A 72089-nucleotide genomic window follows, 5' to 3' on the forward strand; every position below is an offset into this window, starting at 1 on the left:
AGGTTTATTTCCACATGCTCATTGGATTGGTTTACCAGTCCTATGCTGTTATTTTAGGCTGGTAATTTATTCACCCCGAGTATATACCAAATGTTAATTGTCAAAGGTGAACATAGAAATAGGAGATGTTGTCAATGTAAACAGTGTAGACCCACTTCAGGGGAAGTCACACAGTCCACCATTCTCTGGATGTGATCATAGAAACACACCATGAAATAATAGTGAATAATGTCCCTACTCAGGAGGGCCCATCCCCCGCCCTTCTTCAATGTTACAATTGTTTCCCTCTAATAAATTGGTTGAGACTATTATAAATCCCCCCTCCAAATCCCCAGTAATTGCTTTCAAATGTTGGCACCTCTGGAAAACTCTGAGCCTGAGCGGATTAAATGACTCTCTCCAGAAATAAATGCCCTGATTGCAGCACCTTTTCCTTCAGCTCCCGACAGGGAGCAGCAGCAACTTAACTATCCCACCCCCCAGCAGCTTTCCCCAGGCAGCGGCTCCAGCTCCAGCTCCACACCCGCCCTGCTGCAGCGGAGCTCGCCCCGCGCTCACGTCCCAAGGTCACCGCGGGGCCCGCGCTGCCCCGCGCTCAGGGCTGACTGAGCCGAGGGAAGCAGGCAGGGCCGCGTGCGCACCCGCGCTGCAGGTGAGGGGCCGGCCGGGTGCTCTCGGGGAGGGCGGGCGCGGTGGGAGTCGCTCCGGTTCGCATCCCCAGGGCGGGTGAGGACAGCGCTCGCTCGCGCATCCCGGCCGCCCTGCCGGGGTCCCGGCCAGCAGGGGGATGGGCTCTGCCAGTCCCGGGCTGCGCTGCGGCGGCGGCGGGAGGGAGGATGGCGACAGCAGGTTATAAAGGGCTCGCCTGCCTCTCCCCGCCCCCTGCGCGGGCTGAGCCGGAGCAGGAGTCGCCCTCCTCCCCCCGCCGGCCTCAGACGGGGGCATGGAGTTGGCAGGAGCCTATAAAAGCCCCTGACGGCGAGCCGGGGCCACCGTCCTGCAGGAGCCGGCCGGGCCAGGAGAGCGAGACCATGTCCCATCACTGGGGTTACGCCAGCCACAACGGTGAGCGAGCCAGGCTGCAGCGCGCCGGGCTCCATCCCGCGGGGGTCCCCGCTGGGCTTCCCCGGCCGGCTCCTCGCGGCACCTGCCGCAGCCACCCGCGGGCGGGGCGGCTCAGGCTGCCCGGCTGCTCTTTGCCCCTTGGCAGCGCCGGCTCCGCTCAGCGCGGGGCTGTCCGGGGCATGCCGTGCCGTGGAGCCGGGCGGTGCTGCGGCTGGCACAGGGATCGCATTGCCTCTGGCGCCAGCGGGGAGCCGGCTAGGGGCGCTGCAGAGGTGGAGGGACCGGCCCCAGCGCGATCTACCTCCCTGAAGCCCATGCAAGCGCCTCCGGATTTACCCCGGGTTGCGAGTGGGGAGGGCGAGATCGGAAGCCGGCCCCTAGGAGCCCCGATTGCTCTAGCTGGGGGAGGGGGGGGAGTCTGATGACGTGCAATCACTGTCCCCCTGGAAATGCAGTTCCTGGCAGAGGCATTGCCACGCAGGTGCGCGGTCCCGGGGCGATCTTCCTTTTTCCAGCCCCACGAGCTATTTCCCCGAACCGCTGGACAGTTCAGCCGAGGGTGGCTCTGTCATTTGTGATTAAGTTTCTCTAACAGATCTGGGCTAGTGGAGGAGGCTGGAGCATCTTCTGGTTTTTACGCTGTTACAAAACTCGTGACAGCAATATACTGTAGCTCTTCAAACCAGATGTTGGCGTGGGGAGAGGTCCGACCTCTGTCCCCTGCACGTCCCAACCCCTGCTAAATGCAGTGAGAGGCTGGACGGGCAGTCAGTGCAGGATCGGGCCCGCCTGCGTCCACACCGCATCCGCGTCTCGTGAGTTCTCTCATTTAATGCGCTTGAGACCAGAGCCTCCCCAACGCGAATGGCCAGTTCTCAGGATCTATGGGTTTATGTGGCAAGGACCGGAGCTGGCGAAGACAGGTGCATCGTTAAATATTGACGCAAGAGTTAAAGCCTCAAATGCACTTATAGCATCAACTCCTCTATTGCGTTTGTTATAAATTATTTCCACCCTCTGTGCCTTGCCTGCATCTTTTTCACACTGTATCTGTGTGTGTTTTGTCTTGTAGGACCTGCTCATTGGCATGAGAATTTCCCCATTGCCAACGGAGAGCATCAGTCCCCTATTGATATTAACACCGAGTCCGCTGAGTACGACTCTTCTCTGAAGCCTTTGCATTTCAGTTATGACCCCTCCACAGCTAGAAACATCGTCAACAATGGGCACTCTTTCAATGTGGAGTTTGACGACTCTGCTGACAAATCAGGTGAGTCCTCACTTCCCCGGGGCTCCTGTAAGGGACTGAAATTGGACAGATTGGGAAGGGGAGAGAGGATTTTAACACTTTTCCCCTTCTACTAAAACTATCTGGTGAAATCCTGGTCCCACTGAAGTCAATGGCAGTTTTTATCTCATGGGGTCAGGATTGAACCCGTGAAGATTCATTCAGTTCATTTAGGCATCCTTTGCTCTAATTAAAAGAAAGTTGATGTTTTCTGGCTTGTCTTGACCTAACCTGATCCAAAGGCCACTGAAGTCAAAGGGAATTTCAGTGAATTCAGTAGGATTTGGATCATGCCTCAAATGCACACTAGACAGAAGTAAGGTAATTGATCAAGGATGACAAAGTGTATTTATCCACCTGAAGAATACTAGCTTTGAGTGATACCTGCCAAATCATTACAGTAAACAGCAGGATGCACTGCAGAAAGAAAAGGACAACAGAATAGCAAAACAACTAAAATTAGCAACTTGAAATGATTTGGAAATAGCTTCTTCAGTTTTATATTTTTGCTGCCAACAATTGTAAAGCAGAAATATGGGGCATCTCTCCAGGTCAGTACTGGAACTGTCAGGAAATGAGTTTGATATTCTCTAATTTAAATCAGCATCAGCCCTGGCATTCCCTGACTCTGGGCTTTCTAGATAAAGATAGCAATACATGTAGCATGTTCCCACACAGTTCACTGAGAACTAGCTATTCTGTGGTATTTCAGGAGCCTTTTCATTGTACTGTACTGACAGGGGCCTGATCCTGCAAACCTCTATCCACATGATCAGTCCTTACTCACAGAAGTAGTCCCATTGAAGTGGATGAGAGTATTTGCATGAGTCTGGGCTACTTATCTGATCAAGGGTTTTGCAGGCTTGCTCCCTAACTATAATTTCTCAGCTGGCAGGATTTGCAGAAATCACCACCCTTCTACAATGAATGTGCCTCTATTTTTAATTTAGAAAGGGGAAAACAATCCCTCTGTAGAGACAGTAGCTGCCTTCTCTAGACACTGCCTGATTTAACTGGCTTGAGCAAGTGCCCTATTTTTCCTAAGCAGTTCCTTGGCAATGTCATTTAGGGGATGGTGCTGAAAACAAATTATTAGTGCCTACAACATCTTTTTTGTGTGTGTGAGAGAGAAGCTAGGCAGTGTAGTAGCTGTTCAAAACTGTAATGAAAACTCAGCAACATATTTTCTTACCTGCCTTTAGAGTAAATGGGACTAAATGGATAGCTAAATGTTTCACAAATGTATAGGCAAGAATATACAATTCAGTCAGAACATCCCCTGTAGCATGAATATCTGTTTTTCTTCAAAAGGTGATTCTGATTCACAGTTTTCTAGTGCCCAATTCTGTGCTGAGAACTCTTAAGTCCTATTAAAGTTGATTGGAATTGACAGTGCTCAGCACCAGGCAGGTTCAAATCTTCAGTGAATTTTAACTATGTCATGAGAAGTGGGAAACATGATGATAAATTACAAAAAGCAGATTTGCTTTCAGATGGTTTACTAGGGCCCCATCCTTCTCCCTTTGCGTACACGTGTGTGTGTGTGTGTGTGTGAAGATGTTGTGAAACTTCATTTAAATTCAGTAACTCAGAAACAGAAAACTGCCAGGATATATAAAAGTTTTCATAAATATCCTTTGGAAGAACAGCTCCTAATGAAAAAAAAAATAGCACAGAAATTGAACATCTCTATTCTGTGAGAATGATTCACGCACAGCTACAGCTTGCAGAGTGGGAGGAGGAGGGGATGAGAGTGAAAATACAGTAGCTCTACAACTCATCAAGCCCTGGACTGGGAAAATAAAAGAAAACATTATACAGATCACTATATAAATTCACCTGAGTGTAGATTCTGCAATCTCTGATAGTCTTGAAAATCACCGTATATAAAATCTAGCTGGGTGCACACTTAGTTGATTCATTTGTATGCATTTAACTAGTTAGCCTAGTTTTACTAGCCTAGTTTTACAACACAACAAAAGCTGCTTATGACTTGGTTACATTTCATGCACTTCCTATATACAACATTCTGATGCTGAGCAGGATTATTTCTTTACCAAGTTCCTGGTTAAACATAATGTAGCAAGCACAAGGAGAAATTTTAAGAATTTATTTTATCTGCTGTCCCTTTTTACATTAAAAATTAAGGACCTGATCCTGCAAATACTTACTAAAGGGCGTAGTGCTCACTCCCACGAGAAGTCCCATTTATGCTTGTGGGACTATTTAATGTAGTAAGCACACCATGAAGTAATAAATAAGGCCGTGATTTGTGATTCATTTTACACACAAGTAATTTTATGCAAATAAGTAGTCTCATTGGTCTAGATCCTACAAACACTTAAGCATGTGCATAGCTTTACTCGTGTGACTAATCCCATTGAAGTCAACAGCACTACTCTTGTGACTAAAGTTATGCATGTTCTTAAGTGTTTACAGAATCAGGCCGTGTCCCAGAAATTATAGGCACAGGTTCTAATGTCTTAGTAAAAATAGGTGCAAGAGCAAAAGCATGGTTTTGGATAAAATCTTTTGGAATTGAATCATTGTGACCATTATACATTTCTCTGATTCAGACAATATTTAAAAATGTGGTCATTATTAATAAAATCATTAAAATAAATAGAAATTAGAGATCGGAATATCCAGATACTTGATACAAAACATAGCCCCTAGAAAAGAAAAGGTTCCATATATATTTGTTATATAATGCATTGCATGTGTCTTCTGCATGACTTGTCGAGTGCCTAAATACTAATACAAAAAAAAAATTACTTAAAAATCATCTCTCTCTCTTGCTGAGGCACCCAGGTATTGGTCAGTGTAATAAAAGTGCAAAATAAATGTTTAAATCTCTCTAAAATAAAAACAATTCCATGTGTCTTTTACGAATACTCTATTGTCATAGGGGGAAAAAGTCTTTAATCTGCTCTTTTAGAAAATTTGCTCTTTGCTAATAACAGGAGCTTATATGTGCATAATTCTTGATTCCATTTCTATTTTCATTATTCCGATATCCCAAGCATGTTAAATATTCTAAAAAACTCCTTTGTATAGTAATGTTTTAAGATGTCTAAACTAATCATGATAGAAAAAGGTTTGTGATAGCTTTAGAAATTTAAATTTTTAGAAACCACTAAGTATTGAGAGTAACCTTTTTTGAAAAATGTTTTATAAAAGCTTTCAGCCCAATCCTGCAGCTCTTACTCACAAGTGTAGTTCTTCTGAAGTTCTTGGGACTACTGGTATGAATTAGATGGGCAGGATTAGACCCTGGGCTTTTAAAAGTGTGTCCTTAATATTTTACGGTTACTAGTTCAGCCTTAGAAATGTTGTAAGTAATGAAATGCCCACAAATCAATAATGACATTTATTTTACTCAAGCATTTTTCTATTTTGAAAGGCCATGATTTTCCCTTAGTATGGACATTTTATGTATTTTGTTTTGTTTGCAATTGTACGGAAAGTTTTCTGAGACTGTACCAAGCAGGATACAAACTCCTCCTTCAATTATTTTTATCTTCTCTTCATCCACTTTAATTCTTGTGGTTGAACTTTTCATTTGGCTTCTCTATGTCTGCACATCATTTTGGAGGAAGCAGGAGTGAGCTTCCCAGCCTGGGTCAACAGACTTCTGTCAGCAGGGCTCACACTAGCACGCTAAAAATAGCTGTGTAGACACTGTTTGAAGTTGCGGCTTGAGCTAGGAACTCAGGCTCTGAAGCTCAACCCACTCTTCCCTAGGCTTCAAACCTCGGGCTGCAACTTCAAAGTGCTGTCCATACAGCTATATAGAGAGTGCTAACGTGAGCCCTGTTAACCCGAGTACATTGACCCGGGCTGGGAGGCTTGCTTTCACTCGCTCCATAGTCCTGTATAGACATACTCTGTGGTCTTTTAGTAATAATGAAAGTGTATTTCCTAGTAATGGCATTTAAAATGTCTGACACTTTAAATAAGGGCAAATAGTCTCTTTGCTACAAATACCGTAGGGACTAAATCAAAGACTACAGTGTATCCATTCTGATATGCAACTACATCAATGGAACTGCTCATGGTAGTAAGCAATACAATCAATATTTAGTGTTTGCAGGATCAAGCCCAACAATATCATAATAAATGCACCTTATTCTTGGGATTTGTCCCTACTGCATTTGTAGCAAAGATATTTTCACCTATTTAAAGTTACAGGCACTTTAAATCCTGTTGTGAGGAAATAGTTACACTTTCACTATTGCTAAATGACAGCAAGAAACAGCGACGAACCAAAGTTGACAACTGACTTGCCTCAGGACAGCTAAAAGTGTCAAGAAAACCTGTAACCTGCTTATAACCTGATTTATATAAATGTTTCTCAGAAATGTTTTCACAATACGCATCGGGCCTTAATTTCAATGGCACTGGTCACAGTAGTGAGCACTATGCCCTGTAGGAGCTCTCATGCTTACAGAAGCAAAGAATCCTGTGAATAATGAATTTGTTTTCTAATCATAATATAAACTGATCTATTTTTTAGATATAAAGATAATACAATGTAATTGGAAAGTTTGATTTAAAGCTCTACAGCTAATGGTAAATAACCTGATAATTTCTCCTTATGGCCAACTCTTTGTTAGTTGTTTCTTTTCTTCTTTTTTATTCTAAATCAAGCTACAAACTCATATAAATTAGACATTTTTATGGAAATACAATCACAATAAAACCTTAACGTTACTCTGCCATCCCTGGGAGGTCAAAATATAGGGCCAACTTTGACACTAGTACTGCGTGGGAGACTCTCCTCAATAATTTTAAGCAAGTATATTTTTTTCAGGTGATTCTTTCTATAATGGAAAAGAATGGAGGTGTCTAGGGGATCATTCACACACATTTCTTTAATTATGACTCAGTGTAAACAGACCAGGGAATATTTGTTATCCTAGGAGAGATTGTGTGGGCACTGCTTGGTTTGCAGTGAGTTACACTGAAAGTTGTGTCGTTGTTGGATTTTTCCATTTCCCGCTGAAGCAATGATCAGTTTAGGGAGGAAACATCTAGGTCTGCAGTCTTCAAGATAAGACGTTCTGAACACAGCCTTTGACACAGGAGGTCTATTTTTAGGCCTGACAGTATAACATTACTGTATGTCTAAACCAATATTTTGAATCTTGAGGGGAACTGACTGTATAGATCTCCTGTGGCTAAAGAAATGGAGAGGCTAACCTCTGTGCTTCAGGACATACCTGTCTGAGTCAGAACTTTCTCACTGTTGTCATAGTCCAAGGCAGCCATTGTATTATGCCTTTCAGTTATGTTTTAAACTATAAATCTTCTGGCCAGAAATCAATTTTGGAATGGGCACACAGAGTGTGAGAAAACTCTCCTCACTTCATTCAACTCCCTCCTTAAGAGTTGCTTCTACTGTGACAACAGAAGAAATTAGTCAACTAATCACAGCTAAGTTGGACAGCACTTATTTTTAAAATATACAGCTAATGAGATGTGCCAATCATCCCTATATTCTGTTGGTGAAAGAGACAAGCTTTTGAGCATATGCAGAGCTCTTCTTCTTTGTGTAAGCCTGAAAGCTTGTCTCTCTGACCAGCAGAAGTTGGTCATGTAAAAGATATTACCTCACCGACCTTGTCTATCTAATATCCTGGGACCAACGCAGCTACAACAACACTGCATACAGTCATCTCTGTCTTTTCCGTTTGTCTGATGTATCACTTTCCTCGGCCTCTTTCATTTGTTCATTTACTGGCAGGTGTAAAAGACTTGTAAACTCTTTGGGGCAAGGGTCCCTGCCTTCCTATGTCTCAGTTCATCATCATTCATCAGATGTCAAGGAAAATGAGCACCTGTTGGCACTATTGTAATATTTTGCAATACACAATACACTTTTTTAGTAACAGTTGCTAGGATTTTTCCATAGATACAGCTGCCAGGAGACAAGGCGACATATTGTTACCACAATATAATTTAAAATCATCTTCATTCTTATAATATGGCAATTATCAATCCAAGGACAGCTCATACAGGATGAAATTCACCCCAGTGCAGAGGGTGCACACAGGGTCTGACCATTTAAAACCCATATAAATCCCTTGCTAAGGGATAATGTAGGACTTAAATCTGCAGTGGGCCTTGTGCCCTGGTGAATTTCACTCCATAGAGGTTTGGTGTTCCTGATCTGTTTGTTCCCCTCCTATGTTAACAGCAATGTACTTTACTCACATTTTTATTCATGATTCATCGGGATTTCTGACATACATTATGTTTAATATGCATAAGTTGTATCTGCAAATGGTTTCACTATAGGGAAATTTGTTTAACTGTACCCATTGAAAACAACCTTTTCTGACTCTGTTAGAAGTAGGGTTGCCAATTTTGGTTGGACATATTCCTGGAGGTTTCATCACATGATATAATCTTTAATGAAATTTTACTTTTCTCATAGACTCATAGACTTTAAGGTCAGAAGGGACCATTATGATCATCTGGTCTGACCCCCTGCATGCTGCAGGCCACATGACCCTTCCCTGGACTCTGCCATTGAAGTCCCCAATCCTGTGTTTTAGTGACCTCAATCGGCAGAGACCCTCCTGCTAGTGATCCCTGCCCCATGCTGCGGAGGAAGGCGAAAAACCTCCAGAGGCTCAGCCAATCTACCCTGGAGGAAAATTCCTTCCCGACCCCAAATATGGCGATCAGTAATACCCCGAGCATGTAGGCAAGAGTCTCTAGCCTGGCCTCGTTGGCCATTATGCTATTTACGTACCATTGCTTGGTTTTCCTTGGCTACTATGTTTTACCATTAAACCATTCCCTCCATAAACTTATCTAACTTAATCTTAAAACCAGACAGGTCCGTCGCCCCCACTGTTTCCCTCGGAAGGCCGTTCCAATATTTCACCCCTCTGACGGTCAGAAACCTTCGTCTAATTTCAAGCCTGAACTTCCCCACGGCCAGTTTATATCCATTCGTTCTCGTGTCCACATTAGTACTAAGCTGGAATAATTCCTCTCCCTCCCTTGTATTTATCCCTCTGATATATTTAAAGATAGCAATCATATCCCCCCTCAGCCTTCGTTTTGTCAGACTAAACAACCCAAGCTCCTCTAATCTCTTTTCATACGACAGGTTTTCCATTCCTCTGATCATCCTAGTCGCCCTTCTTTGCACCCGTTCCAATTTGAGTTCATCTTTTTTAAACATGGGAGACCAGAACTGCACACAGTACTCCAAATGAGGTCTCACCAGCGCCTTATACAACAGAAGCAGGACCTCCTTATCCCTACTCGATATACCTCGCCTAATACATCCCAAGACCGCATTGGCTTTTTTCACCGCCACGTCACATTGTCGACTCATAGTCATCCTGCGGTCTACAAGGACCCCTAGGTCCTTCTCCTCTTCCGTTACTTCTAACTTGGAGACTCCAGGGCAATCCTGGAGGGCTGGCAACCCTAGTTAGAAGCCGTTTGGGGAGCCTGATAGAGTAGAAAGTGTGTTTTGGGGAGATAAGATAAAAGAAATGAAACACCTCTCGTTATGTGCCATATTTGCACATACTATATATATATATTGGCAGCTTGACAGTGACTGTGACTCACCCGGACTGAACTTTTCGGTATGGCCTGTGTGTCAACTAGGGACAGCCCACCCCTACTTAAGGACTCAAGACTATTGGGTGAAAATGTTCTTCAGATTTTTCCTTATGCCATGAGTCCATTGTGCATCTGTAAGGAGGTGTGTGTGTACCTGTATAAGCATGGGTGTGCGTATGTACTTATGTATGCCTGTCTACACACACATATACATTATATATATATATAATGCCATTAAGTAGTTAATGCAATTATATTTTTATATTATATATAGAGAGTGCTCAGGGAGTAGCCTTATATCCTTAAACAGGGCGAGCTATCCTTAGCTGACACTCAGGCCATATCTAAAAGTTCAGTCAGGGTGAGTCACGGTCACTGTCACGCTGCCAATATACAGTTTGTGCAAATATGGCACATATTGGGAGTGTTTATTCTTTTATGTTATCTCCTCAAAACACCTTCTACCCTCTCGGGCTTCCCAAATGGCTTCTATTAGAGTCAGATGTGGCTGTTTATCAGCAGTAACCGTCACATAATTTTCTTTTGATGAAACTTTCTGCGGAGGTTTCCCACAACTTACTGCATGACAAGGTGAACCCGTCCATTCAGAACCATTGGTCCTGCCTTACTCTCTTACTCTCTGCTTATTTTGATATATTCTCCTTGGAGGGATGCTTGGGAGAGATAAAATAAAAGGGGAACATCTCCCCAGAAGTGACATTCTGTCCTGTGTATTGGCAGCCTTACAGAAAGTATGACTCACCCTGGCTGAACTCTTCAGTATATCAGCTGGGGAAGCCCACCCCCTACATAAGTACTCAGAATCCCTGAGCATGCTCTTTAGTGTACTCCCCATCCATTAACAGTATAGTGTGTTCAAGCATGGCATGTTTTGAGAAATATTTCATTTATTTTATCTCCTCAGCCTTTTTTCTATCATATATACATTTGTCTATATGGCAGTGTTTATCATATATATATATATATATATATATAGTGCATATATTTACATATTATACACACACACAATGTATATCTCTTCTATATCCACATTCTATAAAATCATTGCTTTCAAAAGGGAAAGGCAGGTCGTGTAGGGAAAGGTTATCTTGAAAGGCTAAAACTTGGTGTTCTGTGAATGCTGGGGTTTTTATTTGAGAGGACTCTGAATTAGCACTAAATTCCATAGATTTTGAGCAGTGGACTTCCATCTTGCTTGGATGACTCTACTTTTTGAGCTATAGGAAAATGTTCCATTTTTATTCATTTCCATTTGAGTATTTCCTTATTCTGCATTTATTCAGATTAACAAGCCTTAGAATAGTTTATTTCCTACCAATTTGATTTGTGTAAGTGGAGGATTTCATTCAATGTCTGAATTATTTCATGAAGGAATCTTGCAGTTTAGCCATTTGGATTCTTTCCAAGAAAAGCTTTTCCCTGAATAAGATAAATTAGGGCTTGCTCTTTATAGTGAGTACATCCCATCAGTGTTTGGAATCCTAGCAGTAATGCCACAGTATTCCCGCAAAGCTTAACATAAAGGACCCGACTCGTCTCTAAATAACATCCATGCTACCCACACAGTTTAGGTCAAAATTGCAAATGCTCTGAAGTAAATGGGAGAGGTAACTGCTCAGTAAAACTTCTTTTACAGTGGAATGGCATGGCCCATGTAACCAGATAGATACCTTTGACTGTGTAGATATCTCTTAATCAAAAAAATGTCCTTTTAGTTCTACACACTCTACGATCTCACCAGGAAATGTTAGGGCCAAATCCAGTTTAATCTATTCATGCAAGGGATCCCAGTGACATCAATGGGATTTTTCGCATGGGTAAGGCGAGTAGGATATGATCATTAAACTTTCCTACGAGTCAAAGCACTTTTACCTCCTTTGTAAAGTGCTTTGAGATCTTCTGATGCTAACTTCTATGTAACTGCTCGGGGTATTCATCATCATCATCATCATTATTATTACTGTCTCTCAAATCTGCTCAACATTGTCTCAATACAGAAAAAATACAGTGCCCACTTCTAAATTGAAATGAAGTGCTCCAAAACGTATTGTACCTTAACATATCTCATGCTGTCATTGAATAGAAAAAAAAATCACATTTGTAGCCCATCATCTGTCACATGAGCCTTAGCCACAGAATAAGAGTTACTGCTGTATAGAACATGCTGCTTTGAGAAAGGAACATGTGACTGAGATTGGCTGTTTCCTTTTTCATCCCACACTCAGCTAGCAATTGTCTCCTGCTCACATTTACTTGTGCTTGTGTTGTGCACCCATGGAAGGGCTGCAGGTTGGTATGCAGTGGGGAGGTACTGTTCCTGCACAGTCACTCTTTCCTTCTGTGTGCCACAGCTACTTCTTGTAATTTTGCCACAGGGCAGAAGGAAACATATATGCCTGGATCTTTTGCAGATAGATTTAAAATAAAATCAGTTTCAAGAAGAAATGGGTTAAAGCCAGGAAATTCAGAACTGGATTTAAACTTCCCTAGCATTCAGGAAAGGAGTCAAGAAGGTTGGACTTCACCGTGTTTTTAGTTGCAAGTGAAATAGATGAAGCAAGTAAGGAGGAAAGTTCACAGTATAAATGCTCTTGAGGTTCTTCAGGCAGCTATTAAATTGTGGGAATGTTGACAGCTGATAACATTTATTAAGGGTTAAAAAAGGTCTTGCTGGATAAAAATGAATTCCTAACATGTATGTTTTGCATGTCAGATTTATTTTAAACTTCAGTTCTTTGGCATCATTGATAAGTGGTAACAAACATTAATAACTGCTTAATATAAACTAGCACAAGAGGGCTGTTTTTTAATTAAGCCTGCTGAATTGATGTTTGTTCACACTAATCTAATTATTATTTTTGTTGAATGATCTGCTCCTGTCTTTTAAATCCTGTAACTCAAAATAAGCTAGCACTGGATTTGAGACCCGCAGAACAAGAAAAAGTAAATAAAAACTTTCAGGAGATTTTTGTCCACCTTGTTAATTTTATAAAATCCTAACAAGATTCCTAAAGAAACCATGCTGCAGGTGGATTTAAGAATAATGTATGGTTCTGCTTCTCAGCACACCTTCCATTGATTAATAGCAGCAGGTCAACCTGCCACAACTGTGTAAAATGTTATATGGGATTCAAGAATGGAGGAAATATTAGTCCTTTTATATCTGTAATGAACTGCTACTCTGTTAGCCAAAGAAAAAGCAAGTACGGTATTGAGACGTGTTTCTATAACTTAGAGCAGCTCCCTCTTTCTTAAAATGAATCTTGGCATAATATAGACTAATTGGTTTTAGCAATATTTTTTAAAAAGCAAATAGTTATTTCATTTAGAAAAGAAACACATTCACAATGACTATTTTTACTTAAAATGTCCTAACTTATAGTGCTCTGCTTAAAACAACCATCCTTCATAATGTAATGGCTTTTAAAAATGTCTGTTTAGTATAAAATCTATACATGTCTAGCTACCATAGGCAGAGATCCACTTTTCTTCACACATTATATACACTCACCTTGTAGTTTGGCAATAGGTAGAAAGATGCATGATCTGTTCAGCATTGACTAATATGTTTGAAAATACAATGACAAATACAAAATAGACTATTGAGTCACAAAGAGAAATGTGTGACGGGAGTTCTGTGGTTTGAATTTAGTTGCCAAAGAAGGAATATCAGGCTAGATTCCTAAAGCAATTTAGTTGTGGTGATGCTCAGTGTTTCCTTGTCTAATTTCAGGTGCCTAGAAAATCACTGGGAATCACAAAGCCTGAGTTAGGGCTCCCTATACAATGAATGAAGGGAGACAGATGCCTAAAAATGGAATTAATAAAAGCCAGCTCCCTGCCTAAGCTAGCCAATGGGAAATGGCCAAGCAAGGATAGTATCATAAGCCCAGTTTCTCTCAGGGAATTTGGCACATAAGACCAGGCTACAGGCTGTATTATTATCATGGCTGGTAAATTGCTGATGAATCTCATACATTAAAGGCATTTAAGTTTTTAGATGTCTGGTATAGACTAGGGCTAGTAATAGCATTGTATTGTAAAAAGTAATCCAGAGTAACATGGTAGCATGCAGAGCAACAAAATGCAGTCTCACTTAGGCTAGGTCTACAGTACACACTTACTTCATAATAACTATGTTGCTCAGGGGTTTGAAAAATCAACATAGCTACTCTCCCATCGGCTTAGAGCATCTTCATCAGAAGCGCTACAGCGGCGCAGCTGCATTGTTGCAGGCTCCCAATACAAGTTTGTAGTGTAGACCTGCCCTTAGAAGCCCCAAGTTTAGTGTTCTGTTTTAGAGTAAGGCTCCATAACAAAGGAGGTGAGGCAAATACTAATGGAGGCTGTTTGGTTTGCAGTGCTGAGAGGCGGAGCACTTGAGGGAACCTACAGACTGATTCAGTTTCACATTCACTGGGGCTCCTGTGAAGGCCAAGGTTCTGAGCACACTGTGGATGGAGTGCAATATGATGCCGAGGTAGGACTGGCTTTTTTTCTTATAGGGGACTGTACACATCAGGCATTTTTTCTAAAAATTTCCCATCAGTGCAACTCCCCCAGTGGCAGCAATCCTGGGAATTCTAGCTGGGTAAGAAAACATGGTGGCTCAAATGTTGGCTGCTAGTCTACGTTAGTGCTCCCAACACTGGAGCAGCTCCATATTATAGAATGGTGGGAAATGTTAAGCAAAATCTTGTGTAGATACAGTCTAAAAGTGCTGGATGGTGTCAAGCGAGATGTGGTATTCACTGTAAAAGATTTTCATTGCAGCCACTTCATTTCACAGACCTGACAGAGCAAAAAAACCAAACAAATTAGGTATACATGGCTGTTCCCTGCACTCCCAATGGCTCATGGGAAGCGTTGGAAAAAATTCTATTCCCTGTGTATCTGTATATCATAGGTTCCCTGTTTTCTTGTCTCTAGTGTTAAAAACAAAAGTGTTTGCTCTGACATGACAAGACTTTTGGTTCTTTAAAGGCTTTATTGTGGTTTTCAAGTCATGGTCTGTGGAAGTGAGGGAGCAAGAGGAGCTGTGATGGGGACCTGCAGCAGTGGGACCTCAAGCAGACATGTTGGTTGACCCAGCCAGGATGCCTCCAGGGACCCTATAGGACTGTATGCTAGAACAGTAGCTGTACCACCCTTTGCTACACTCCCCTGGACCCAGGCTCACCTCTACTCCACTCACTGGAGCGGAAGGAGGACAAAGCCCTATATTAACTATCATCTCACCCCTCTCTGTCCACTTAGGAAGTCTAGCAGTGGCAGCAGAGGTGGAGTTTCTCAATTCTTGCACTAAGGTAGCACAAGGATTGAAATTGTGGCTGGCTCTTTCACTGGAGTATAAGAGAAGTAGCTCTTTGCACCTTTTCTTTTCCTATCCCTTGTGCACCCAGGCAGGGCCAATAACGATCTGGCCTGAGAGTTCACCTGCCCTGCTTCTGCTTCTTTTTAACGAGGTACTGAGCATCTTTCAACTTTCTGAAGGCTCTGAGCACCTTGTAGGATTATACAATGTATAACTCTGAAATTATAAAATTCTGCTTGTGGCACCATAATTATCTGCTAAACTTCCTGTGCAGATAGTTATGATGGCACAGATTGTTATTATTTCAAATGAGGAATAAGTATCAGGAGCAGATGAGCTTCTGAAGAATCAAAATCCTCTCTTCATCTCAATAGCCCTAAAAACAACTAAGAAAACAAAAACAAAGAAGGAGTGCAAACCAGCTAGATTGACGTGGAGATACATTTATTTCCAAACAGAATGTCCTCCAAAGTTTTCCAGGAGCTGTCATTTTTTAAGGCATCCCCTTAAAATTTGCAGGCCAAACTCAGCCGTAGTGTAAGCAAGTATAACTCCCCTAAGTCAACGGAGTTGTATTTAGAGCATGTTTATTTAGAGCATCCTTTTAAAAAAACAGAATACTTAGATTTAAAATAATTAGGCCAAACCCTGCAGTCGTTGCTTCAGCAAAATTCACACTGAAGTCAACTGGAGTTTTACCAGAATAAGGACTGCAAGATGTGGCCCATACTTGGCATTTAGAAATGTTTTTGAAAATAAGTATGAGAAGCACTTCTTATAATTATAAATATCTATTGCACAAATTTCTATAAGAGACATAAAAACAAATCAATGATGCAACAATTTCATAGCTGTATGCAAAACTTTGCAAGTTTCAGCAGTAAAACACCATCTGTGTTAATGTTTAGTAAATGGTCATCTATTAATTGAGATGCTCTGGTAGATGGAAGGTGCTGTTTATAAATATTTCTTGTCTCCTTGATTCTAGCTTCACTTGGTTCACTGGAACACAAAATATGGTAGATTTGGTGAAGCTGTGAAGCATCCTGATGGCTTGAGTGTTGTAGGTGTTTTTCTGCAGGTTAGTTGAACAATCACCTTATTGTTATTGTAATGTATTGTTTGTATTGCAATAGTGCCTAGGTGCTCCATCATGGTAGGTGCTGTACAAACACAGAACTAAAATATTCCCCCACCCCAGCAAGATTACAATCTAAGGCCTTGTCTACACCCAGAAGTTGTACTGCTTTAGAAATACCGTAGAGTTAAAGAGGTACGTCTCCCAGAGTTATATTGGTATAAAGGTGCTTATACTCAATAAGCCCTTCTGTATGGGAAGAGCAGTAAGATATATTGGTGTATGGCCTTTTATACCAATATAACTGTGTCCACACTAGGGCTGGTATTAGTATAACTATGCCATTAAAAAAAAAATCACACGGTATAAAAACTATGTGTAAACCAGGCATAAATAACTTCTAATTTCCCTTTCCTTTTTGTCACTCCTCAATGGCAGGATGTTTTGTGCTAGATTAATTTGCTTTGCTTTGCTTAATATAAAGGTTCAGAAATACACAACCAGCTAAAGAAGATGATTTGCCTCTACTGTGCTCCCTCTATTCTGGTCATGTTGGTTTTGTTGGGAGCTTAAATTTGACTTCTGAGAAATGAACAGTTAAAGTTCAATAATACATCCACATACCTTAAAAGAAAATCATTTTATTCTGTCCCACAATCCTTGACCTCTGCAGATTAGTCAGCACAAGTCATTTGTGCTGACTGGCAAACTTCATATGCTTTACAAGGTGAGGGCACAGCCACTTTCATCATTCAGCATTATGAGAAATCTCTATGGGCAGGTCTTCACTACAGGCGGGGGGTCGATTTAAGATACGCAAATTCAGCTACACAAATAGCGTAGCTGAATTCGACCTATCGGAGCCGACTTACCCCGCTGTGAGGACGGCGGCAAAATCGACCTCTGCAGCTCCCCGTCGACAGCACTTACTCCCACCTCCGCTGGTGGAGTAAGAGCGTCGATTCGGGGATCAATTGTCGCGTCCCAATGAGACGCGATAATTCGATCCCCGAGAGATCGATTTCTATCCGCCGATTCAGGCAGGTATTGTAGACCTAGCCTAAGAAACTAATTGGTGCTGTGATGATGTAATTTAAAATGTGTCTTCAGACAACTATAGTGGTAATTCTAAGCCACCACATATACACCTACTTACATTCTTTTCATATGGTTTGCATTACAGGTGGGAAATGACAGGCCTGGGATACAGAAAATTATTGATGCACTGGACTCCATTCAAACCAAGGTAGTATATGATCTCTATGCCAACTGACAACAAGCACAGCAGTTTTCTATAGTCTTCTTCTTCAAAAGTGCAAAATTGAAGTTCCTTACTTCTGCTTTCTATATGCAAGTACTACAGTAGAACAGCTCTCCATGTCATCAGCACTGACGCCTTTGTAATCCCTACCCCGATGATAGCTCAAATATTTTTTTAAAATTAGGCTAATAGAAGATATTCAGCATTGTAGGTCATCCAGCAATTGAAAAGAATTTCTGTAAATAATGATTTCATACCATTATGATTGTGTGCTTCTGGCTTTCAGTTGCAGTGGAGTCCATAGTTGTTATACTGGGTCAGGTTCATCCCTGGTGTAAATCAGATGAGTTACACTAATGACTGAAGTCAATGAGAGTTTGGCCATTAACGTCACATAGCAGAACCAGACCCACGCATTTTTATATTTGCTGTGTCTCTTTTGCCATCTGTGCATGGGATATAGATTGTGGATGTTTGTAGAGGAAGAGGCAGTAACTTTAGACATTTGAAACAAGGATTGAGGGCTTGATCCTGGAAGGTGCTGAGCAACTTTAACCCCAACAGACTTCAGCAAATTGTAGGAGGGTCTCAGTACTGTGCAGTATTAGCATCCATCTCTTTCTCTCTCTCTCTGTCTTTCTAAAGCAGGGGACACACTTGGCAAGAAATATCAAACCTTCCTTAACTAGCTCCACTAATGCAAGCAAGGTGTATTTTCCAACTAATCTTACACCACAGTTTTAACAGGCTGTTCTATCTTTTTAGGGCAAGCAAGCTTCCTTCACAAACTTTGATCCCAAGAATCTGCTTCCTACATCCCTGGATTACTGGACTTACCAAGGTTCGCTGACCACTCCCCCTCTACTTGAATGCGTTATCTGGCATGTTCTGAGAGAACCCATCAGTGTCAGTCCAGAACAGGTAAATCTTCAGTAGCTAAAGGTCATTTTTCTATATGAAAATACTCTCATTCGCCTTGATTTAGACTTCAGTGGGATCTTCTGCTGACGCTGCAGTTTACATTACTGGAACAGAATAGAGTCCGATTGCAAAGCTTTGTGAAAGAGAAGATAGCATCATGAATCATTGGTTCAATACGCATATCTGAAATGGTTATTTTCTCCCTCTCTGGTAACTGTGTTCATATGTATGTTGAAGTGGACTTTGCTGCTACTCAGGACAGGAGTCAAGTAGAAATGCCATTGCTTGGAATGCAGAAAATTTGCAGCTTCCAGAAGTTTGCATTTTATCTCAAGAAACTCTTATATTGTGCAGCTTGATGACACTGGCAAATGCTCTAGCAGAGTAGAGCACTGACAAGTTGAGTGTCTCTGAGCGTTAGTTCTGTGCACCATTCCTTAATGAAATTATGTAGATTCAAGTTTCATCCTCAGGTCTGCAGTGGTTTAGCTAAGAAGATAAAAATAGGACCTTTGAGTCTATAAATATAAGCCATATCTGAAGGGCTTTAGTTTACCCTCAAAGGCTTAAATCAATTTTACCAATGGCTATTGCTCTAACAATAATAAAATAATTGTGTTTCTTTATTGAGTTGAGATGAAAAGAAGCTGTGATCTGGTGCTGGGCATAATTTAATAAAAGTGCAGGGAAAAGGAAGAGGACGAACTATTGGAAATGTTCATTAAAATACAGTATCTATTACTACTAATAAGATGCTTTGGAGTAAGTCTTAAGCTCGACATCTTTGTTTAAAGCCACAGGAACTATTACTGATGATCAAGGGGACATGAATGTAGCCTTACAACACGGGAGAGAGGGGAGGGGAAATACTCAAAATAAATGAGTGTTTTTCCCTTAGGGAAGCCATCTTTCATCTCTTCCCATTGCAAATCCGTTTATCACATTGCACCTTTCTAAACCAACTACTCAAGACCAAAGCTGTACATATCATGTATTTTGCCGTTCCTAAATGCTGAACAAATCAAGAAACCATAAAACAGTTTGGGGAAAAAGGAAATCCTAAAATTTAGCATCTGTTGGGAATGTTTTCACTGGACTTCAATTCACAGTTGGCAACTGCTTTTCTAAAGATAGGTAGTTTTTGAATATTTGTCAGGAGGGGAGCAATCCATAAGAATTGCTATACTTAATTACTGATTATTGGAACATGTAGGGTTGCAGCATTCTGAGCCATGGACCATGTCTCTCACTGAAGTAAAAGGCCTCTTGTAAGGTAGCTCTTTGCCAATCAGAGTGTAGCATGATTTTGTGTCACAGAACCATTCTGCATGTTACAAAATGCTGCAGCCCCCTTGTATACTTCTGTCAGCAATTTCTATTGCTGTGTGTTCTCAGACATGGTGTCCCGAATCAGTTAACTAAAATGAGGACTATTTCTAACCTGCTGGTCACTTGCATTGAATTATATTTGTCTGACCTGTGTCACACATGAGAAAGCAGCATGAATAGCTGAGTGCCTGTGACAAATCCACATGGTGTCCTGGAGTGCTGGGTTTTGCAATTAGTTCTGAATTAGCTGAAGTATGTGTAAAAATCACACATAGGCAGATAGCTCCCTATGGACCACATCTAAAGAGTCTGCTGTGTGTTGATTATTCTGGCAGGTACCTCAAAGATGGCACAGCGAGACTTGTTTTTAATGGAAGTACATGAATAAACATTGTATAGGGTAAATGTCTTACTGCTTGGGAAACCGCACATTTATTTCAACTATTTCAGTGCCTGGCTGTCCCAAGGCACCTTTGGAACAGAAGAGTATTATGGTACAATTAAACACAGAGATGGTTCTATTTTAGAGCGCTATGGAATTGCAAATCATGCTTTCGGATAGACTTTCACATTCTTACAGTACATTCCAATGAAACTGAGACCGATTCTTCTTCACACCAGTTTAACCTCAGGATAGCTTCACTGACTTCTGTTGAAGTAATTGCTGAATTACACCAGTATGAGAAAGGGATCAAGTAAATGTTATCTAAAATTAAACTGTCAAAAGAGTTTCAGCTTTCAAAATAGCCAAGTGTTCAATTAATCTACAGACCTGGAACAAATATAAAGCCAGCTCTGGCCCCTTTGTGTGGTTCCTGTGATTCAAAAGGTCCAGAAAACTGCCCCTAGATGGTTCTATACCACTCTTTCCCAGCCCTACCAACACAGAGGGCATGTCGAGGGCCAAAAAGGATGTGTTGGGGCAGGAGAGGGTTTGAGTGAAACACCTTGCACTGAGTTCCTTGAGCAGCAAAACAACAATGAGGGTGATCATTTAGAGATGTCTTTAAGCCACCTTTCCCCATACCCTAAGACTTGCACTGTCTCTGGCTCACAGTATATACCGTAAATAGATTTCCGGAGGCATGAGGATGCATCTGAAGGTTAATGTTGATCCTTTCTTTTTTCTCCAGCTGTGCAAACTCCGTGGCCTTTGTTTCAGTGCTGAGAATGAGACCCCGTACCATATGATGGACAACTGGCGTCCATGCCAGCCTCTGAAGGGCAGAGAAGTTAGAGCTTCATTCCAATAACCTAAGCACTGAGCTCATAAGAAATTGCTGTGTTTGTGAGGGAGGAGTCCCTTCTGCTAAGCACAAATCAAACCTTTGCTAGCTGTGCACTGGCAACATTTCTTCTCCTAGATCTCTCACTTCTTCCATTCAGCATCTGAAGTTCTGGCTAATGAAATGTGAAAGACCCTAGACCAAGAGAAAAAGGGTCTTAATGTGTGGGGATGGGGGAAATCTGTGTGATGTTTGATGATAATTGCTGTGACTGACACTTTGGCTGTTTGGCAAAGCATATAATGACAGCAAAATAAGCCATTTTAAAGTAACCTCATCTACAGGTGATAGTACATATAACTAACTGTACTCAGTAATGTGAAGCTTTTTTGGAAGCACAGGAATACAGAATAATTTGGAGATTTTAAATGTGATTTAAGAGATTAAGTTATGTCAACATAGACAGTGAAAAGCAAATTAATACTGATGATTAAATGTCTTAGATTTTAAGAAACCGAAGTGTAAATATTTTTTTAAATTGTTTTACCTTGTTAGCCATGGTATCAACCTCCATTATGTCTTAATGTTAGTGTGTTGGTTTTTTAAAATTACAAAATGTCTTAAATTAAATATCTATAAAACTTACCATAGATATAATACAGAGTATCTTTCCATTAAAATAATATATGTCATAATTTAAAAAAGAAATGAATATTGTATTTTAGATAAATTCTCTAATAAAAGAACCTCTATAATTATAGTTCTGTTTCCAGACTCTTATTTAATCCAGGAAAATGGGACAGGGAGTTTTCTGCATTCATGTGTGTGTGTATATATATATATAATTAGGCACATAGTACATTAATAAATATTCATTAGAAACATATAATACACAGGGACCAGTCTCACAGGTTTTGTGGCAGAGTTTAAGGAAACAGAAGCTGAAATGTGGACCAGTTTTGGTAAGAGGGTGATTGCCTTATATAGTCCCTGGTAGCAAAAAGAAGGCATCTATCATAACATACAGTATTAGCCTTAAGCAACTGCCCCTGAGGATTAGCAAAACCATTCGCATAATAGAGCTGCTCCTTAACAGAAAGGAGAACCACTGAAGACCAAGTTAGGTTCCTAGGGCCATAGGAAGGCCTCTGTCTAAAGGGCTTCATTTTCAAGCATGCTGAGCACCCAGCAGCTTCCACTGACTGCCCTGAACCTACATCAGCTGACCTCTGGTGTTTTCATTAAAACATGTGCAACAGATTCAAAGATAATGATGCTGAAGCCGGGAGAGCTGTAACAATGTACATAGTGGGGGTGCTGAGAGCCACTGAACCAAACTGTAAACCCTGTCTATGATGGAAACCACTTCAAGCCAGAGGTTGCGGCAGCACCCCTAGTTCCAGCATCCGTGGCTGAAGCTGAATGTGAAGACAACACACAGGCTCCATCAGGTACAGAAGGTGACTGTCTGCCTTCTCCATGGCTCAGGGTGCCTGTGCTCAAGTCCTTCTCCTGGCTCCCAGTCAGCTTCTGATACCAGCTTAAATCTCTGGTGCTAATTTTTAAAGTCCCAGCTAAATTAGATACCAAATTTTGATCACTGAATCGCTGAGGCAGTTGTGGTCCTATGGGTCAATGCAAAGCTGAAAGCCCAGGGTGAAGTGTGTGCAAGCTGTGGATAACACACCCTCAGGTGAGAGGATCCAGCTATGGAAGGGACTTTCAGAGGAGATTAGGAGAATTCAGAATATGGCCATTTTAGGAAACCCTGCAAAACCTTCCTTTTCAAAAAGGCCTTGCCAGCATATGAATGACAATCTCTTCTTCCCAAATCATTGGGATTAGGCATCTAATCTGATTAGAAGCTTTTTTGAAAATCCAACTAGGTGCCTATCTGCATCTTTAGGCACCTAAATACCTTTGAAAATCTGGCTCTTAGGCCCTTTGGAGCCTAATCCCCTACATGGAATTTACGCTCCTAAATCACTGGCACTTGTAAAAAATTTTACACAACATATAAGAAAATACAAACTCTATCCCAAGTAGAACACTTACCTCAAAAAGAGAAGTGCCATAGATACCATGAAATCCTCTAGGGACTCATCTATTACTATGGATTTTATAGAACCATAGAAATTTAGGGCTTGCAAGGGACCTTGAGAGGTCATCAAGTCCACCCCCCGGCATGCAGGCAGGGTCAAGTAAACAGAGACCAGCCCTGATGGGTGTTTTCCCATCCTGTTCTGAAACTGCAGTGAAGAGGAATCCAGAAGCTCCTGTGGAAGCCTATTCCAGAGCTTAGCTACCTTTACAGTGAGAAAGCTTTTCCTAATATGTAACCTAAATCTCCCTTGATGCACATCAAGCCCATTACTTCTGGTCCTACCTTCAGTGGAAACAGAGAACAATTGATCGCCATCCTCATCGTAACATATTTGGAAACTCTTATCAGGTCTCCCTTCAGCCTTTTTTTCTCAAGACTAAACATGCCCATTTTTTTTAACCTTTCCACACAGGGTCAGGTTTTCTAAACCTTTTTATATTTTTTGTTGCTCTCCTCTATATTCTTTCCAATTTGTCCAAGGTTTTCTTAAAGTGTGGTGCCCATTATTGGTCACAGTACTCCAGATGAGGCCTCCCCAGTGTCAAGTAGACTGGGACAATTACCTCCCGTTTCTTATATACAACTCTTCTGTTAATACACCCAGAAAGATATTAGCCTTTAGTTTTTCCTACCTATGAGTAGTACTTTGTACTTATCTGTATTAAATTTCATCTAGTTGCATTGAAACCAATTCTCTAATTTGTCAAGATAGGATTAGAATTCAAAACAATCCTCCAAAATGCTTGCAACCCCTCCCAGACTGTTGTCATCTGTAAATTTTATAAAGCATACTCTCCACTCCATTAGCCAACTCATTAATGAAAATATTGACTTGTACTGGACCCAGGACTGACCCCTGCCAAATTCCACTAGATATGCCCTCACAGTTTGACAGCAAGCCATTGATAACTGCTCTGAGTATGGTCTGTCAACCAGCTCTGCACCTGGAGCTGTCCCTTGGGTACGGAGAATCTGGACAACCGCCCCGGGCCTCGCACTTTGGGGGGCCCAGTGGGTGGGGAGGTGAGGCAGGAGGTGGGCGGGTGAGTGGGGTGAGGAGGTAAACGGGGAGGCGAGTGGCAGGCAGACAGGTGAGCGGGGAGGTGAGGAGGAGCCCCCCCACCAGAACCTCTCCCTCCTCCCAGCACCTCTTGCCCACTGGCAGGCCCCACCGATCAGCACCTCCCTCTCCCTCCCAGTTCCTACCGCGTGTTGTGGATCCGATGTTTCATGGTGTCAGGAGGCGCTGGGGGGGAAAGGGAAGGAGTGAGGACACAGTGCATGCAGGGGAGGGGGCGGAACTGGGTGGGGAAGAGGCGGGGCAGGAAGAGGCAGGGCTGGGGTAGGGCCTTGGGGGAAGGGGTGGAGTGGGAGCAGGGCCTGGGCGATGCTGGTGGGGAGCACCCCCCAGCAGATAGGCTCCAAGTTTCTAATGTCCCTGGGCCCGCACCCACCTAGGGACTGCCCTGTCTGCACCCACCTCTACAGACATTTCATCAAGACCACATTTCCCTTGTTTGCGCATGACAATGTCATGGGAAACTGCCAAAAACCTTACTAAAATCAAGATATATCACATCTACTGCTTCCCCTTTATTCACTAGGCCAATAACCACGTTAAAGATAAAGACGGGTGCTCAGAAACTACAGTGATGGGTGGCAGTATAAAGTCCTAAGATAGAGACTTACATTTCTGAGTTAAACTATCCAGCAAAGCACACACTGTATTAATCATATTCAGGACATGTGTGGTTGGGGTGAGCCATATGAAACTCTGATGAGGTGATGGGGAATATAAGAGAATGTAACAGCCGGAAAAACAAGACAATGACTGAAATGTGCCACTGGTGTAAACTGGCCAGGTGACATGCCTGAATGAGGTATGGCTGATGCCACAAGGAATAGCAGATGCAACGTCTGCTTTAAGGATTGTAATGCAGGCACTAAGGTTTGAGGTGGAGCCTCATCCTCTGAGAGTGTGTTAATAATAATCATTTAAAAAGTTGCATTGAGCCATCAGGATGTACACATGCTTGTACAGAGTAACTGCATGGCCTCAGTGCTGTAACCCTCATCCTAACCCTTCCCTATTGTTTGTTACTCCCACACATTGCATTATTTCTAAAATTAGGGTAGGGACTATGTCTTTCTACTTACTCTATAGAACACCTAGTGCATTTTTGGATACTCAATAAACAATAAGCCCCAATTAGCAAAGAAATCCAACATCACCCATATATTTACATTCTGTTTGTGTGGGCATGTACATTGCCAATGCCACATATTTGCCCTCATCAAATATACAGAGGATTGGCTACACAGCCTGGCAGTGAGAGAGAATACAGTGATGGTTGGTATTAACAGACTGGCAACAGTTTCCAGTATGGAACTGTTGTACCCCACCCAGGAGCATTGCCACTGGTTGGTTATTTACAGTCATAGTTCTTCAGACTTTCTTGCTTTCCCATAACTGAGAACAAACTAAAAAAGAAACAAGAATTCACAGCATAAACCAACATGCCGTTTCCCCCTACATGTGTACTGTATAGCTTAACTATTGCACAACTACAGCAATTTCAAGGAAGATATTTGTGCTGAGGCCAACTGAAAAAGATAAACAAAATAAATTATTTTCCTAGTATTCATGGGCTGTATCTGCAATGGTAATTTTGTTGGCGATGAATGTGAGTGGAATAGTAGGGCTCTGCTTCATGACCTATGTTCTCCTTCCTTGTTGATTTATGTGAAGAGGTTATAATTATATTTCACAAGTCTCTTCCAGCAGAGGGAAAAGCAATGCCTACATGTATCACAACATGACTCAATATGACCAGGACAATTGGTTTCTGGTATCTATTAGAACTGGGGTTCTCAAATTTCTTTGTACCATGACACCCTTCTGACAACAAAAATTACTACACGACCCCATGATGGGGGACCAAAGTCTGAACCTGCCCAACCCTCACCACTCTGGGGTGCGGGGGGGAGGGCAAAGTCCAAGGGCTTCAGCTCCAAGCAGGGGGCCTGTAACCCGAGCCCCCACCACCCAGGGCTGAAGCCCTCAGGCTTCGACTTTGGCCCCCGTGAAGTGGGACTCAGGCTTTGGACCCTGGATTCAACAAGTCTAATGCCAGCCCTGGTGACCTCTTTAAAATGGGGTCAGGGTCATGACCCATTTTGGAGTCCCAATCCACAGTTTGAGAATTGTTGTATTAGACTAAAGATATCTGTCTGCTCAAAAGATAACATTTCATGCAGTGTAAAACATGTGCGTCATTACTGCCAAGTATGCAACTTCAGTACTAGTGAAATGAATCAGCTGTTGCTGATAGATAAATATTCATCTGTGATCTGTCCTTTTTGCACAGCTTGATATCCTGTCTCACACTGGCCCTTCAGCCCCAGGTATTAGAACATTTTGTGATTCCTCCTTAGTTTCCAAGCACAGGATTTGTACTGAAATACTATGAATGGGTAGAATGTGATCAGAGATAGTCCTCATCAGACTGGATTATGTATTAGTGTCCCACATGAAGAGATGGGAGACTTTGTAGCAGGGGATTGACCCTCATGAAATTGAGAGGAGTAGAATTTTCTGTCACTTCAAAGAAAAGCAGCTAACAAGCAGCAGCCATTTTAAATTTAGGAGCACAGAAGCAACTAGTTGGTGACTCAAAATGTGAACAACATCTTCACAGAGATATTTTCCTGGATTATCGTCCCATCCACTCACAATCACATGGATCACTTTCTCTCCCAAAAATACAACCAGTCAGACAATCAGACAACATTTCCTGGCAATTGCTGTAATAAAAAACTAACATTAGGAAAGCGTTTGGATGGCAGCATGCTCCAGTCATGTCTCCTTCCTTCCTCAGCACGCGGAGGGTGGCTGGGAGTGCAGTTATACTGGCTCCCTCATGCTGGGAGAATCCCCAGATGCCACTTTAAGAAAGCTTTATGACTCCTTTGTTCCACCAAAATGGGGCAAAGGCAGCATAATGGGAGTCAGGAGCTCCATGGTGATAAATTCTTGCCTGGTTTCCCAGATTACACTATTATTATTGGTTTGTATTACAGTGGTACTGGGGGAGGGGCTAAGTAACCAAGGCCATCTCTACATTGCAGGGACTATAGCAGTATAGCTATGGTGCCATAACAATGTAAGCATAACCCTATAATGTAGACACGGCCTAAACAAACGGGTGTATTTTTTCATTGCTGCTCAACATCCCCTCCCCGAACAACAGTAGCAAGGTCAACAGAAGTATTCCTCCATCAACCAAGCAGCATCTACACCACAGTTGGTCAGCATAGCTACGGCTCTGAGGGGTGTGTAAAATCCACACCCCCTCCACCCTGAGTGCTTTACTATATTGACCTAAATTTTAAGTATAGACCTGGTCTATTTGCTTTGAGAGAAGCAGTCCCATTGATTTTCAATGGGACTTGTGTTTCTGAGTCAATTAAGCACTTTTGAAAATCCCATCCTAGAAGCTTGAACTGGGACTAGAGTAGCACCCCCATTGTACTAAGCATCGACAAACACATGGTAAGAGACAGTCACCTTATCATCTCAATAGAGAAGGAAGGGCTACAATACACAAACACAGTGTTCAGAACAGATGGCTGGCAAAAGTCATGTTGATTCCATGCTTTGCTTGTTTGAGAAGGGGCTTCAATAAGTCTGATGACATCACCAGTATCCAGGGACTGTAAAACTCTACTTTGGGGGTAAATCCACTTGGGTTGGTGCATGGGGCAGGATTTGGTCCTTGTGATGGAACCATAATCAAATGTTGCCTGCATTTGGTAATGCTCTGGTGAATGTTGTGATTTGGATGACGCTTCTCATCACCACCTTGGTAATACTATTCAATCGAAATAACATTTTAAACAATACGTGTGATTTCCTCTGAGAACAGCTAGGTACCTCCTCCTGAAAATCAGAGAGAAAAGGTGAGTGAGGTAGTATTGGACCAACTTCTGTTGGTGAAAGAGACAAGTTTGAGCTACTGTGTTGGCCCAGTAAAAGATATTACCTCACCCTCCTTGTGTCTCTAATATCCTGGGACCAACACAGCTATAACACTGCACACAACAGTGGAAGATACTGAATTTTTCCTCCTGCAAATGCCTCATTTTACCATGGCCAGTAAGCACCATGCCCACAGGAGGAATAAGAAAACAAGAAAACCAGAGCATCATTGTCCAGACAACAGAAAAATGAGGCGTGAATGAAGACATATAAACATGGTTTTTGTGATCCTGGAACAGATTTGAAAGCACAGCATCTTGAGGTTCAACCTTAAGGAGCATCAAATACGTCATTTCCTTCTACTCTTTCTGGAACTATAATGCATTAAGTGCTGAACAACTGGGAACGGAAATCATTGCAAACTACGTATTTGAATTCAAAGCACTGTAAATGGTTTTCAAAAAACACAGTAAAATAAGACAATCATTCAGCAAATTATAAAACCAACAGATGTAACTAACTGATGCTATAATCCCAGAATGAATACAACTGCCCCCGCTGTGCCTCCTTCTTAAATATCATGTTCTACTTGCTGCATTTCCTAATCTAACCAAACCTTATGTCTGTCTCTGGAGACAGCGTTGTGGGGGAAGGAATATATAAAATTGGGGCCTGATCCTGCAAACATTTATGGCTGTGAGTAATCACTCATATGAGTAATCCCATTAATTAATTTAAATGGGCTGGATTTTCCACCCCCCTAGATCTTCCCTCTAATCTACACATGGATCTGTCCACTTCCATGCAGGGTGGAATCGGAAGATAATCACCATTGTAGCACTGTCCCCACCACCCTCAAACACACACAGATCCCATAAGGGAGCTACACAGGTTTACGGATTCAGCTAGGGGGAAGACACAGTGATGTACTGGGGCAGTAAGCAGAGGAAAGACAAATCATTTCCTGCCTACTACAGAACCAGCACAGCCTCACCCAGCCTACCTTTATCATGAAGCCAGTGCAGAGGCACAGAGTCTCCATGGGGAAGATCCCAACTGCTAAAAGATCCTCCATGTTTGGGGCCCAGCCCCACAGCCTATGCAGAGGCATAGGGGCTAAGGTTAGCCCTATCGCCAATAGAAAACTCAGGGAAAAACTGCATCAAGGGCTCTCCACAGATAATTTTCTATCCAGAGTCTGCTCCTGTGGGTGCCATCACAGGAGGGAATGATCTAAGCTGATGGAGCTACACATTTGAATAAAGTTACTCATGCTTGTTAAATGTCTGAGGGATCCAGCCCTTAATTTCCATGTATTTCACCTTATTTCCATACAGTTACTCAGTCCATGGAAAATCCCCAGAGAACTAGGAAGGGCAACTTATTCCCACTTGAAAATTCATTCCTATTTCACTAGGGATTGTCCTAGGACCAAGTAATTATCTACATTACAGCCAGGAAGAAAGTAGTCTATGAAAAGTTCTTTGCCTTTAAGAAAAATAGCATAGTGGGAAAAATTCCTAAGACTGTGAGATGTAAGGGTGATTTTTATACTAAGGAATTATCATCTCTATGTAATAACTCCCTGCCCTGTAAAGCACCTAAAGTAATAAAATAATATAAGAAATTAATAATGTTTGACTAGATTTTTGTTTCACATTTGTCTGCCTGGACTAATATCTGTCAGCCTTGATCCAGCAGGCCTTTTCTGCCACTTCCTATTCGTCTGACTTACTCAAATGTGATTTATTAGTTTGTCTGTTTTTTAACCCTGTCCTTCTACATGCTATGCTTTCCGATACAATCATTGTGTATGAAACATCTTGATGTTCTTATCATGTAACTGTATTATTTAGCCTAGACATAAAGGAAAAAGCCAATATACCTTAAGACCGTAAACAAAAATGTTACATATCTCTCGACTTCATATGGATAATAATCCATATGGATTATTATCCATATGAAGTCGAGAGATATGTAACATTTTCATCAAGCAGTAGTTGTGCTTATTATAACTTCGTAGTAGACATTTTGCACTTTGACCAAAAGTGCCCTCCACAATTTTAATTTTTAATAACAAAGACAAAATATGAATGTACATCACAATTCTGAGTGCTCCAGCAAAATATTGTGCATTTCAGAAAATATACACTTGTCTCTGGTTCTTTACAGGAAACATAGCTTCTTACCATGGTACAAAAACCTTATTCTGAGGGCTCAGCTGAAGCTGTTTGCACGGAAAGATAGTGGGCTAAGTCAGAAGTAGTGCTGTAGTTGACAGCCGTCACTCCTACTCACTGCATTACCAATGATTGCAAATCTAATGAAACGAGACCCTCAGAAAATTCACAGACTGAAAATTTGATTAGGTAAGACAGCACGTCTCAGCTGAAGTCTATGAAGGAGGCAGGCTGTCTGTGTCTGAATTTAAGATAGCAGTGCATAGGTGGAAAATGGCACATATATTTAGGATTTTATAAAAACAAGGTTTTATAAGGTATGAGATTGCAAAAGAGAAAACAGCTAGGAACTGATTAGACACAAAGTGAAACTCCCCTAGGCTCCAGTTCTACAATGTGATGTACACAGGCAGACCCTTAGGCCTGCATGGAGTCAAGCTGACTTCAAAAGGTCTCCAGAGAGACACTGGAGTCTACCTACACATACCACATTGCAGGATCGGGGCCTAAGCTGTTTACAGTGTCTAAACTGAGTGAAGAGGGGGGAAAAATAATACACCAATAAAATGAAATAAAAATCCAGCACAAATAATGGAAAGTGAATTAGATGTTTAAAATTCTTTCAGTTTTAGTAATTCATGGTGTTACTACTAACATCTCTGAGGAAATGTAAGGATTTCTTTTTAATGCGTGATGTTGCCCAAATATATAACCTTTCTGACAGGTTGTGTCAGCAGCAAGAAGAGCAAGGTTCAATACCTGGGGGTTCCTCTTAACATTACAAAACATATCTGGCTCTAGCCCCCAGCCAAATACTCCTCTGAGTGCCTCTGACAGGCAATACTTCCCCACTCACAAACACTGAGTCTGGTATAACTAAAATAGAAGTTCTATTACAGGAGGGGTAACAACATTAATTTGAGAAAACACCACCACAATGACTCAAAGGTATGCAAACAATAAATAAAATACCCACCCCACAGTATCTTGGACAGTGTTCTTTGCCTCAATTTCCCTTGCAGAGTGAAATTCCAATGACCCTTTCATACGCCACTGGCTATTTCCCTCTGCTGCAGTCCTTTTGTGATTTATAGTCCAAAATCAGTGAAATTCCATAATCCAGGGATGTGTTCAGGTGAGTTCAACTCCAGCCCCGATGGATAGAGGTAGTGATGCCTCCACCACCTCTTACTACTGCCATCTCTGCCAGCGCATTGTGGCATCTCACCTCAGTTGCTCTTTACCACTTTTCTGCTGTGTTAATTCTGTCCACTGCACCACAGCTACCTAACCCAGCCAGCAGTAATCTCAGCTCTAAGATTTGCTGGATTGGGAGCACCTTAGCAGCTCTCAGCTTGCTGCCTTTGGCTATGATGCCACGTTTTGGGTTACACCATCTAGCCCAGATGATTTCAGCTCCTGTGGTTTCACTGAGTAGTGGGGAACCTTACTGTTTCTGCTCTCTCTGCACTGTCCTTCAAGGCAACGCTATTACCATAAGAGATCTAAAGCTCAGCGCCCCCAGACCAGCTTATCAGTGATTTCAGCTCTTGTGATCACTGAAAAGAGACAAGCACGCTCAATTGAAAGTATTTAGCTCTGGCTTTAAACAGTGGAAGGGGGATGGGGATGGGTCAAACATAGGGCTTACCACTAGGTCACCCACCCTCCTCTGATTTTCACTTGGATTTGGCATCACAACCTCCCAATTAGCAAGTGAGGTTTAAGACATAACGACCCATCAGTTAGGGCATATTAAATACATATTAAGTGCCTTTTAGTCCTACAATAAAGATAACATTTCATTGCCCCTGCATCCAAGGCTTAAGCAAAATTCAATCCAAAATAGCTAAAATGGATTATCTTGGCAAAGTCTGTGCAAATAAGGTCTGCTCATGAGGTCTTTTTCTTCAGTTCATCAGTAGATAGCAGGAAACAGCTCATTCTGACCACTGGCTACGATTTTTCAACTGAAATTTACTCCTGAATGTTTGCAAGCTGTAGAACAGCATTTGAGAGGCTACATTGACAGCTACAACCTATAATCCACAATAATGCTGCCAAAGCATGGGTTATTCCTGAACTTTAATAAGCGTCCTGTATCTTCCTTGCTATTTGGTGGGTGAACTGGCCTAGTTAATGCTGACAGATGTCTAGATTCTCCATGGAGGAAAGGAGGTTTGGTGAGATGGACAGTTGCCACCCACTTCATCCTGGCCTCTCTCAATACCCTGGCCTGTCCCCCGATGCAAAATTAACACAAGCAGCACCAATAGCCAAAGAAAGTTACGTTTGGACAGCTGAGCTGTGGTCCTTAGGGGAGACACAATGGCTGCTTGTTTATTGTATGCATCGGCTTTTCTCTAGTTAGTATTACTGTAATATCTGATCCCCTCACTAATATTAATTTAACTAATCAACTCTCTCATAGAAGGTAAGTATTAGCCCCATTTTACAGATGGGGAAATTGAAGCAGAGACACATTAGTGACTTGCCCAAAGTCACACAGGAATGTCTGTGGCAGAGCCAATAATAAAATCCAGATTTCTGGAGGCCAAGTCCTATGTGCTAGCCACGAGACCAATCTTAGTCCCAGACTAAAGGATGAGACACTGATTGAAAGAGGAATAGAGGCTCCTAATAGAACGCTGACTCTTGGCCTCTTTAAACAGTGTCAGGGGAGTCAGGATTACAGCCAGTCAGTGGCACATCTTGTCCAGCCTCACAGCTAAGCAGTCAGTTTTACAGTGTAGGGTCTTTCACCATGTGTGCATAAAGCTGTATACATCATCAAGTATATGAGTCAATGTCTCCACAGACTTAAGGGGCTGAAAATATCAGCAGCCTCGACACCTTAAAATGTCTTGGAATAGCTGAAGATGGAAGTGAAACCTGATACAGCAAGCCCAGCCAAGAGAAGGGCATGCAGAGGAAGCACAGTGAGCTAGGGTTAAGTGTCTGCCAATGTTTCCATTATCAACCCTTAATTCCAGGGGTTTATAACTCCTCCATAAATACTTAGTCCCAAGGGAAGCTAAGCAGATAAAACCCCGGCCTGCTGGCAGTTCTTTTTATTTATTTACTTCCTTTTGCCTTTTAGCAAATCTGAAAATATGACATAGCTTGAGAATGTGAAATATCTAAGATTTCGGTGCCTTGAGATTTTTTCATTTCAAAGTTTAATAAAAAGATATTAAAAGAAAGAAGAATGAAAGAAGAGATTTCTAGTATTGTGCTTGGAACAAATAAAGAAGCCTAAGGCCCTTCATAGCACAAACACTTACTCACATGAGACAATGGGACAACTGCTGTGCAGAAAGTAACTCACAGGTGTTTGTGGGATCAGGGCCTACATCAGTACTTTAAAGATGCCTTTTTAAATGATGTTTCTGCTGTATATCTGCTGAAGAAGGTTGTCAGGTGGATTTGTTGCTACACATACCCAGCAGCCCCACATCATCCCTCCTCTGAATGCTCTGTCCCATCAAACCCCACTCTGCACCCCAGGACAGAGACTGCACTCTCTCATATATAGCAATGCGCACACCCACAATCAATGTTTCTGCATTCAGCACCTTACCCTCTTAGAGTTCTCTGCGCAGGGCCAACTTTATCATAAATATGATACAAAACCTCTTATGGCCCTCTTATGATTCAAAACCATAGGAGGAAGGCTCTGAGGAGGTAATATCCAAACAATCCCCTCATGGAGATCCCCCTATACTGTCTTGTCAGTGGGCATGGTTTGAAAAGGCTGTCAGAGGCACCCCCAGATCTTGCAGATACCCAGAGAGCCGCAAGAGGCCTTTGCCTCTGTGGCAGTTCTAACTCATGGTAGAAGTTGTGCTGTCAAGGCTGATTCCAAACTATGAATGTCCCAAGACTGCCCTACTCTGTATTCCACCTCAACTCCACAGATTCAGAGGAGGAACTGTGAGTACTTCACCCACAGTCCCACTCACCCCATATGACTTACCTCTCCATTCCTCTACTCAGCCCACCTAGTCTACAATCCCTCTCCAGTGTAGATGCCTGACCCACACAGACCAACACAGCCCTCTTCATCTGGAGGAGCTGGGGTAATACTGCAGAGACATCTGAACCTCTCTTCCCAAGTGGGAGGCAAGGAAATCCAGTCACAGAGAGCCTCCTCCATGTGCAGAGATCATGGAGTGATTGTGTATGGGAAGTACGTATGGGTGGTGTATAAAGAATTATAGAGGTGTGCTGGAAATCTGTTCTTAAAATGGAGTTTTGCAAACAGTGCATAAGCTCAGCCTATCCTAAACAAAGGAATGTTATTTTGCCTGTTTTCCTGTATCTCCAATGTAAATTGAGCCAGGTAATACCTCTGATGACAATAACAGTACATTTACCTATAAGGTAAAGAAAGCCATCAAGCTAAATGTGTGAGGGAAGACTGTTTAATGATCATGACAGGGGATGACTCCAGGAAGACTTCCTGGCTTTTGAAACAGAGACAATAGACTTTAAGAAATATAAGCAGAAACAGAAAGCCATTTTGGCATCCATCCCCTAGGGGACAAAGAGGGAGCAGTGCCCTTTAGGATCATGAAAAGTGGATCCTTTTGGCCTGAAAACCAAGTGGGGACTGTAGGTGGGAAACCTGCTTAGACAAAGATTGTAATTTGCTGAAGTTAAGTTACTCACTAGAAAATATGTTTTGTTTTACAAGTCACCATATCTGTCTTATATGCTTACTTATTATCACTTAAATATATTTTCTTTGTTAATAAACTTATTTTTGTTTTATTACAAAACCATTTCAGTGCAGTGTATTAAACTGAAGGGTGAAGTCCTCAAGCTAAACTAACAGGCTGGTGTGTGCTCTGTCTCTTCGGAGGCATTGAACTTAATAACTTGTGAGTATTCAGTGAGAGGGACTGGACACCACAGGTGAAATGGTTTTGGGGGAAGGGCTGTCACCTTGCAAGGAGTAAACCAGGCTGGTGGAATTCAGGGTGAGACCATTATGCTGTGAGCAGGTGGCTGGTGTCACGGGTCTGAGTCAAAGCAGCACAGCACCTAATTAACCAAGGTTACAGAGCAGGCAGTGACAGAACCCCTTACCGGTCTGGGTAAAACCTCAAAGCATCACATTGGCGTAGTCAAATAGGATTTACACATAGCTTGCTATTTGACTTTGGTTCACACCACAAAGCATCATAATGGGAGCTATCATAGAAATGTAGGCTTGGAAGGGACCTCAAGAAATCATCAAGTGTAGCCCCCTGTGCTGAGGCAGGGCCAAGTAAACCTAGACCATCTCTGACAGGTGTTTTTCCACACTGTTCTTAAAAAACTCCAGTGATGGGAATTCCACAACTTCCCCTGGAAAACTATTCCACAGGTTAACTGCAGTTACAATTGGAAAGTTTACCCTAATATCTAACCTAAATCTTCTTTGCTGCATATTAAGCCCATTATTTCTTGTCCTACTTTCAGTGCGCATGTAGAAAAATTGATCACCATCCTCTTAACAGGCTTTAACATATTTGAAGACTTATTAGGTCCTCCCCAAATATTCTTTTCTGAAGACTAAACATGTTCAGTTTTTTTAATCTTTTCTCATAGGTCAGGTTTTCTAAACCTTTTATCATGTTTGCTCCTCTTCTCTGGAGTCTCTCCAGTTTGTTCGCATCTTTCCTAACGTGTTGTGCCCAGAAATGGACACAGTATCCAAGTTGAAACCTCACCAGTGCCAAGTAGAGCAGGACAACTACCTCCAGTGTCTTATATACACAACACTGCTGTTAATACACCCCAGAATGATGATAATCTTCTTTGCAACTGCATCACATTGTGGACATGTGTTCAATTTGTGATCCACTATAACCGATCCTTTTCAGCAGTACTAACACTTAGCCAGTTATTCCTCATTTTGTAGCTGTGCATTTGATTTTTCCTTCCTAAGTGTAGTACTCTGCACTTATCTTTATTGAACTTCATCTTGCTGAATTCAGACAAACTGGAGAATTGATCAAGGTCATTTGGAATTCTAATGCTATCTTCCAAAGTGCTTGCAATCCCTCCTAGCTCTGAAAATTTTTTAAGCATACTCTCCACACCATTATTCAAATCTTTAAGGAAACTATTGATCAGTGCTAGACCCTGGACTGACACCTTCCGGACCCCACAAGATACACCTTTCCAGTCTGACAGCAAACCGTTGATAACTACTCTGAGTACAGCCTTTCAACCAGTTGTGCACCCACCTTATAGTAATTTCATCAAGATCACATTCCCCTGGCTCAGAAACCTTACTAAAATCAATATACATCATATCTACTGTTTCCCCCTATTCACTAGGCCAGTAATCCTGTTGAAGAAAGAAATTAAGTTGGTTGGGCAGGATTTGTTTTTAACAAATCCATTCAGGCTACCCTGCTAGCCGCTCATCGCGCCTCTCTGCCGCACCAGCCACTCATTCACCAGCTGACTATCAGTATCCTTCTGCTGTCACCTGCCTCTCCGCTGTGACTTCTGCACATCAGTCTCTTCATAATTTTCAGCTCTTTGCAGGCTGGGCAGAAACACTGCCCCATCTCAAGTGATTTCAGTTCTTAGGGATTCTTAGCTCTTAGCAGGCAAGGCAGAAACACAGTCCTACCACAACTGATTTCAGCTCTTTGATTAGGCTTTTAACATAACAAAAAGCCTCCTAATGAAGCCTATTTAGCTCTATTCTTTGAGCAGTGGGGAGGACCCTTAGGGGTGTGCAATCTCCAGGATGGGGATACCCATCTTCTCCCCCCACCCCCTTACTTTCACAGGGCTCTGACATTCGAGCCCCTGCTTAGTGAGGTTCTTTGAATTGAGGGTGGCCTCCCCCATTTCGGACAAGTTAAGCACAGTCCTGCTTTCCTGTTATCCTATAATAATTACAACACTGGTAACCATATTTCACCACCCCTGAATTCAATACTATGGTCATTTGTACCCAACACCAGCCAAAGTTGATCCTTTGACACAGCTGTAAATGATGAATATGTAAACAGAGCAGGAACAAACTATATTTACATAAACACACCCATAGTCTCTTCCCATCCCAGCTAGCTATCAGGAAAGCATTAATACACACCCTGCTTACACACATATAAAAATATTTGTGAAAATCATAAGTGGTTTTCAGATACCCCAGTAATTCACAAATCAAAAAAGAGACTACATTCATCAGATAAATTATTTCCTTTGAATTATTTGCTGAGGTCTATGCAAGACCGACTATACAACCCAGGTGGAAAATGTAATTTATATGCAAATAGTCTACATTAGCCAGAATTCTATTCACCACATGGTTCTTTGGGGGCCTACGTGAAATGAAGTAGTGAACTTAGTCCTAGTGAACAAGCAGGGCTGGCTTTATGGAAAATAGCACCTTGGGCAAACTTGTATTTTGGTGCTTCTGGCCCCAGCAGCCTTCCAAGGCTTCCCACCTCACCCCTGTTGTCCCGGCCCTGCTGCCTCTCCCCCCTCCCTCCATTGCCCCAAACTCCTGTCCATGACTTCACACTCCAGGCCCACTCTGCTTCTTGCCTCTTAACCACAGCACCCCTCTGACCACATCACCCACCCGTAGGGCTGGTTTTGCCCTGCAGTGACTCACATCTGAATGTCACGGTGGTGGGCATCATAGGGAACCCCACAGCAGTCACTTTGACTCCCCCATCCAGTGCTACTGGGAACCCTCATCTTCTCATTGAGCAGGACAGCCAAGATAATGTAGCAAGCAGTCTGCTGCAATCCGACAGGGTGAGTAGGCACTGGGGCAGAGGTACCTCTCCTGCACCTCCCCACTCAGCACGACATCCAGATCCTCTGTCAGAGCCCCAGAGGGTCAGCAGCCCAAGGGGAGGCACAATGACAGGAGGGCACCAGAGGGCTGTGGTGGCAGGGGCGCATGGTGATCTGAGAACCCCAGAAAGGGGGGAGGAAACCAGAGGTATATAGATAGAATCATATTGGTGTGGGGATAGCGGGGGAGGAAGAGGGAGGATGGTGATATGGGGGCTCCCGAAGGGCAGATCTCTCCCCACCCCAATACTGAGCATCCCTAGTATTCAAGTGCCCCCCCAGTCCCAAGGAAGGTGGGTTATTGGGGGTGGAAAAGGTTAAAATGCTCCAGCGCACTGAAGGTAGCTAGGGTGGGTGGTGATGGTGGAAGGTTCACTTCCAAAATATCCCCAGCCTCCTGCACTAACACCTCCCTTTGGGATGAGTAAAAAAAGGGGGAGTCCCTGAGAGCTGGGGAGCATGGGGAACTGTGGGGTTAGAGTGTGGCATGCAGGAGGGGGACCTTGAAGAACTGAGGAAAATGGGAACTGAGAACTGGGACCCATGGGGCAGATGGAGGGGCTTCTTGGGAGCTGTGTGGGCATGGAGGGATCCCCTGGGAGCTGGGGGGAGGGCTGGCATTTGGGGCATGGGGTCAGGGCTCCCTCAGACTTACTGGTCTCTTCTTTGCCCTGCAGTTTTAGTTCTCAGTCCCTTCCCTTCCCCCTCCTAACCTGGTCTTGGAGGAGGCTGGCAACTTCCAGCTCCCACTGGCTGGCTGAGATGCCACACTCACCTTCCATGGGTGGCATGGGTTTCATTCAGGCCTCCCATGAAAACAGGAGGTCTGGGACAGTCGGGGGCGGGGGGAAGGAGGAGAGCTGGTTTGCAGTTGCAGAGTGCGGAGGTGGAACTAGGAGCCAAGTTGAGAGTGGTGAGCAGGGAGCCTCTGCTCTCAGGAGCAGGGAAGTAGGTGTTCCTGCCACACCAGGCAGAGAGGGGAAGCCGGGGGTGCCCCCCTGGCTACAGCACCCTGGGCAAGGACCCAGTTTGCCCTGCCCTAAGGCCAGCCCTGTGGACAAGTTTTCACCATCCCATTTAGCAGTGACTGATAACTTTGCTGGCAACTCCACAGACAAGGACAAAAGCAGAGGTTCTCATCCAAAGCCCATTGAAGTCAAAGATGTCTTTCATTGACTTCAATGGATTTTGTACCAGGCCCTGAATGAGTATGGAGGCTGAACTATACCCTCGCTTCCAGAGGTGGCCAACCAGGACAAAACTGAGGTACAATGACCTTTTCCCTGAGACTTGCATTGCTAGTGGAACCTTCGTGGAGATATCCAGAAGACTTCATTTTGGTATCTTTTCACTAGCCCTACACTGGCTTAACATTAACGTTCAAATTTTGTTTTAAATGTGTCAGCAGGCTGTGGTGGGGAGTAAGTTACTTTCTTTGCAATTGAGCATGGTTGAGGAGTTTGTGAAGAAAGCTCTTTTATGGGAGCCTTACATCCTTTCAGTCATCTTCACACTTACCCCACTGTTTGATTAAGGGTACAAGAAATCTTTTTTTTTTTAAAGGTCTTTTACAAACTGCCTGATATTGTTACTGATTCAGCCAGTTGTTTGCAGAGCCAGTTTTACTGTATACATACCACATAAGCTCTGAAAAAGTTTTAATTCAATAAATCCAAGTCCTGAGCTGGAATTCCAAGTCTTAGAACTACACTGATGCAGAAGTTAGTGTCTATTGTGTAGGCACAGATTGTTTTAACTGTGATACTTTGTTGCAAAAGGACAAAAATAGGCACCTAAAGTTCTGTACTTGCCATTAATGAGGTAATTATGATGAGAACGAACAGCTAGAACCAGTTCTTCTACCTTTTACAAAATACTCTACCATTAGGTTAAGATCACACCACCACTAGCACAGGTGCTAGTGCAATTATTTTAGATTACTTGCTATATTGACTGATCTATAGCCAGCAGATTTCAAAAGAAATAAACTTGGAGGTAGCACTTCTGCATTTCTTCTCAGTCAGAAGAACAATAATAGTCCCACTGTTTTGATTGGGCTTCATCTCCAAATTTGCACCTTGTGCCTCTTTTGCTTTAATGTGAGATATCCGTTAGATGGATTAGGACACCTAGACATGGGTACAATATAGATGCTTAAGACACAGCTAGAAACAGGTGATTTGGGACATATGGAGCCAATTTGTGGCATAAACAAATTTGCCCCCCTGTGATTTCAATGAGAGTTTTACCTTCTTATACCAGAGCTGCATTTTATCCATGGAGAGAATTTTGTAAAGCATGAGACTATTCTTGCAGTGATTACCGGTCAGATAATGCTAATGTTTTGTTCTTCTTGCCCATCAAAGAGCCCAGGCCTGCAGTATTTTCTCAGGCAAAACTGTCACTGAAACCATTAGGCCTGAGTTGGGTCTGGAGATTAGGCACTGAATTATTTGTTCAAAACTGCATCAGAACAAACAAACTTCTGCCAGCCAGAAGAGAGAGAGAGAGAGGACCCCTGTTTTTAATGACACCGTTCTTATCTGAGTTTAAAATGAAACAGGGATGCTTTTGTAATTTCAAGGAGAATCATGCCTACAGAATCATATCAATTTCGAAACTGACAATTATTAGACAGCTACATTTCCCCACTATTTAAGTTTCTTCATATATATATTGTCAATGCAATTCTTCTTCTGTGAGTTGGCACATAATAGAAAGTTATTCATGCACATGCTGCCTACAGTACCTTAACATATCATTACAAGCACTAAGTAAGTCTGCATGCAATATGTACTCCTAGAAATGGAATAAGCATAGAATGAAAGCAAGTACACTGCAGCTTTCAGCTTTGAAAAATAAAGGGTGGGTGAAATGATTGCAAATCTTTATAATGTAATCAGAGGCAGATTACCGTTTTGTGGGCCCTGGGCCAGAGCAAGTGGGGGCCTCTCCCCACCGCTTCCACCTGCAGTTTCCTCCTCCCCTACTCTCCTGCCGGGGAAATGGGGTCAGAGTGTGGGCGCTTGCCCTGCTCCGTTCACCAGGTGATCCTGCCCAGTGGCTTCCTCTGCTTCCTGGCAGGAGCACTGGGCAGGCGGAGCGGGGCAAGCCCCTGCACCCTGACCCTACTCCCTGGCAGGAGTGCCGGGCAGGCAGAGCAGGTCAAGGTGTGGGGATATCCATTTTTCCAGGGTCCCCCAACTGGCCGGGAACCCTAGGAATGGGCCCCATTGGCCAAGTGGCTAATCCGCAGCTGAATATAGTTCATTTTATTTTGCCGTGGAATTTCTAGTATGCTGGCATTCCCATAAATAGGCCCTAGATGTTTTAAAATGGTCTTCTGTCCCCTTTACAGTTTGACTTGTACTTTCAGACCCCTGGAGTGTCAATACACTTGTTGATTGTCACCAGTTTATGAAGTGTGTTTTCAAAATGAAGCAACTTCTTTACAAGGGTCATCTTCACATTAAATCAACTTAACATCTTTTTCACACATTGCAATCTAGAGCAATCATGCCCAAGAGACAGAGTTATATCACTCTAATGTGACGTCATCTGACAGAATGTAGACCCTGTAAATCCATTGTCTTTGGAAGGTGGGAGTGGGGGGGAGGAGAGAAACCTTTCTATTCTGTAGGAATTCCTCTTATCTGTCTTGTCCTGAGCTTTCCACATTCTTACTATGGGTCATATCCTGCCATGGATTTTAAAGCAGAATGCCCCACATACACAAAACAAAACAAACAATGACATAGGGTGTTCTGCTTCAACACTGATAGCACAATATGGCAAAGTAATTTCTAGTCCTGACCTTGGACTAATTTTGAATTCACTACTAAGTTCTTATGCAGGCAAAACTAATTGACATTGGATCTTATCCATGGGTCCAAACTATATTTAACACAGATCCAAAAGGGCTAGGAGTGTTCAGGTTGGCTACTTACCACATTTGTACTCCCCTAACACGTTTCATCCACAGCATAAGTTAGAGCAGCCTGAGAGCTGCTCTAATGTCCATCAGTTGATAACCCCCTCAGGGACCATTATGCGAAAGACCAGGAGAACACAGCAGTGCTTCAACCATGCTCCCTCCCCTGGGCATGACCCAATGTGTCTGCTACCATGGGGTAGGCTCGGATTGGATGGCATATAGATGACTATGCTGGCTCAATGCCAGCCAGGGATTACCCATGCCAACTAGTTTGTGTGCTGGCTGTCTCCTTAAAAATCTGTGATTGCCTAATACCTTATATAAGAGACAAAGAAAGCTTCTTCCCATCTCTTTGAGGACATAAAAGATTTATAGAAATCTTCATTAATTAGATCTTTTTATTATGCCACCCACAGGGTGACACATATTGCAGATCTTAGTGCAGGGTTGACCTTGACTACCTAATGAGCTATGTAATGATGACACTACTGCAGAAGCAGGGCTGGCAGAACAAATGAAAGCAGGCACTGCACAAAGATCAGATCTCTTGCTTTCTGCAAATTAAGCTGTGGGAAAAAGGAAAAGCCGGATGTGGGAAACACACTGATAAAAGGCTGGTGGCACCATACACTGAAGACTAAAAGAGGGGCTAATAGTATTTGCTGACCTACATTCCATTAGAATTCTTTTGATAGTGTAGATCTGTCCTGGAATGTAACCTAGACTAGAACCGACACACATTAAGATAATACACTCTGATTGTAACTATTGACACGAATTTCAGCATTGGCCAAAATAAATGTACTGGGCTGGATTTTGCAGAGTGAGTGTAACATACACAATCATGCTGATCTGGGGGTGTTTTACAACCATTTTATTATAAGTGACTATACTAGGAACAAAGCAGCGAAGAAGAGGGACCATTATATTATTTATACTACAGTAGGGTTCCATTTTGCCAGGGTCCCTCCACCAAAGAGCTTAAGTTTAAGAGCTAGACTGTACCTTTACGCACAGCCCTGAGTAACGGGCAATGTATCGGAATGCTGCTCTAGGGGAGCTACTGTGCCTCAGAGACACCTGACAGAAGTATAGTTCCTCTCAGCGCTCCTGTATTGTACTGGGGGCCTAATTTGCAGTGTGCTTGTGATGGGTGAGAGGATGGGCTCGTGGGTCTTTAGCCCCTGCCACATCCTGTCCACTTGCCCCCTAGGAGAAGCATCTGGCACAGCTCCTGCACTCCCCTCAGCACTCAGAGCTAGACCATGCATAGCTTTAACACAGCCACACATGAGGAGAATTCTTGCTCCCTTCCCCACGCTCTTATATGGCTGCAGTTGAGATAGTCACAGTCTAAGTCCAGGAGGACAAGCAGCATCAGCCAGGTGGGGGAGTGGCTATAGCCCAAACCTGTTACATTTTTATATACAGAGCCGATCTTGTTTTTAGTATAATCAAAATAAGCACCTCTGAATAAGTACAAATTGTCCTGTAGTAGCTGGCGTGTTTCATACAGGTGTCATGGAAGGAGGGGTGTGAAGGAAGAGAAGGTAGTGACTTTATGGGTCAGCTCAGAGAAAGCAGTTATGGCTGGGGGAGGGAGGAGCAGTGTTGAAGAAGGCTCAGAGGGTGCTGTGAGAGAAGGAAACAACTCCCCACACTCCCCTGAACATCCCCCTCCCCTGTCCAGTGGTCAACTAGTTACATGCAGTGTGGTCAATCCCCTCCATCCCGTAAATTTGAACACCCCCCTCTAATTTCAGTTCCTGGGGAAATCATTAAGCACGCTGACAGAGCAATGGAGGTGGGGAGTGGGGCACAGGGGAGTGGTAAGATTTCTAAGACCAAAGCTAACACTCATTTTCCAAGTGAAAAGCTCAGTTACTGTTTTTTAAGAAAACATTGATTTATTCATCCATCTAGAATGTTATGGTTCAGGGCTGCACCACACCTTTGGCCACTCTCTCGGTCTCTCCCATGGGCACCCTTTCCAAGTGACAGATCTAGAGCGGCACTCCTTTCAGGGCAGAACCTTGGGGTCACCCTACTTTTAGACTGGATCCCAACCATGTTACCTCAGCCTTCCCTGCTCCAAGGAGGGAATCAATACCTGACCAAGTATAGAAACTATGCTCACAAGTGCATTGGAGGGGTATTTTTGGAGATCCACTTCCTAACTCTCCCCACCCTCCTGGTCAGGTATGGGATATAGCAATCCTGCAGAGGCTGATTTCCAACACGAGGTACTACCCGTGACCTGAGTAGTCAGCACAAAGGAATAAGAGGGTGCTTTATACCTTCTTACTCCTTTGTGCAGCCATGCCAGCCAAAGCCCCTATCAGTGGAGAGTAGCTCCCCTGCTCAAGAATCAGAAATAAAATTTCTCCCTGAAATACAATTAGCAACCTGAGTTGATTTTCTCATGGGAATAACACTGCATTGCAATCACATCTGTGATGCTGGCAGACCAGATCCAGCTCATGCCAAAGCCCCTAGACCTCACTGAACACTGACAAATGCATAGCTGGAAACCTGTCTGGCTTTCCTGTATGTTAGTACTATTAAACTAAACTAAACTGCAGTCATAAGATTATGTTTAGACTTTCTGGAATGATGCTAGGATGCTGCATGTATTAATCCTACTTCTAATATCTGTATCTCATGTTATAAGGTAATGTTTGATTGCCTTGTAACTATAAAAATATTTGTTAAGTCTCGTAAATTCCCTACAATCAGGGGAGAAACATTACCAACTGTGAAATGCTAGTTTACTACAAGAGGTGTTGTTATCTTTTCCGGGACCCCTCAGGGGGTCATAAGGTTATTACATGGGGAGGGGGATGTCACAAGCTGTCAAACTCCACCCCAAATGCCTCCAGCATTTATAATGGTGTTAAATATATAAAAAAGTATTTTTAATTTATAAGGGGAGGGTCGCACTCAGAGGCTTGCTATGTGAAAGGGATCACCAGTAAAAAGGTTTGAAAGCCACTGGTCTACAGACATCAGACAAGCCATTGTGGATGAATAACTTTGTTGATTGCTTCCCCCATGCCTCTGAAGAGAGTACATGCATAAGCCTGTGTCCCTTCATAGCTTGAATGCTACGGGAAGGGAATAAAAATGCCTGTTAAAGACAAATTGGTATCTCTATGCTGTCTGGACTCTGAGGGGCAAAGATAAACATGAGCAAGAGATCCCCAAGCTGCTTGTCTTGGGTTATCCCTAAAGCACATAAAAGCTTGTTTATTATAGAACTTCTATCACCTTTTGAAGCTAAGATTGTACCTCATTTGTGTGTGTATGATCATCTGCTTTAGCCATGTAAATAGCTCATTTCTTTTTCCTAGTTAATAAGCCTTTAGTTACTTGTTACAGGATTGGCTACAAGCATTGTCTTTGGTTTGAGATCCAAGTACAACTGACCTGGGCTAAGTGACTGGTCCTTTGGGACTGGGAGAAATCTGAATATTGTAGGGATTTTTGCTGTAAAGTGACCATCTATCACAAAGTCCAGCTTGCTGGGTGGCCAGGTAGACTAGAATGCTGAAGGGGACTGTCTATGACTCCCTATTAAGGCTGTTACAGTGTTTTAGGAGCTCACACTTATTACTGGGTTGGTGAAATCTAAGTATAGAACACACAATCAGTTTGGGGTTTGTGCCCTGTTTCTTGACTGTCTGCCCTGTGGTTGCACTCACAGTTGTAAGCTACTCCAGCCAGCATGACAATATCTTCATGTAATTTTTCAATATTTTGATCCACAAAAGATCTATTTGTCCCCACTTTGTACCTCTCCAGAGGCATTTTTAAAACATTTGTGGTACTTTTTTATTTAATGGCCCTTGAGTATTTAAAGTTTGGCTTTTAGTTACCTTCAATGTGTTACAAAGTAGGTTTTAGCTCTGTGTTTTTCTTAGAATAAAATCTAGGGAATCAAGCAGTAAACTAGGGTAAAGCCAAGTGGAAACTCCAGTGTAGATCTCTTTCAGGAAGCAGTTGATAAATGGGAGGATTTATTAAATGACTCTTTTCACTGCGAGTGCCAGGAGCTAAATGCACAACTACATTAAAATGAACTTCTCTAGGTTAAAGTGTCTTCTCCCCAGCCTACGTGAGAATTCTCAGACCACTGTTTGTTGGCAGCACTAGAATATTTTGCCTGATTATTTAATGCCACATGAGGGCAAAGCATATCATCCTCCCAGGAAATTTTTCTCTATCACCGGGTAAATACTCAGTAAGGCACAGTGATCTCCCTGGGTAAGACCACTAATTAAAAAACAATGATTTGCCTACTGTATTACCAGCTGGAAGACTCAAGTTTTAGACATGGAAGAGTAAATTTATTTATCTAGGCCAAAATTTTCAAAACTGAGTCTGAGTATCTTCATGTTTGGATGCTTCACTCTGAGGGTAGGTCTACACTACCCGGTAGTTCGGCGGCAAGTAAATCGAACTTCTGGGTTCAACTTATCGCGTCTTGTCTGGACGAGATAAGTTGAACCTGGAAGTGCTCGCCGTCGACTGTGGTACTCCAGCTCAGCGAGAGGAGTACCGCGAAGTCGACGGGGGAGCCTGCCTGCCGCGTCTGGACCTAGGTAAGTTCGAACTAAGGTACTTCGAACTTCAGCTACGTTATTCACGTAGCTGAAGTTGCGTACCTTAGTTCGAATTGGGGGGTTAGTGTAGACCTGCCCTAGGAGACTTTGGGTTTGATTTGAAGTGCTGATCACTTTCCTCCCAGTGTATTCAGTGGGAGTTATGGGTGCCTCACTCCTAGATAAAAACAGGCCAGTTTAAGGTGCCTCAAAGAGGGCATGGAAAAATGGAAAAAAGTTGTAGCAATGTTTGGAAACTTTGGCCTCTCTCAAACCATGTAATGTTCCAAAGGAGAAAAATAGTTCACTGGTAAAGCTGGATTAAAAGTGGATTTCACGTCTTCACATTGCTTTGAAAATGTTACAACAGATAAAGAGTAGTGAAACTTTAGAATTGATAATGGAGGAGCTACAACCCCACCTTTCAGCTCTGCCAGTGTAGGAGGGAGGGCTCAAGGGATTTCCCTATTCCCTATGCATGCACCATGTGCAAGAGTCAGGAATATTTCTGTCCCTGTGTTTGAGGGAGCATGAGAATTGCTAACTCCATGCATCCCCAAGAGTGCAAGTCACTACAAAGAGGAATGTTGTGTGGTGAAGGTCAGACAATGGCTCCCATAGCAGAATGCAGGGACATATATATCCTCCCCAGAAGCAGTACACTGTTATAGCCCTACATCCATTCTGCACTAAACTGTAAAGCTGGTGAGCTGCAGGTAGTGGGTCAATGATACAGTGGGCGTACTCTCCCCATCCCCGCCCCCCCACCCATGTACAGCACAGTGCTGGGGAGACTGTCTCTCCAAAGGCAGCAATACCTGGAATGGTTTGGCTTCACTCAGGACTGTGGCTACCAGTAAATGCCATGATCTAGCCCTTGCAGTGGAGTTTACATCCACTGGCTGATGCACAGCTTCTTATATCACCCCTGAATTTGACCTCAATTGCCCACACCCTTTGCACTTCTTCCAACTGATGTGCTAGACCAGAGGTTCTCAAACTTTTGTACTGGTGACCCCTTTCACATAGCAAGTCTCTGAGTGCGACCCCCCTTATAAATTGAAAACACTTTTTTATATATTTAACACCATTATAAATGCTGGCGGCAAAGCAGGGTTTGGGGTGGAGGCTGACAACTCGCGACCCCCCCATGTAATAACCTCGTGACCCCGAGAGGTCCTGACCCCCAGTTTGAGAAAAACGTAGGAAGGAAGGCTATTGGCTGACTCTTTCCCAGGCACACGAGAATCCTGTAATTCTCCCACATAGTATTAAATGTATATTCAGACACCAGCCTGGGAATCATCCCTTTCTAACGTAGCCAGCACACTTTGCAGAAGACCCAAATCCATCAGCTGTGAGCAGAAAGAAGCATCGTGTTCTGGGAAGTAGCAGTATGTATCATTGCATACAGTCATTGGGGGGAAAGCAGTACATAAACCAGCATGTTTCATCAACTCCAGACCTTTACTCCAGTCTTTGAGGAGAGATGTTCAGTGTCTGATGCCTTATATCACCTTTGGTCTGAAGACTCTTTTGCTTCAGCAAGGTTAAAGCCAGTCATATAGAAATGCACCTGAGGTTGGCACATATCAGTACACAGTATTTAACCCATTTCACATTGTCCGAACAGTAATAAAATACACCACTTTCCACAATTACTGTTAACTTGTGCACCCCCTCCTCTTCCCACTTTCCCCCCTATTTCACCATTAATTCCCAATACTTCATGCTTCCTAAAATCATGTAAACAGTTTGTTATAAACCCCCGTTGATCCATCCTACATCTCCTACTAGTGGCCACTGGCCTGCCCTTGTCTGTCTGTGTCACTATTAAACCAGCACTAGAGCAGGTCAGAAAAAGGGTGTTTTTCTGTGAAAAATATCATTTCTGGCTAAAATTTCTCAAACAAAACAGACTTTTTGGCCAAAGCTTTTTTATTTTATTTTTTTAAATTTTTTTGACAAGACATCAACATTTTCCTCAGAAACAAGGAAAACCCAAATTTTCCATTAAGAAAAATAGGTGCTGGGTCATTGAGTAGAAGAGACAGCCAGATGGAGGGCAGTCAAAAACAGCAGAATGGAACTTTGGGGGCTTTATAATGTCAGCATCATAAACACAATGGTTACATAATACTTGGTCCTGGCATAAGTACAGAGGACTGGACTAGATGACATCTTGAGGTCCTTTCCAGTCCTGTGATACCATGATTTAGCAAGTAAAAAACAAGGGGCCAAATCACGCCCTTGGCTAAGGTCACGTCACATCAGTAGAGCAGCACATAGGGCAGGTTTGAGATCCCTAAATGAAAAGCTGAGTATTCCCCCGCTGTAAGAGATTCCTCAGCTGGCATAGCTGGCTCTAAGACAGCCCCTCCTTGGTCCCCAGTGGGGTGTGGTCTGGGGGTGAGACCAGAGTGCAGTGTGTTCCAGTGATTCTCATTGGTGAAATGGCCTCAATGAGGTAATTACAAACTAGCATAAATTAGACAAGCCACAGCAGCAGGAGAGACAGAAAGATGGCTTAGAGCTAACTTTGGCTCTGGCCATTAGCTGTGATTAGGTTCAGCTGAGGACTGAGCCCAATATATATTACTGTATATACTCGATCATAAGCCGGTTCGTTTATAAGCTGACCCCCCACCCCAAGATTGATAAGTAAAAATGGAAAATTTGTACAACCCATCCATAAGCCAACCCTATAATTCAGGGGTCAGCAAACTTTGGCTCCTGGCCCATCAGGATAAGCCGCTGGCGGGCCGAGATGGTTTGTTTACCTCGAGCATCCACAGGCACAGAGGTAAACCTAAGTAAACAAAATGTCCTGGCCCACTAATGGCTTACCCTGACGGACTGGGACAGCAACTGGTGGGGAAATTTTGGGGTGGGAGGAGAAGCAGGGAGTCAGGGGAGTAATCCCTGTGACCACCCCCACATGACCCCATCACTAATCCAGGACTTCCCCAAATGACCACTCTCCATGTAACCCCATCCCGCCCGGAACCCCCACTCTCTCCCCATCCCATCCCTTCCCAACTTTACCTGGGGCAGGCCAGGGGAGGATGTCTTTGGCCTGGACGGAGCTTCAGCTGCTTCGGAGGCTGGAGGGAAAGCAGCGTCGCCAGAAGTGGAGAGACTCTGGCCCCGCCTCTTCCCTTCTGGCTCTGCTGGCTGTGCTGCCCCCTCTGTTGGGGGGAGGGGCAGTGTCCCACCTCTCCCTCTCTTTATACCCGTTCATAAGCCGACCCCCTTCTCTGATGCTTCCCTTTTTAACTAAAAAAATCTGGCTTATGAACAAGTATATATGGTATTTTCTGTAGGCTCATTTTGGTGTTGAACAGGCAACCGGCTTAAATTTCTGTAACACAATGTGGCAGCTGAAGAAAAATGTAAAGTGCCAGAAATAGCATTTTTCCCTTCTCCCTACCCCATCTCCCATATACATATGAACTTCATGATTGAATTAGGGTCACTAAGGAAACAAAGACAGATCTGAGGCAATAAAGGACATTTTGAACACATTTCAAGATGGCTTCCATTTAGTGAAGGAACTGGGTCCAAGCAACAGAGGTTCATTTATTTTGAGATACAGCTGGCATCTTAAAATCCAGTGTATGATTTTATAGAGGATCATACATAGAAAGCATCCCACCAGGTATAGAACAGACTGATTCAATGAAGGACAGAGTGAGAAACAAAAGAACTAATCTCATTCCAACTCACAAGGTCAGGGAGTCTCCAGGAGTCCCAGAAAGGTGACTGGTGGTGGAGTGGTACTGATTACCATATGTTCAGACATTTAAAAGAAAATAGTAATTCAGGATTCTCTCTCATGAGAGATAAAGTTACTATGGTTTTTTTTTTATTTCTGAAATAAAAGTGATAAATACAACTAACGCAGAACTTTAAAATTGCAAACTCTACAGAAACATCTGATACACACTGTAGAGCAAGTCCAAATGCATACAGCAAACCGGAGATATTGCAAACTCCATATCAGCAGCCAATTTGTCCGTGTCTATCATTAATTTGGTAAGCGATCTTTTCTAGATCTACCAGCTCACTTAGATCAAGCCACCACTCTGGAATATATTTTCAAAACAAGTTTCCAATTTATAGGACCCAACCCTGAGAAGTGACTTCAGTAGAGATGCATGTGCTCATTGCGTCTCAAGATGTAATCCTAAAATGATCAAGTCTCTTAGGAATCCATGCTAGACTCACTTTTACCAGAATTAATTTATTTGTCTTAATAGATGGTATATTTCATACTTCAAATCCCCTAGTATGTTAATTTTTAGGATTGAAGAAGGTGCATTAGATTTAAAAGAAAACAATGACAGAATAGTGCCCCTACAAGTATATTAAGCTCTCTGTCTTTACAACACTCGTTATAATACACATATTTAGTCTTTGTATCTTGCCAGGAAACCAAAAGAAAGTTCTACATAAACTCTTCTGTTGACTAAAGTTTCTGCCTCAAATTGTTGACCTACTGGTATTTTTAAAGACTCTTCCCTGCATGTCCTCATTCACTGCACCTCCCACATCCCATCCCCAAAGGTTTTCCATATTTATCCAGTCTTATTTTGGAGGACTGCAGAATAAATTTATATGTTGCAGATGTGGCGTTCCTTATTTTAGCTAAGGCTCTCAATAGGGGTAAGAATAGTGACTGCTTTGGGACAGAGTCCCAGGAGATAGTCATTTGCTGTTTTATAGCCAAAAAGAGCTGTAAATAATGCAAGTGATTCACTCTAGTGAGGCTGAATAATTCACAAAGTCTAGCAATGAGTCTGAAAATGTCATTATAGAACAGCTGATTTAAAATAATATCACCCTCAGACACCACATTTTCAAAACCAAATTAGTCCTGGTACATTGCATGAGGAATTTAAGCACTGCATTTCAGTTTAGAGCTAGATGTTTTTTGTTTAAACTTTAACTAAAAAATAGTCTTTTTAAAACATTTTCTTTTCTTTGAAATTCCACTGTTTCTTGACAACCATGTCCTATTCCCCCCTCCCCCCAAAAACATCAATAAACAATAAAAATGACTACTTAATAGAGCCATGAAAAATCCCCTTTTACATCTACGGCTCTGCCCTCTCCTCTCCAATTCATGAATTCCAGGCTTGATTACTGAAATTCTCTGTACCTCGGTATGAAACCAGAACCCTAACAAGGTATAGTTGGTTGGTTCAGAACTGAGCAGTCCATATGGTCATCAGTACAAACAGCTGAGAGCACATCACCCCAGTGTTTAACTAGCACTTAAATGTTAACTGGCTCCACACTGAATACCAGCTTACATTCAAGTTTTCATTCTGCATCTTCAGAGTACTCCATGGGATTGAGTTACTTGAAGGGCTGCATAACCCTGCTTCACCATAATCACTCGTGACAGATATGTTCCACTGAAATAATAACACTCTCAAGCACAAGAATAAAACTCATTTGTACAGGACGCAGAGCTTTCTTGGCATCCACTAAACCAGCACTCACTTGTGGAACACATCAGGATCTCCTGGAACATCAGCATCTCCTCAGCAAAAGAAACCCCTTCGTTCTTCTACCTACCCTTTCCATAACAACGCTACTTCAGTGGGAAATGGCTGGGACTTTGGAATCTTAGGTCTTTCTCCAGAGGTGGGATCCACCCCATGCTCCCCCACTATGGCCCTTGCATGTTTGCTGCTCTAGTGGCATACACAGCTGTAAATACCCTGCAGCAGTCCAGGGAGAATTTCCCAAATGCAGGCACTGTATACTGCTGCCATAAGTGGCCCCAGGCTGCCACCACCACCAGTTCCAACACAGTGGGCATGCTGAGGGTACAGAGGCATATCAGGGGAGTGCTGTGTGCTACAGATCTTCCATGATGTCCCAGGTTGCAGAACAGCTTATAAGCAGCACTCAGAAGGCTGCTGCAAATTAAAGCCCCTGGCTGCTCTAATTTAGATCAGGAGTCACAATGGCAGGCCAGAATCCCAATGGCACAATGGCGGCCTAAAGCTACCTTTGCACCTCTGGCCTGTATGTTCCAAGAATCTCTCCCCACATGCCTGGCATAATTTAGCTGGCAAGTTTGTGGCTTGTGCCTATGATTGTGTTACAGGGGAGTCCCCTAAATCAGAGCCTCTCTTTTTGATCCCAAGGGAAGAGGTAGAGTGTCTGGCAGCAGCAATCTCTCTCATTCTGACAACAGGAGTAGAGGGAACAGAGGCTGCACCTGAGCTTCAGAGCTGGTACTGGGCATCAAGGCTCCATGTGGCTGCTGGCTTTGCTTGTGCCTAGGGTGACCAGATGTCCCAATTTTATAGGGACAGTCCTGATATTTGGGGCTTTTTCTTATATAGGTGCCTATTACCACCTACCCCCTTCCCGATTTTTCACACTTGCTGTCTGGTCACCCTACTTGTGCCTTACCTCAGCACTGCATGCAAAAACACCTACTTTTTCAGCCAGCCTGTTGGTCTGCACCCACAAGATTTACAAGTACCTCCATTTTCCAGTTGCCTGGATTACTTAGGTGATTACCAGTTATCTGCTTTGCACTTGGACCTGTGAGTTTTGTAGGTGCACCTATCTGTTCTGTGCATTGAACCAGAGATGCTCCTGATTTTGCAAGTGCAATTAAAGAGAGGCAGTGAAAATTTGTCCCTAAAAATTCAACAGTGGGAAAATTCTTTTAACAGGAAGGAAGTTCAAGGAGACCCTCTGTACCCATATTATTATAAACAAGAAGTTTATACAACAGGGAAAAAGTTTATACAACAAGAAATGTAACAGAAGTTCAGCTGCTTATAAATCTATTTAAATGCTATTCTTCAAGATAACTGAAGAACAGTGTTTCTGAACCCGGTCTTGTCTGAAAGCACTGATTGGCTCCTATTTAAGTGGCACAATAAATAGCCTATAAACACAACTGTAAGTCATTGAACTTTTCTGTTTTATTTACACAATGCAAAGAAGTTGCTTGACCTGGCTTGTACCTGCCAGTTGCAGTATAAGGACAATCAAAGGGGTTAACACTGTAAATCATGTATGCGTACATGGGAACTTTGTGAGGCCATGGCTCACTGGAAAAGCTTCCGGAAGCTAACCAATAAATAAGAAATCATTCAAAGAATGGCATCACTGTTTGGGTGCCGAGCAGCCTGAGCACAAAAGCCTGCAGCCCATGCTACAGCCCTATGACTGGAGCAGCAGAAATACCAAACACACTGATGTATACACTCAAAACTATGGCCAAAAAAAGCGGGGGCAGCTTATATAGGATCCAGTTTTTTAGGTTTACTTTTTTTTCTAATAATTGCAAGTGTGCACATGAATATACAAAATGGAAATGTTTGGTCACATCCCTACCTTCATGCCCTTCGGATGGCACTTTGTTCTTACAGTGTAAGCCTTTTGAGGCAGAAACTATGTCTTCATGTGTGTTTGTACAGCGCCTAGCACAATTGGGAATGGAGCCCGACTGAGGCACTTCTGAAACATAAATAATAATGATAGTCATAAAATGGAAATGCATCTCAGGGAATGGCAACTTGAACACCTAGGTCTGAATGGGCATCTGCAGAATCTGCCTATATCATGCCTACAAACTCAGCATCCAGAGAAGATCCAGGAAAGAAACCCAAGTCTTAAAATCTATTTCACAAAGTAAAACGGCACTCCAACTATGCTGGTGGCTTTGTTTCAGCTCCCTGATGGAGACAACATTGTATGCAGGATAACTAAATCAAAAAAATATTGCTTGCCATTGTTGCTTCAAGTATTCTCTGTTCATAATTCGTTATTCATACTCTGACAGGTTACCTAGGTCACATGGTATTGGTTCTGCTCTCTGATTGGATAATTTCCAAAGGCACAAAGAGCTTTCAAAATGGCCATACAAACATTTCCAGGACGAATACTAAGGCAAATACAGATTTCCAAAAGCATTCATGACTTGTTTCCAAATGTCTCAAAACCTAAGTCTCAATCAAGGGCAAGCAGAAAACAAATAAAAGAAATTTCAGATACCATGGATACAAATTCAGGTTTCGATAAAAGGAATGTTTAAATCTTTTATTAGAAGTCACCCAGTATGGAAGCTGTGTAGCTGGCAAACTCACATGAAAACAAGAGGGTTGGAAGCTCAATAGATTGTAACTGTCAGCCTCTCCCACTTGTCTACAGTGACAATAGGGAAAAAGCCAGCAAGCAACTTAGCCAATGGATATTATCATTCAAAGTGTGTGCAGAATACATGAAATGTTTCTGTATAATACATACAGAGGGTCTGGACTTTTACCTTTTTAATATCACACATTATTGTCATGTGTACGTAACAAGTAAAATAAGGTCCAGTATTATGTGACACAAAAGAACTAGAAACAGTATACAGCCTTTGTTTCCATCCCTAAACAAATATTATAGATACATAGATTCTAAGGCCAGAAGGGACCACTGTGATAATCCAGTCTGACCTAATGTGTAACACAGGCCATAGAACTAACCCATAGAGCATATCTTTTAGAAAGAAATCCAATTTTGATTTAAACATTGTCAGTGATGGAAAATCCACCATAATCCCTGGTAAATTGTTCCAGTGGTTAATTACTCTCACCATTAAACATTTCCACTCTGAATTTGTCTACATTCAGCTTCCTGCCACTGGATCATGTATATCTTTCTCAGATAGATTAAACAGACCATTATTTAATATTTGTTCCCCATGTAGCTACTTATATAGACTGTAATTAAGTCACCTCTTAATTTTCTCTTTGTTAAGCTAAATAGATTGATCTATTTTAGTCTATCACAATAAGGCATGTTTTCTAATCCTTTAATTGTTCTTGTGACTCTTCTCTGAATCCTCTCAAATTTATCAACTTCCTTCTTGAACTACTGACATCAGAACTGGACACATTATTACAGCAATAATCATACCAGTGCCAATACAAAAGTGAAATAACTTCTCTTCTCCTACTCGAGATTCCCAGACTTTAAAACTGCAACATCACGTGTAGCAAAGCTACTGTAGGTTGTTTTTAGAGATTTTGAAACAGTAAAATATTCCTAAAATGATTTTCTGCAGAGTACGTGGCATGTATTGAACACACAATATGTGATGTGGCATAAAGATTTTATTGGAGTTCATTTGAAATATCCTTCTGAAATTATTTCCCCACGCAAAAGTAATGCAGCCATTCCAACTCATGCCAACAAAACCTTTATGCTGCACAAAGTGCATCACTGGTACCTACATACTACAGTGTTTGGTGCCCTATAAATACCTTAAACTAGATTGATAAAATAAAGGTAAAAGATAAGCTCGATAGACTGACTCAAAATAAAACTATGGATCCAAACACCTGCAACCTTTGGTGATATTCCAGTCTGGATCATTATATATATATTCATTATATATATAAGATTATGTATTCTTGCTTTCTCATATATATATATATATATACACACACACACACAAACACATATATGAGAGAGCAACAATACATAACCTGTTTTTATTAGACAAAATGCACCCAAAGACTAGACCTGAGAGTGCATATTTTTCGCTCATGTAGGGGCTGCTAGCTGTAGAGAAACTATGTAGCTGCCTAGGGCAGCAAGTTCTGCTTAGCAGCAGCAGCACAGGGATGGCTGGCACAAACCTGAGTGGAGCTGCAACTTCACGTGTCCATGACCAGGATGTGGGCAGTCATGCCTAGAGCAGGAGTCAGGCCTAATTGTTAGAGCAGACATCAGTAGCCAGGAATTGGAGCCGAGGGTCAGAGCCAGAGTCAGGACGTGGAGCCCAGAGTCAGAGCTGGAGCCAAAGGCCAGATGCTGGAGACAAGGGACAGAGCCAAAGTTAGAAGTCAGGAATTGGAGCAGAGGGTCAGAGCTGGGTTACCTGGAGCAAGGCAAGGCAGGAGCAGGGCTGGGAACAAGCAGACACAGGAGCTAACACACCCATGAGCAAATGCTTTGAGCAGCTGCTGGGTTTAAGAGCCAGTCTGCTGATTCTTTCAACCAATCAGGTGGTGTAGTCAATCAGACAGGCCAGCCGTGCTCCTTAGGTTGCCCAGAGACTGGCTTTGCAGGAGGCCCTGCGTCCAAACAGTGTGTACCAGGTCACAATGTCACTCACTCAAATTTAGCACAGTTGGAGAGGCAGCCGTGCCAAAACTGAGTAAGTGGCACTGCAATCTAATGCTTCCCCTCCCACACACACTTCTACCATAACCAACGAACCAGCAGAAGGCTCGCCATACCCCTACCACCACATCCCTCCCCATGGCTGAGAACCTCGGGGAGGAGGGAGGGAGCACACTGAAGTTTTGCCTCGGGTGGCAGACTGCCTTGAGCTGCCTCTGTACTCATGCTCTGAATTGCAACCAAAGGAATGCAAGACCGGGAAATAAGGATATTAGGCTTCGATTTTCCTGAGGATCTTTGATTTTTCACTATTCCCCTTCTGTTCTGGGCTGGCATCTCTCCTCTCTTTTTTAAAAACCATAATTCTTCCTATTCCTTGTGATATGGGGGCTTAATCTGCATGCAGCTCACCAGTACAGCCCCTCCCCATAATCTTTTCCATTCCCTTCCCAACAGGCAACACACAGAGTGTCACATTCTCCATCATGTAGGCATCCCCAGCCGCCCAGAGATTGGAGAACTGTGCGGTGTCTCTTTAAATAAAAGACTTATCTCTGAAATTCTTAATATACACAGAACTTCCTTTTTCATTAATGGGATTCCTGTATATGTGAGAACTGCAGGATTAGGGCCTAACTCCTCCCACCGTAGGAGTCTTACTACTGGGGCAGCTTTTCTGTGATAATTCTTAAGTATGTGACATCACTTCAATAGGATCGGCTGAATAAAGACTGTCCAGGGTGAAAAACAGAAGTTGATTTAGCTATGCAGATCTTTAATCTTTTTTTCTAAAGGCCTTTCTGTTTTCCTTTCCACAACTCCCCTGTGTGCTGGAAATGACCCAAGATAGAATGTTCTCAAGATTAGAGCGAGTAATGTTATATAACCATGAAATTTCTATTATGGCCATCAAACACTTGGATACTTGTGTTTTAAATACATCTGAATCTATTTAAAATAGAGATTTAATTTGCTGGTATCAAAGGCATCAACCATGTCCTTATACTTTGGATAAGTTTAGGAAAATTGCTGTAATGCTCAGGAGATCATTAGCCACCTTCTCAAATGAAAACTTCTTAAGGAAAGAAGATCATCTTAAACCAGCTTAAGAGTTCATTAAGGCTCCACTCCTGCTCCCATTGAAGTGCATAACAGAATTTCCACTGACCTCAGCGGTGCAGGATCAAGCCTTGAATCACCATGAAAAGCTATGCACTAGACAATGATTGCATGGAAAACACCCAATAAATAAACTAATAAAAGTAAAGCATTTAGAAATAATGGAATATAATACTCATAAGCAGATATAAGATTTGTTACCCCTCTTGGGTGAAGTTTCCTATGCTACTTATGCACATAGTTTTGAGAAGAACGAATCATGATGACTATCGCTATTTTAGACCCATGAAAATGTTTCCTCACAGTTCCATCCTGAGGGAAAGCATTGTAGGGCTTGATCCAACTCCTGTTGAAGTCAGTATGAGTCTTTCCATTGTACTCAAAGGGCACTAGATCCAGGGCCGGCTCTAGGCACCAGCGTTCCAAGCATGTGCTTGGGGTGGCACTTTTCAAGTGGCGGCACTCTGGTTTTTTGTTTTTGTTTTTTGCTTCGGCAGCAGTATACCATTTTTTTGTTTTTGTTTTTTTTTGCTTGGAGCGGCAAAAAACCTGGAGCCGGCCCTGACTAGATCAGACCCACAAAGAAAAAGTTGTTAGTGGCAAAAGATAGAAGCTACTCTAAAAAAGCAAGGAATTCTGAAGCATCTTCACTGGTACTGTAAATTTGACAATTATATATTAGTCATCATGAGTACAGGCAAAAGAGAAGAAACTGCATGTCCTGGCAAAAGGAAGACAAAAAAAAAAGAGGTAAATATTATTAAAGTGTGTTGCTGTAACATAAAAAGTTGTAAATCAGTGAAAATGTAACGTTACCCTTTGATCTCAATACATTATTTTCAATATGTGAAAGTTCCTAGTACAAATCCTTCACTCTTCTGTTTGTGTTGGTTATAGCTTTGCTTTTGCAATCACACCCAGCACACACAAAGGAATCCTGAGAATTAGAATGATAAAATAGCACTAAATTTCTATCTAATGCAAAAATCCCTGTTAGATCAATGGCCTCATTTCTGATTTAGAAGACAAAAAGATACGAAATAAATGAGGTAGCCAATTTTCAGAACAGGTTACTTTCATTCTGAATTACCTATATTTTCTATTAGGAGGCCAAAAAATAAAGGAGGTGGGGAAGAGAAAAGGAGGGAGAGAGAGAGAGAGAACAAAAGTAAAGCCGTCTTGAGAGAGCACAGCGCGTGTGTGTGTCTTCTCTAATATTTTGCCCTGAAACAACATAAGATGGTTGTCTGTGCCTGCAGAAAGCAGAGTCCTTAGAGAGTTAGAGGTACAGTACATAAAAATCCAAAGAATAAGAGTGGCATAGCAACCCCCATCAGCAACCACATTCCAAAGCATAAGAGACCATCTTATAGACTAATCAGTTCACATATTGTATTTTTAAATCAAAGCCGCTATTTAGATCTAAAGCAGCACAGAAAGCTGACTCATTGTCATAGGTATTGCAAGATTCCCTAATATTAGTAGTTCTTACATTCTGTACCGGGCCTACCACAGCTCACCTACATGCTATTATCCCAACATACTACTGTGTAGGTTTAGAATAAGATTTCATCCCAACAATTTGTTTTCTTTGTGGATCTAATGTATTTTGTTATGATTTGATAAAAGTCACCTTGATATAATTTTGATGCAATTCCCCACTGCACAATAACCATGTTATTACAATATCTCATCAGAACACAGAAATGGCAAATGTGTTTCTGTTGCCAGTGCGATTTGCCATTTGAGGCTGCTTGGTATAACCCTATAAATCCTGTACACATGTATGAGCAACCCTTTAATTTTAATATGCCAAACTCAAAATGAATAGGACTTGTTTGCTGATAAACTTAATCCAGCATAAAAATGAAGCAGAATCTTAATGAAAAAAAGAGTGATGTGTGAATTGTGCAGGGTTTGATTCATGAGGTATTAGCCACTTGAGTTTACAGTCTCAAACTTCCAAGGGAACACCCCTTCTTCAGACTACCTTCTCACTCCACCTTCAGAGGGACTTCCAAGCATAGTCATTGTCCCCTGCAAACTTCATCATTTTGTGGCAGTTGGGCAGGAAGCCATCAAAACCTCCTGCAGGGCAGAGACAGAAGAAAACTCCTCTCTTGTTTCAGCCAGCGGTGCACAAAGCCTTTAGGGCAGATGGCCCCAATAAAGCCTGTCATGATAGCCAGGGAACTCTCAAGGATTCCTCGACAATTGCATTTTAAAAACTATGGGGCTTCTCTCCCTTCTATATGATAGTTAGGGAAGCCCCAAAGGTTCCCCAGCTACTATACTAGGCCTTATGGTCTGTCCCTGGGATTAGTGCAGAGCCCACTACAACATGAGAGTGAAGATTTGCCCCTCCTGCTATCTAGACTGTGGGGAAAATTGGCCTCTTCCTGATCTCTTCAGGACCATTTTAGTTCAGGCATTGGCCCTGCCTCGTAATCCACTGCCTCTCCAAAAGTTAGAAGATGGGGCACATGAACTGATGGCACTTTTCTATAAGGCAGCAAAAATGGGGATGAGGTAATTGAGCTACCTAATGATGGCAACAGCAAAAAAGGGGTGCTGTGATTTGATGTTAAAGTGGAAGATGCAGACCAGCTAGAGGAAGAAGGAAAGTTGGCCATAGGTCAAGGAGAATGTTTCCTGGCTGTACAAGTTTTCCCTTGTGAGGGTCGCAAAATATTGCAAACCTTAAATCCAAGCTCAATTTGAACAAAATTATGGCTCACTGCAAACATTTCCCATGTCTCACACAATGTGTGTTTTGTATAAGCAAAAGGAATTATGCAACATCTTACAAGGCTAAGAATTGTAAGTATTATCTTCCTTGTTAAAAATTATAACAATAATAAGGAACATCTAATAGAAATTTGTGCAGTTTGTCTAGAGAATATCCTGGCAATTACAGGCCAGTAAGCCTAAATTCATTAACAGGCAAATTGGTTGAAATTATAGTAAAGAACAGAATTATCAGACACATAGATGAACACAATATGTTGGGTAAGGGTCAACACAGCTTTTGTAAATGGAAATCATGCCTCACCAATCTATTAGAATTCTTTGAGGGGTTCAACAAACACGTGGACAAGGGTGGATCCTGTAGATATTGTGTACTTTGATTTTCAGAAAGCCTTAGACAAGATCTCAACAAAAACTGTTAAGCAAAGAAAGGTGGTATGGGATAAGACGCAAGATCCTCTCATGGATCAGTACCTGGTTAAAAGATAGAAAACAAAGGATAGGAATAAATGGTCAGTGTTCACAGTGAAAAGAGGCAAATAGCAGGATCCTCCAAGGATCTGTCCTGAGACCAATGTTGTTCAACATATTCATGAATGATCTGGAAAAATGGGTGAACAGTGAGGTGGCAAAGTTTGCAGGTGATACAAAATTACTCAAGACCATGCCAAAGCAGACTGCGAAGAGTTATAAAGGGATCACACAAAACTGGATGAATGGGCAACAAAATGGCAGATGAAATTCAATGTTGATACGTGCAAAGTAATGCACATTGGAAAACATAATCCCAACTATACATTCAAAATGATGGGGTCTAAATTAGCTGTTACTACTCAAGAAAGAGATCTTGGGGTCATTGTGGATAGTTCTCTGAAAATATCTGCTCAATATGCAGTGACAATCAGAAAAGCTAACAGAATGTCAGTAATCATTAGGAAAGGATAGATAAAGTAAATATCATAATACCACTATATAAATCTATAGTATTCCCACACTTTGAATTCTGCATGCAGTTCTGGTTGACCCATTCAAAAAAGATATATTAGAAATGGAAAAGGTACAGAAAAGAGCAATAAAATGATTAAGGGTATGGAACAGCTTTCATAAGGAGAGAGAAAAAAGTCTGGGACTGTTCAGCTTGGAAAAAATACAACTGAAGGGGGATATGATAGAGGTCTATAAAATCATGAATAGTGTGGAGAAAGTGAATATGGAAGTGTTATTTACCCCTTCACATAACACACAAACCAGGAGTCACCCAATGAAATTAGTAGGTGGCAGTTTTAAAATAAACATAAGGAAGTATTTCCCACAATGCACAGTCAACTTGTGGAACTCATTGCCAGGGAATGTTGTGAAGGCCAAAGTAAAATTGGGTTTAAAAAATAATTAGATACATTCATGGAGGCTATTAGCTAGAATGGTCAGAGATGCAGCCGCATGCTCCGGGTGCCCCTAAGTCTCTGACTGCTAGAAGCTGGGACTGGACAGCAGGTGATGGATCTCCTAATAAATTGCCCTGTTCTGTTCATTTCCTCCGAAACATCTAGCCCCAGCCACTGTCAGATCACAGGCTACTGAGCTAGCTGCACCATTGGTCTGACTAAGTGTGATGGGATTTCCACATTGCTTGCAGTGCCTCCTTATGGCTGTTCTGGGGATCAGCTTTCCCAGGTGCTTTGCCCTCCTCAGCATTCTCTCTACCCATCTTCTCTGTCTGCAGCCTCTCTCAGAGTGGTAGCTTCTGGTTTATGGCTTGTCCCTCCAGCCAGATCACTAAGTTCCTCCCCTTCCAGGGAAATCACAGTCCTTCTGGACCGACTTCCAACTGACATCTCCAAGACTCGGTGCCACTACCCAGTGGTGGTAGAGAAACCCAGGCCCACCCTCTACAATGGGTTCCACCCCAGGGACCCTATAACATGCAGCCAAGGCCTGTACTGTCTTAGTCCTTGATGCTGTTTCCTTGGGCTTCTTCTTACATAGCTGACTTCCCCCTCTCTTTGGGTTTGCCAGCCACTCTCCCTCCCCTCAGGGAGTAACTGCAGACTCCTTCCCTGCAGCCCTTCTTGCAGCTCTTGGGATTTTTGTAGGCTCCTCCTGTGCCTGCCTCCAATTAGTGGCCTCCTTGTAGCCTCTCTCTCCCCCTCTACTGGCTGCTTAATTGGTCAATTAGGCTCGCCTGGCCTAATTTTCCCTGTCAGGGGCCAGTGTGGGGAATACACCCCCATTACAACAAGTATGGCCATTCTCATGTTTAGTACATTGGTTAATAATTATGGATCAAAACCTCGGCATATATCAATATATCAAACCTGTTGGCATATATCAATGTAGGTCCATCGACATCAGCGGAGGTATGTTGACTTATGTCAGCTAAGGATCTGGCCCCGTGTCTCTTTATTAATAAAATATCCAACATGGCAATAAAACAAAACAAGCCTTTTGATTCCATTTCCCCTAGAGACGCTAGAGTAGTAAATCCCAGCTTTATAATAACACTAGTTGTCCCTGACAGACCAGCACTCGTCTGGTCTGATGGAATTTTATTGGTAGACTTTATATATATTTACTGATGGTGCTATAGCCATAGCAATCAAAATAAAAACAATAGACTCATAAGGCAACATTTTGAAAAAATGGGCATTCATAGGAAGTTTTGCCTGCAAAAATATGCAAGCACCTTTTTTATGGGCAAAACCTGCATTGGGGCAAACAAGCCGTTATTTGCCTGCCTAGGTACCCATTTTTCAATAATGGCCATTATGTGCAAAAATGGCATGCAGAGGGCCACATGCATTTTGTAGATACATATTAGACAGCTGCGCCTGTGAATCTGAGACACAATGATTGTTGTAATAAATGTGAAAAATAATACCCTCTCCTACTGTTTTCTTTGGGAACGTGAGGTTATGGTTGTATTCTTTAGTCGAAAACGAAATGTGAACACTCCTAACACATTGGCTTTTTAATTCCAGTTAATCTTTCTCAGCAACTATTAAAAGCACATTAATTCAATTTGAAGTTTGTACCACATTGTACTGACATTTTTGGCTATGGCCCAAACAAAGAGGAAAGACAAAGAGAGATGTATAAGCGTGTAAGTGTTAAATCTACTTTGTTACTCCAGAACCATCATATATGGTACCTGGTAATGTATACCAGTATCCACTTAACAATCTATATAAATCTTCGATACCAGGATTGGTACAATGAGGGAGTCAAACTTGGGCAGGGAATGAGCAGGACGGAGGTTAGTCATTGGAGATCTGGAAGGGGTAGAAGAAGTGAGTCCACCACCAGAAGAAAGGAGATGAAGATGGAGTCTCTCAGGCTGAAGATAGGCAGGAGCTGTAGTGGGATGAAGTAAAGGGGGTTCCAGTTCTGGGATGGGAAATGAACTGGATAGAAAGAATGAACTGGGCCATTCTTAAAAACACTATAACCGCTTGATATTAGCCCTTTGCAGTATCAGATCTCTGAAATGATTTGTAGAATCAGATTACCTTATTTGAATTGTATGAAGCCACTAAACAGCCTACTAGTTTCTGCCAAGCATACCAGGGGAGCAAGGCTTTCTTGAGGCCAGTGGGATTTCCCCAGAAAGCATGCTTGCGTGATCATATATTTAATTAGAGCTGGTCAAAAAGCCCATTTGCCCCCCACAAAAAATTTCAAGCCAAAATTTTTTTTTCAAAACTTTTTGATTTTTCATGGGAAATTTTTACAACAAAACAAATGGAAATTTCTCATTTTGATTTGAATTGAAATTTTCTTTTTGTTTCATTTGGAATTGAAATTTTGCTTTCACTTATGGTTTTGAAAACTAAAACATTACAGTGTGGAAAAAGGAGATATGAAAAAAGGAAGCAGGGAAGCAAAGAAAACTCTCAATATCATTCATTTTGTTGCATTCAGTGGCAAAAAAAAAAAAAAGGAAAGCAATGACAGAAAGGGGGGAAAGTAAAATCCAAAGTATTGAAATTGAAAAGTTTTAAAAAACTGGAATTATTTTCTTGTTTTGTTTTATTTCAATTTTCCCATAAACACCTTTTCTTTTCTTTTCTTTTTCTTAAAAATGACATTTTTCCCAGGAAATTTTTCATTTTTGATAAATTTGTCAGTGAGGAAGTTTTTCAACCAGCACTATGTTTAATAAAAACCATCAAAATCCAGTGCTGCTGCCTAAAAGCACCATCAGCACTATTTTCATTTGCAAACTGCTGCTCTCAGCTGCAGCCTGCTGTATGATGTAGGGTTTTCATTTAATCGCTGGTCTACTTCAGTATTTCTGAGGGTCATCCCCAAGGCATTATTATGACTAGCACAGAAAATTTGTACTGTAGAAAAGGGCTGCACAGCTCTAGAAAGAAAAATGTTTAGAAAACCATTTGCATTAGGCACCAAGGAATCCCCAAGCCCTACAAGTTACTGTACAGCAGAACATTACAAAATGCTAAACAGAAAATTCCATATGAAAGGATCTTCTCTTCATAATCCAGTTGCCTTTATTTTTTCTACTGAGTAAGCCATTGGGAAGTGAATTAGAATCTGTTTTAAAAGGAGTAGGAAGTGAGTAAAGTTTATTGGTGAATTCTGTGGACACACTGTTTGACTCAAGACTCCTTCTGGAATTCTATACTATGGTGTATTTCCTTTGTAAAATGATAGATAGGAAATAAAATATTCTTCTGGCTGATTCCTTCCAGCTTTCCACTAGATTTATTCTGATTTCTTCTCATGTCATTTTCCAGAAAAACAAATTTTCTGAGGGAAGTTTGTGAGCTCACATTCCCTCTTCCTATTTTTATCTGTAAAAACCAAACATCAGGAGGTCATATCTTATAATTTGGTGGTGATTCAACCCAGGACTGTGTGCAGCCAATCAGAGGAGCTACTGACTGTATACATTATTTAATGGGAGGACAAAGTGCCATAATGCAGGGTTGTGCCTGAGAATGCAAACACTGGGAGTTCAAGTAATGCCTCCTACAGGAACTGGAACCAGTTATCAGCAAGCATTATCAGACACAGCACATTAAGGAGTAAGCATTCCACTTCACCTGCTCAGAATTTTAAGAACAATGCCCATTATTGACTGGGTGGAGGAGAGTGGTCAATGAGATCATATGTATTATGGATCAAGAGGAGGGTGGTCTTCTGGATAAAGCATAAAACTGGGATTCAGTAGGTCTTGGTTTGTCTCCTAGTTCTGCCACACAATTGCTGTGTGACTTTGGAAAAGTTACTTAGGGCCAAATTCACAAAGCAGCTAAATGTCCCATTAGGTGCCTAAGTCCAGCATGTAGGTGCCACTGACAGTCTCATAACCACCACTCAGCTGCTGCCTAACCCTATCGGAGTCTAAGGGCAAATCTACACTACCGTTTAAATCAATCTAACCTACATCGCTCAAGGGTCTGAAAAAGACATCTCCAGAGCAATGCAAGTTACAGCGACCTAAGCGCTGTCCACATGGGAGCTATGTTGTCAGGAGAGCATCTCCCGCTGACATAGCTTCCACCTCTCGCAGAGGTGGAGTAATTATGCCAACGGGAGAGTGCTCTCCCATCATCATACAGCTGCCACAATGTAGCACTTCGAGTATAGAGCTGCCCTAAGTTTCTTCTGGTTGCTATTTGCAAAGCCACCTAAATCCGGATAGCATCCCTCAGCTAATGAGTAGATTGGGATTCTCAAACTAGTTATTATCCCACCTATTTTGCCAGTGAGGCCTGCTCCTGTAGGTGTCCTCACGGCATGCCTATAGTGGGCACGTGTGTAGAATACCTAATAGCACTGGTTAGAGCACTCACCTGGGAGACCCAGATTTGAATCCCCACTGTGCCTGATTTGGAACACAGACTTTGAACCCAGGTCTCATGCATCTGAAATGAATAACCTAGACACTAGATCTATTGGCTAGTCTTTGTGTGTGCATGTTTGTGAGTAAGGGCTGACTCTAAGAGAAGGTTCATGACTGAGAATCCCAGATGGAGGGAGGTCCCTATCTCTGGTGCCTAATGGGACCTAAGTACCTAAACAAGGCACCTAAAGTACCTTTGTGAATCTAGGCCCTAAGCCCAACTCCTTTACTCTGCATCTCACTCCTGCCTAGCTTAGGTGGCTCCCGACTCAGCTTGCAGGCTTCCTTAGGCACCTAACTCTTCCCATGCCTTGTACGGGGAACCTAACTTGGGGCAGAGAATTCCACTAGGTAACAGGGCACCTAGGAGTTGGACAGGCTTATAAGGCCTAAGAGTGAATCTGGCCCTTAGCCGTGTCATGCTTACATTTTCCCTATATCAGATGCAAAATTGGGAGAATATTTCCGTGCCTCCTAGAGGTGCTGTGAATTGTAATTCACTGTTTGTCAAACACTTTAAAAGCCTTAGATGGAAGGCATTATAGCTGTGCCAGGACTTAGAAGTCCTCCCTCACCAAAAAAAGAACAGGAGTACTTGTGGCACCTTACAGACTAACAAATTTATTAGAGCATAAGCTTTCGTGGGCTGCCACAAGTACTCCTGGTCTTTTTGCGGATACAGACTAACACGGCTGCTACTCTGAATCCCTCACCAAAGACATTCTTCTCTTCACCCTAGGAGTGGTGGCAGGAACTCTCTTCAGATCTATCATATGAAGGAGACTCTGGCAGCTAAGAAAAATGGGGTAGGACCTCTTTGAAGGCCACATCTTCCCTCCTACTGTGGCGCACCTATAGCAAACCTGGGCCCCTTTTCACACACACACACAGGTCTGGTAGCAGGATGATAGAGACCATCTCATCAGCTACCACATATATCTTTAAGCTCCTAATTTACAGTATAATTTGAGGGTCAACAAAAATTCACTTTATGGGAAATTCTGCTGAAGTTTTCACTTTCGGATCTGCAAAAACTTGCAAATCATCAGTTTTATATATTGCTCTAAAAACGGTTCACCAACACATTACTAATGCTTACTCACACTCTGCAGCACTGCCTAGCTGGAGGTGAATTTCTTCACTCCAGGCAAACAATAAAATATCTGCCCCTCCCCTCCCCAGAAAATAAGGTAGGGAGGGGCAGATAACCATTCACAAAAACAGTTACTAAATATTTTGCCGCTCCAGGAAACCATCTGATCTGCCTGTATAGTAGAGACGGCCCCACCCTCATGGTCAACTTCTCAATTTTTAGGAATTTAAATTGACTAAGAAATCTAATGAGCTTTGAACCTTTCCAAGACTAGGGAAAAACCATGACTCATTTTACCCCTGCAGAACAAAAGTGATAGGTAAGGGAGGTACTGTAGCTTACCTTAAACAAACTTTAAAACCAGAACTGACTTATTCCTACTGTACATGTTGAAACAACACAGAGTTAACAGTGAGAACAGAGACTTGTCTGTTTCAGATGAATGGGCCAGATTTTCAACTGGGGAAAATCAGCATAGCTCGATGATCTTCAATGGAGCTACACCAAGTTACAGCAGCTGAGTATCTGGCCTGAATGACTTTGCAATGAGTGAATTGTTTTGTTTCTTGAAGAACAAGAATTCAAAAGCTTTCATTAACTGCAAAGTGATTCTGGAGGCTAAAGACTGAAAAGGTTGAAAATGTAGTGTGACCCATTTGACAGAGAGAGCGATGAAAAAACTAACGTAGGAGCCTGCAAAATGCTGAGCACTTCCCACTTAAATCATTCAGAGCTGAAAGAGCTCAGCACCCCCCAAGGACTGCTCAGCCCATGTGCAGGATTGGATCCTAAACCTGCTCTACTCAGTCCCATGATTTGGACTCATTCTAGCCCCAATCCTGCAAACACTTACAAGTGTGCAGAGTCCTTTTAAATTCAATGGGATTACTTGCAGGTTTAAGTACTTTGCTGGATCAAGGACTATCTTTGTACCATAAAGCAGACACATACCCCTGGGATGATGCAGACTTCCATTGGCATCTATAAGAACTTAAAGATATTTTTCAATAGAAACATGCTGACAATTACAAGGAAAATACTAGCTGCAAGGGCCCCAGACTTCAAAACAACCCATTCCCTAGATCATATCAAGCTCTATTTGAATTCAAAATTACATGAAAATTAGACTTAAAGGTTAACTGCAAAGCACAAAAAACCTGGGTTTATTCTTTCTTGCTTCTTTATGATGTGCAAATACCAGCTAATTTTTTCTCCCTCAAGAACACACTGACCTTTTTTTCTACTTGGTTTTTACATTTGAAATATCATGCCATCTTTTCCTTTTCTTTGCCCAGAGGACCCTGAATATAAATGTCAGACAAGAATGTAACCTGAGCTGCAAGTTTCCCTTCCCCTAACTGGGTGCTGACTCCTACGGTCTTGTCTAAGAATGTAGTGTAGAGATGTCCTTAGGCTGTAATCCAACAAAGCATTTAGGCACATGCTTAACTTTGGGCTTGTCTACACTGGCACTTTACCGTTCTGCAACTTTCTCGCTCAGGAGTGTGAAACCCCCCCTCTCCCCGAGCACTGCAAGTTTCAGTGCTGTAAGGTGCCAGTGTAGACAGTGCACCACCGCTAGGAGCCGTGCTGCCAGCACAGGGAGCCACGCCCCTCATGGAGGTGGTTTATTTAGAGATCAGCGCTCTGCCATGACTACACATGCCACTTTAAAGCGCTTTAACGTTGCCAGTGAAGATGTGCCCTAAAACATCGACTTCAGTGGAAGTTCTCAGGTGCTTTAATAATCATCCTTCGCCATTCACCTGCAGCTCAGGTTATAACTAGAGCTGGTGGAAAATGGGATTACAATTTCACCCAAAATGTGAAATGTCCAAGTTGTTTCTGTTTCATTGAGTTTGAAATGGACCCATTCTCCATTCTTTGTGATTCTCTTTACAAGGTTTTAGAAATTTCATTGGTTTTTTCACAAAATCATTATTGACTTTTTTGTTTACCGAAAACTGCATTTTCTTCCTGAAATCAGTAAAATTTCTATAACAATTTTGTTAAAAACTGTGATAAAAAATGTCCCCAAAACAGAAAATGCTGTTCATGTTGACGGTCTTTCATGAAAAGTTCCATGCTCATTAAAAGCTCCTTTTTGACAAGAAACAAAACCACTTTTTGGTGAATAAAATGCCAACCAGTGCTCATTACAATCCCATATGACATTACTGTTCAGGTCCTCTAAACAAACCAGGTAGAGAAGACAGAGAGAACCTGATATTCCACATGTAAGACGACAGACTCCACAAGAGAACTGAAGTACTCATTCAGGGTCTGACTCAGGCTGTACCATTAATGTCAAAGGGAGTTTTGCCATTCATGTCAAAAGAAGAGGAATGGGAGCCTGCTTCCTTCTGTATTATTTTAGCTATTTGGAGCTGTTCAAATTATTTTTAGATGTGTTAAAGGAATCCGGTTTATTCTCATGTGTTGCTACAGCTATTTAGATGTCTGACCTATCTACGTATCTTTCTGTGTTATTTCTAGGGTATGTATCGCTGTAGCACTGGTGGGCAAGTACAGCAATCAAGAGTCAAGTAGAGTTGCACAAAATGGACTCTGTTCTTCACCTGTCATAGTGATGGCAACTTTATCCCCTCTCACTGCCTACAATGTTGTGATGCTTATGTAGTGTTAAGTTACATTGCACCTGATTAATTTGCTTGTTTCATTGGTAATCCATACATTTTTTTATCCTGCTGAGATTATGTGGATTAAGTGGATGAAAAAGACAGACAGGAAACTGGTTCGCTATGATCACTATTTACTTTATGCTTTAACTCCATCACACATACAACTCTGTCTGCTATGTAGGCCTTGGGCTGGCCCCCTGCACAGGGATGAACATAAGAATGGCCACACTGGATTAGACCATCTAGCGCAGTATCCAATCTGCTGACGGTGGCTGGGTTCAGAGGGAATGAACAAACAGGGCAATTTTTCAGTGATCCAGCCCTGTCATTCAGTCCCAGCTTCTGGCAGTTAGAGGCTTAGGGACACCCAGAACATGGGGTTGATAGCCATTGATGGACCTATCCTCCAGGAACTTACTTAGTACTTTTTTGAGCCCAGCTATAGTTTTGGCCTTCACAACATCTCCTGGCAAGGAGTTCCACAGGTTGACTGTGTGTTGTGTAAAGTACTTCCTTTTGTTTGTTTTCAACCTGCTGCCTAATAATTTCATTGGGTTCCTGTGGTTATGTGAAGAGGTAAATAACACTTCCCTATTCACTTTCTCAACACTATTCATGATTTTATAGACCTCTATCATATCCCCTTCAGTTGTATCTTTTCCAAGCTGAACAGTCCCAGTCTTTTTTAACTCTCCTTATGGAAGTTGTTCCATATCCTTAATCATTTTTATTGCTCTTTTCTGTACCTTTTCCATTTCTAATATATCTTTTTTGAGACGGGTCAACCAGAACTGCATGCAGTATTCAAAGTGTGGGAATACCATAGATTTATATAGTGGTATTATGATATTTACTGTCTTTTTATCTATCCCTTTCCTAATGATTACTGACATTCTGTTCACTTTTCTGACTGTCACTGCACATTAAGCAGATATTTTCAGAGAACTATCCACAATGACCTCAAGATCTCTTTCTTGAGTAGTAACAGCTAATTTAGACCCCATCATTTTGAATGTATAGTTGGGATTATGTTTTCCAATGAATTTCACCTGCCATTTTGTTGCCCATTCACCCAGTTTTGTGAGATCCCTTTGGAACTCTTCTTTAGTCAGCTTTGGACTTAACTATCTTGAGTAATTTTGTATCACCTGCAAACTTTGCCACCTCACTGTTTACCTCTTTTTCCAGATCATTTATGAGTATGTTGAACAGCACTGATCTCAGGGCAGAACCTTGGAGGATCCTGCTATTCACCTTTCTCCACTGTGAAAACTGATCATTTATTCCCATCCTTTGTTTCCTATCTTTTAACTAATTACTGATCCATGAGAGGATCTTGCTTCTTATCCTATGACTGCTTTCTTTGCTGGAGAGGGATCTTGTCCAAGGCTTTCTGAAAATCCAAGTACACAATATCTACTGGATCACCCTTGCCCACATGTTTGTTGAACCCCTCAAAGAATTCCAAAAGATTGTTGAAGCATGATTTCCCTTTTCAAAATCTGTGTTGAGCCTTCCCCAACAAATCATGTTTACGTATTGTATGTACTTTATTGTACTTTCAACCAATTTGCCTGGTACAGAAATTAAGCTTACTACCCTGTAATTCCTAGGATCGTCTCTGAAGCCTTTTAAAAAAATCAGAATCACATCAGCTATCCTCCAGTCATCTGGTGCACTGGCTGATTTAAGCAATGAATTTAACCTTCTGTCTACAAACAAGACTACAGTACTCTGAATAATCAGATCACTTTTCTTTTGCGC

General features: G+C 42.3%; 1 protein-coding gene across 2 annotated transcripts; it reads left to right on the forward strand.

The window, feature by feature from the left end:
* Nucleotides 1–797: 797 nt before the first annotated feature.
* LOC117873630 (carbonic anhydrase 2-like) lies at nucleotides 798–21248 on the forward strand. 2 transcript variants are annotated; one of them, XM_034763220.1, is made up of 7 exons: nucleotides 798–1065; nucleotides 2138–2335; nucleotides 14326–14444; nucleotides 16267–16359; nucleotides 17540–17602; nucleotides 18383–18538; nucleotides 21001–21248. In XM_034763220.1, exons 1-7 carry the CDS (start codon nucleotides 837–839, stop codon nucleotides 21118–21120), a joined length of 978 nt encoding a protein of 325 aa, XP_034619111.1. In that variant the 5' UTR covers nucleotides 798–836; the 3' UTR covers nucleotides 21121–21248. The 2 variants fall into 2 exon arrangements, with proteins under 2 accessions (XP_034619111.1, XP_034619112.1); XM_034763221.1 differs by lacking the exon at nucleotides 798–1065 and adding an exon at nucleotides 1749–1988.
* The last annotated feature ends 50841 nt before the right edge of the window (nucleotides 21249–72089 follow it).

The sequence above is a fragment of the Trachemys scripta genome, chromosome 2 (assembly GCF_013100865.1).
Source record: "Trachemys scripta elegans isolate TJP31775 chromosome 2, CAS_Tse_1.0, whole genome shotgun sequence".
NCBI classification, from domain to species: Eukaryota; Metazoa; Chordata; order Testudines; family Emydidae; genus Trachemys; species Trachemys scripta.

Excerpts from the sequence above, each read along its gene's own strand:
- LOC117873630 (XM_034763220.1), top strand. The coding sequence starts at position 837 with ATGGCGACAGCAGGTTATAAAGGGCTCGCCTGCCTCTCCCCGCCCCCT. Across the intron at positions 1,066-2,137 it reads GGGTTACGCCAGCCACAACG|GACCTGCTCATTGGCATGAG; the intron begins GTGAGCGAGCCA and ends TTTGTCTTGTAG. Across the intron at positions 18,539-21,000 it reads TCAGTGTCAGTCCAGAACAG|CTGTGCAAACTCCGTGGCCT; the intron begins GTAAATCTTCAG and ends TTTTTTCTCCAG.